This window comes from Cupressus sempervirens, chromosome 2, assembly GCF_028749045.1.
Source record: "Cupressus sempervirens isolate cs-2001-9-10 chromosome 2, ASM2874904v1, whole genome shotgun sequence".
Lineage (NCBI taxonomy): Eukaryota > Viridiplantae > Streptophyta > Pinopsida > Cupressales > Cupressaceae > Cupressus > Cupressus sempervirens.
Genome location: NC_143119.1, coordinates 301,379,748 through 301,451,836, shown reverse-complemented (window position 1 = coordinate 301,451,836; position 72,089 = coordinate 301,379,748). Strand labels below are relative to the sequence as shown.

At 33.4% G+C, this 72,089-nt stretch overlaps 1 protein-coding gene across 1 annotated transcript; it reads left to right on the top strand.

Annotated features, from left to right (window-relative positions):
• Positions 1-45,517: 45,517 nt before the first annotated feature.
• LOC149572274 (protein NODULATION SIGNALING PATHWAY 2-like) lies at positions 45,518-47,314 on the top strand. The gene has a single exon (XM_089815805.1). The coding sequence runs from the start codon at positions 45,518-45,520 to the stop codon at positions 47,078-47,080; it is 1,563 nt and encodes a 520-aa protein (XP_089671931.1). The 3' UTR covers positions 47,081-47,314.
• The last annotated feature ends 24,775 nt before the right edge of the window (positions 47,315-72,089 follow it).

Sequence of the window (72,089 nt, the reverse complement as noted above, 5' to 3'; positions counted from 1 at the left end):
ATTCTAATATGTCCGTAGGGGTCCTAGAACCCCTAGGGACATATGTCGTTATTTAATAGGTCGTGAGGGTCATAGGGCAACCTATGACCCCCTTTGACTCATATTAACCATTCTAATATGTTCTTAGGGGTCCTAAGACCCGTAGGGATATATGTCATCATTTAATAGGTCAAAGGGGGTCATTGATCACCCTATGACCCCCTTTGACCCATATGAACGATTCTAATATGTCCCTAGGGGTCCTAAGACACCTAGGGACATATGTCATCATTTAATGGGTCGTGGGGGGTCATAAGTCAAACTATGACCATCTTTGATCAATATTAACCATTCTCATGTCCTTGTGGGTGCTAGGACCCCTAGAGACATATGTCATCAATTCATGCATCAACGGGGGTCATAGCTCACCCTATGACCCCATTTAACCTATATGAATGATTCTAATATGTCCCTAGGGGTCCTAAGCCCCTAGGGACATATGTCATCATTTAATGGGTAAAAAGAGGTCATAGGTCACACTATGACCTCCTTTGACCTATATTAACTATTCTAATATATCCCTATGGGTCATAGGAGCCCTAAGGGCATATGTCATCATTTAATGGGTCGAAGGGGGTCATAGGTCACCCTATGAAAACCTTTGTCCCATATTAACTATTCTAATATGTTCCTAGAGGTCCTAGGACCCCTAGGGACATATGTCGTCATTTAATGGATCGAAGGGGGTCATAGGTCACCCTATTACCCCCTTTCAAAATTATATACCATTCTAATATGTCCTAAGGGTCCTAGGACCGCTAGGAACATATTTCATCATTTAATGGGTCGTGGAGGGTCATAGGTCAACCTATGACCCCCTTTCACACATATTAAATATTCTAATATTTTTCTAAGGGTCCTTGGACACTTAGGGACATATGTCATCATTTAATGGGTCAAAAGTGGTCATAGGTCAACCTGTGACCCCCTTTGACTCATATTAACCATTCTAATGTGTCCCTAGGGACATATGTCATCATTTCATCGGTCAAAGGTGGTCATAGGTCACCCTATGACCCCCTTTGACCCATATGAATAATTCTAATATGTCCCTAGCGGTCCTAACACCACTAGGGACATATGTTGTCATTTAATTGGTCAAAGGGGCTCATAGGTCACCCTATGACCCCCTTTAACCCATAAAAACCATTTCAAGATGTGGACATATGTCATCATTTAATGGGTCAAAAGAGGTCATAGGTCACCCTATGACACCCTTTGACACATATTAACCATTCTAATATGTCCCTAGGGGTCCTAGGACCCTTAGAGACATATGTCGTTATTTAATTTATCGATGGAGGTCATAGGTCACCCTATTACCCGCTTTGACCCATATATACCATTCTAATATGTTCATATGGGTCTTAGGGACATATGTCATCATTTAATAGGTGAAAAGGTGTCATAGGTCAACCTATGACCCCCTTTGACACATATTAACTATTCTAATATGTCCCTAGGGGTCCTAGGACCCCTAGAGACTTATGTCATCATTTAATTGGTCAAAGGGGTTCATAGGTCAACCTATGACCCCCTTTGACCTGTATTAACCATTCTAATATGTTCCTCGGGGTCTTAGGACCCCTAGGGATATATGTCATCATTCAATAGGTCGTGGGGACCTATGACCCCCTGTGACCCATATTAACCATTCTAATATATCTCTAGGGATCATAGAACCCCTAGGGACATATGTCATTATTTCATGGGTCAAAGGGGACCATAGGTCACCCTATGACCTCTTTTGACCCATATTAACCATTCTAATATGTCTGTAGGGGTCCTAAGACCCCTAGGCACATGTGTCGTCATTTAATGGGTTGAAGTGGGTCATAGGTCACCCTATGACACCCTTTGACACATATTAACCATTCTAATATGTCCCTAGAAGTCCTAAGACCCCTAGGGACATATGTCATCATTTAATGGGTGACCTGTGACCCCCTTTAACCAATCTTAACTTTTCTAATATGTCCTTAGGGGTGCTAGGACCTATAGGGACATATGTCATCAATTCATGAGTCAAAGGGGTTCATAGGTCACCATATGACCCCCTTTGACCCATATGAACGATTCTCAGGATTCGTAGGGACATATGTCATCATTTGATGGATCAAAAGGCGTCATAGATCACCCTATGACACCCTTTGACCCATATTAACCATTCTAATATGTCCCTAGTTGTCCTTGGACCCCTTGGGACATATATCATCATTTAATGGGTCAAATGAGGTCATAGGTCACCCTATGACCCACTTTCACCCCATATTAACTATTCTAATGTGCCGCAAGGGGTCTTAGGACCCCTAGGGACATATGTGATCATTTAAGGGATGGAAAGGTATCATAAATCACCCTTTGACCCATATTAACTATTCTAATATGTCCCTAGGGGTCCTAGGACCCCTAGAGTCATTTGTCGTCAGCCAATGGGTTGAAGGGGGTCATAGGTCAACCTATGACTGCCTTTAACCCATATTAACCATTCTAATATGTTTGTAGGTGTCCTTGGACCCCTAGGGACATATCTCGTCATTTAATAGGTCATGCAAGGTCATAGGTCAACCTATGACCCCCTTTGACCTGTAATCACCTAAAAATGGTCATCTAGACTATTAGCCCCATTCTCAAAATTTTGGCTAAATTAATTTAATCATTTACCTAGACCAAATTGCTAATAATCAATTTATTTGATTATAACCTATAGTTTGACTATGCTATCCTAAGTTCATTATTTGATTAAAAGAACATGTCCCTTTTTAATTAAATAAAACACCCCATTCTTCTAACCCACTTAATGTGCACACATAAAGTCTTTTTTCTATTTTACCATTAAAAGAAAAGGCTTTGTGACTTTTGTCTTATATGACAAGTTAACTTATATTCTATTGGTTGATTTGTGTGTGCACATGGATCACTCCTCTTTTCAAATTCTATTGTTGATCATCCACCATCTTCATCTTGATCTCTACCATCCGTGCAACTTTAAAAGGGAGAGAGCTTTCCCCCTCAAAAGATCCATCCTCATTTTGAATATTGCTACGTTGTAGGTTTTCTAACAGGTTTCTTTGGAGCTTTGTGGAGAACTTCTATTTCTTGTCTACATTCTCTCATCTATGACATTATGACATTCTAGCTTAGCTTAGCTTTCATTTTTACATGTAGCTTAATCTCACATAGCTTAATAATGGTATTGTAACACTCTCATACATGTTTTAGCATAGCTCCACTTTGCATCTCATTCTAGCTTAATTTTCATTTACTCCTTGGGACATTTGCATTCTTCCATCTTGTCTTTGGAACCTCCCATTGCATGGTTTACTAGCAAGAAGAGTATCTCTAAGGCTCATTTGAGAGCCCTTGAACTTGAAATACACTCTCTTGCACTCCGTGAATAGGGAGCACTAAGCCAGAATTTGAACATTTCGAACTCATGGAATCGTTTGAATAGAAGGGTTTAAAGTGGGACACTTTCGAGTGTACATTTTTAGTACCCACCGTGGGGTTTGAATCAAGTTTCTAGCTCTATTTTCTTTTATTTTTCATCTCTAATTTTTTACAGCAGCATATTGGATCTAATCAAGTGCTTTTGTAGAATTATCACTTGGGTTTTAAGGCCAACCCATAAGTAGATTGGTTTGAAGGCCAAAAATCTAGTTGGTTTCAAGATTTGATCATATCTTTTAAACTGCTTAGAGTTTAGTTTTGAATTTTCTTTTACAAGTTGGATATGTGTCCAACATGTCTTAGTCTGATTTTTAGAGTTTTTGGACGCGATTTGCGTGAGTTATAATTTTTTTTTTTTTCATAAAAAAGTCATTTCTGATCGCAAATCAACGAATTTTTTTGGAAAAACTTACATTTTCAGAAATTTTTTTGAATTCTAAGAGGAGTACTCTCTTTGTGTTTCAACTTTTGAGATCGTATTAGGGATCAAAAATTTGATTTGATAAATTTGGCCTATTTTGACAAAATCAATCTCAAGGGAGCAAATGAAGAGATTTTTTTGAATTTCTTGCATTTTTGGAAAGCTCTCTAATTTTTAGTAGGAGTTTCTTCTTTTCATTTCTATTTTTTGGATCCAAAATAATAGCAAAAAAGTCTAATCTTGTTGACTGGATCAAAAGCAAAGAGTAAAAATGAGAGCATTTGTGATTAGTTTGCCCTTTCTTTGCATACACTTGATTGGAAGATAACTTGGATATTTGAGGCAACTAACCACTTTTTATTTTTATTTTTTATGTTATTTCACACTAAATTGTGGTGCTAACAAGTTGTGATTGCAGATGTCTATCTTTGTGAAAAAAATTGAAACATTGCATAAAAAGAACGCATGTCAAAGCTTCAAATGCACAAGGGCTACTAACGATTGTTTGTAGGGCTGCCCAATGCATAAAAACTCAATTTTTTTTGTTCTTTTCTTTTACATGTGCAGCATATACTAGTTGTTTATTTTTAGGCACATTAAAACTTACAATTGGGATCTTTTGGTGATAGGAGAGTATGCTCTTCACCCTTGTGGTGAATCAAAAATCTTGACTTACCATTTGGTTTCAAGAGTAAGAGGCAACTGAATCTTCTTGGCGTGTTTGGGAAAAAATTATTGGAATAGGAGAGCATGCTCTTCACCCTTGTGATGAATTAGAAATCTTGACTTCCAAAAGTTGATCCACTCTTTGTATAGTTTAGAATCCTTTAGAGGGCCTACTCTCAGACAACCTGAGAGGAACAACCCAAGTGGGAACAAGCAAATTATTTGGCTCTTCCAACCCACTATAAACTCAAGGCTATTGAGGACACAAAACCTTGGTAGACATAGTGTTTATCCTTGCCTAGTGTGATCGCTTATGATATTTCGAACATAGGGAGATCACTAGGTAAGAATGCTTAAGGTACTCTTGTGATCAAAAGATCGGTTACTCATCACAAAGTGAGGTGTCCCATAATTGGAAGCAAGAGGAACACTATGAACGGAAGCCCGATCTAAAAACCTTAAGTTAGTAACTACCTTTTTTAGCCGCTCAACTTCTTGGTGCAACGATCGATCCTAGTGGATTACCCAGATCACCCCAAGATTTTACACTCACCATATGTGTTCCCTTAGCTATGCCTATGGCACTTCCATGACAAAGCCAATATCTCTTGTGAGCAACCACTTAGTGTGAGGTGAAGGAGCATCAAGCGTGGGCTAACTTGTTGAGTAATGAACCATGTCCTTTAGGTAGATATTGCTTGATGTATTCTCAAATGTGGTATACTAGTGAAAATCTTTTGAACATACACATGACAATAATTCTAGGGAATTCTTTTAAGACCTCACATATGCTTGTATCATACAAGGTTGCTTTGTCCCTTGCTTGATTGTTTGAAGAATACTCCATGTGTCACTATCTTTCTTGGAAAGAAATTATTTTTGAACATCAAACTTGCTATGCTATCAACTATTGTCAAACTTTGTCAACCAAGTCAAAGCATCAAGTCTTAACATTTTTCTTGTGTTGCTTGCTAAGGGGAGTCTCATCATTTGACTTTGATTTGCTATGTCTCTAGTTCTTGAACATGCTTAAAGTGACTCTTTGGTCTTAGTGCTCATGGTCTTCCTATCTTCATGGTCTATGTTTACTTGCTAGTTATCCTTTTGCTGAAATGGTTACCTTGATTTCTTGACTACACTCTTGGGTTGGAGAGTTTTTCACTTGTCACCCTACTTGCTCTATCTATTTGGCTATTTGGGCATCTTGCCTAGCTATTGACTTGATTCATTCATGTCGTAAGTTTCTTGGACATATTGTTTGACAAGTCACTTTAATCTCTCTCTACTATTTTGGCAAGTGAACACTCTACCTCCTATAGTTTCAACATCAAGTTATCTTCTAGGCTCTTTTATGCTTGTCTTTGCATCTAAAACTATGGGATCTAAACCTTGTGCTACCAAACTTCAACCAAATCTAGATGATCATGATATCCTCCATGTCACTAAAGAGTTTCAAGATCTATATGCGCAATACAAAGAACTAAAAGAGACAAATGATCTTTCTTACCTTCATCTCTCTAAGCGCATGACAGAAATGAAATCTAAACTTGAGAAAAGGTTAGAGGAGAAGATTGCATAATTACATGAATCTTCCTTAAGGTCTTTACATGTATTTGAGTCACCTTCTTTGAGGTCATCTTCTTCTTCTAGGTCTACATGCTCTACTTCAAGACATCAAATGTCTTCATCTTTTAGATCTAAAGACCTCTTTAGAGAACAAGAAAGTGATACCTCCTTTGGGCCTATGCTAAAATTTCATGATGGACCTATCTTTAACCAAGATAATGATGAATACATGGATACATACCATTCACTTGAGAAACAACAAAAGGACTCTAGATATACTTCTAATAGAACTTTTGCTCCCTTGGAAGATTCTTATGATGACACTTTGCAAACACTTCTTAGCACCAAGCTCATCAAGTCACCTAAGTCTAGCTCATATGGAAACCCATTCTTGGATATCTATTGTGTTTATCATCGACATAATGAGCATAGTACTTCAAATTGCATTGAGCTAAAACATAAAATCCAAGATCTTATTGATACCTCTAATGATTCATGTGATGAGGATACTTTTCTTGAGCAAGATTACATTAATGAACCTATGTCTAGTAGCAGCTCTATTACATCTTCCACTTCTTCCAACACTCGTGCATCTCCCAACATGCCTCCATCAAATAAAGAACCTAATGCTTTCCACATTGACTATGTGTATCCTTAAGGGCTATCTCTAAAAGAAACTCAAGCTAACCTTCACTTGGCTGCAAACCTTTTCCATGCTACTAATCCTAAACATCCTCAACCTTCATGCACTACTATGCCTAATCCAAGCACTACTCCATTCACTCTTCATTCTCCCTTGTCCTTAGAAGTAGCTCCATGTCAAGAGGACTCTCAAAAAGAAAAAGCTATAAATGTCAAGAAAGATCAAGATCAAGCACCCTTTCATCTCTTTCAAGATTTTTCCCCTCCATATCCTATATCTTTTCCACCTCCTAAGTATGATGAAGATACCACTTCCATTATCTCCCTTGAGGTTACTGAAAATTATTAGAAAAGTTCTCTTCATATGCTATCCAAAGCTACTTGTAAAGATCAAAGTGTCTCCTCATGTTCTACTTCTCCATATCCACTTCAAAATTTTGCTCAAGCTTCAAGTGCTCCTATTAAAAATGTTGTTCCTATCAAAGCTACTCATGAGTCTATTGATGGCTTTGACTATGTTGCTCAATCTAAAGATGTTGATATCCCTTTTCACTATCCATTTGCATCTCCTAAGTCTATCCTTGGTCCTTATCCATCAAAGCTAAAGCCTTCAAACCTTCCATATATATTGGGACCTTATTTTGCTTCATCTTTGACACTTTCCACTCCTAGCTCTCCCATCATACCTCAAGATCAACAAAAACACTCATCCTTGATGACTTTTCACCCATCTATCCATCTAAACTAGTCATATCAGCCTTATTCATCCACAAATCCCAATTCATTTGGAAATGAGAATAAATATAAGAATCCATTGAAAAATGAAGATCATTATGTCCCATCTAATCGACATGTGAATGCTAAGAAGGAAAATGCACAAAAGAGACTACAAAGGTCCACTATTAAGAGAGCTAAATCAAAGAAAATGTGGGTTCCTAAACCCATTATTGAAAAAATTTGTTTTGAAGTATCCAAAGAAAAATCTAAAGCTATATGGATTCCCAAGTCTCTTTTAAAAGACTTGAATATTGAAAATACTTCAAAGTTGACATTCAAGCTTCCAAAGGCTTCCATTCCATCTTCTTCCAAAAATCTTTCTAAAAATATTCCAAATCTCTTCTACCACCTCATACATCTAAACCTCAAGCTACTTAATCTATGATTCCTCCATCATTCCAATACCCTTCAAGGTGTGTGTCAACGTTGATCTTGTCCAATATCTCAACTACCCTCATGAAATCCTCTAAAGCTTACACTGACTTTCTATACATGAACTATTATCCTCCATATACTCTTCCTACTACCATTTCTCTTTCATCACCCTATCAACATCTTTGAGCATACCTTTCTATGGTCTTGGCTTATCATGACTTATGTTTTCTATAGGAGCACTATCTACATTCAAACAGCTTGAGCTCTTTCTGAAAATTCAAAAAAAAAAAAAAAATTTGAAAAAATGAAAAAAATGAATTTATCCTATGGTGAAAACTACTTCTTGTGGCACCTTAGATAAGTACCATGATGAAAACCTGGAAAACAGGCATCATGCATAATTCTTCCATCATCCATATATCCCCTCTTCTCTCTTTGATCTTAACAATGTTGAGCTATCTTTGCATATTGGCTATCTTATCCACCAGATTTTCTATTGTGCTCTCCCATTCACTCATAGCCTCTATCTTGAGCTTTATTCTTATTGCTCTATCCCATTCCTATACTATCTAGTTCACCCCTTGGTCTTGATCATAATAAATGAAACATGGTTCTCATAGGTCTCTTGACATGGCTACTCTTTTGGACTACACACTTCATGTTATCTCACTTGTTGGCTTCACCACTTATCCTACGCGCTATCTTGTTCATTTCTTCCATTGATTATCCAAAACCTACTTTATATGGCTATCTTTCCCTAGCTTGGGTACTCTTGAAGAGTGCATCCTTGAGGATCACTTTCACTTGCTTCATACTCCTTTCTTATCCATCTTTATCTATCCACCAACTTTCTGCTCCATCATGTCCTACACCTTGCTAGACATTGGGAGAAAATGATGTGATCTTGCTTGAGAACTAGTAATCTCTAAAAACCTTCTAAAAAATCCAAAAAATCATATATGATCTTGAAAAAAATCCTAAAATTCAGTAAATGTCCTAAAAAAAAGATCTTCTTAGTGAAAACCTAGCAATAGGCACTTTGATGTATCACCAAAAAAATCAAAAATACAAAAATACAAAAAATTGAAAAAAGTCCTGAAAAAATCTGTCAAGTGGTGAAAATCTGGAAACAGGTGCTACTTGAGACCCTTGCACCTATGTCTATCAGTCTCAATCATCCACTTCGCTACACATTTGTTGGCTTGGAATTATTTCTTGTCCTCATCTCGAGGGCATAGCTACTTAGCCTATTGAGGTATTCTTGTGCATTATGGTTTCTTTCACAACTCACAAAATGGTGTTTCTCAACACTTCCCCCACCTTGACATCAAGTGTTTTTCAACACTTTTCAGATACTTTAGCTATGGTCTCTGATGTCGATATATTTCTCACTATCAGAATCAAGTCTTGAAGAAATGGCCAAGTGACTTACACACACGCACTTTAAACACTTAAACGACTGAGTTATGCTAACTTTATCTACTTTTGTGTGTTGTCTATGATGATTTATTTTCCATGTGTTCCCTCCCTAATAGTCTTTCGAGGATGTCATTGACTAGAAGACTAGGGGCATGGGACATATTTTCTTGATTTCTGCTTGTGGGTATACTTTGTTTGTATATAGTGTTGTAAGCATTTATGCTTGTCCTATTCAACATTTTGACTTACAAATGTATCATCCTTGACTATTTCGCAAGACCGCACTTGAGGTTTATCCTAGCGCTTATGCCTTGATACAGGTGTAATCTTGCTAAATTAAACTTAGGGAATCTAATTGTGTAGTTATCTTGACTTACATGTCTCTGATGCTTAGATTGGATTTCCACATACCTATCTGATATCGATCATATTCATATTCTCATAGTTATACTAGTGATGGTTGTATGATCTCATGATGTCCCTAATAAATGCTCAATGATGAAATTAAGAGTCTAAATGTTATGTGCTTCTTGCTGGTAAACCACTTTGCATATTAGCTTGCATTTTAGGTTCATTTTCTAGCTTAATCTTATATTCTTGCATATGGGGAGAGCTCTCTCTTCATCTTTTCATAGACATATTGGCTAACTCCTTTCATATATTTCTTTACTTTCTTCGTGTTCATGTCCTTTACCTTCTTAATCTTTCACTTCATCTCTTTTCTATCTTATCATCACATTATATAAATTTTTGACCTCTTAAATAATTTCAACGTCCTAGATTCATTTTCAAGATCGAAATCCAAATTCGAGTTCATCTTGATGGTCAAAATTGTCTTTTAAAATTCTACTTTCTTCTGAGCAGTTAGCTAACCTATTGAGGTCTAATCTCTGAATCATCACTGGGGCATCTTCATTTCTTCATGTCTTTATCATTTCCATACTTCATATCTACTTAAATTCACTATTTCATGTCTAAAATCACCTTTCTACTCATTTCGACCTAATTTTTATGCTATATCCTTCAAGGTCAACTCTAGTCAAACTGGGGCATCTTATCATTTTTTTTTCTAGTCATTCTTGGGTTCTGATCATCTATTTGTCATCTTGGACATTGCTATATTCTAATTTTCTCATGTCTAGCCAGTTTTTGCAACCCCTTACCTCATTTCAATTTCGATCCCGAGGGGGCAGAAACACTCTATCACTGATTGCTACAACTATCTATTTCTTAGGAGTATTTGTTTGATCTTCTCACTTGTTCTCGATCTATCTACTTTGCTAAGTGTTAGCATTCTTCTTGAATTCTGAGATCATCTTTTCCTAGTGTTCAGTACTACCACTATCAGGCTGTACATTTAGGACTTGCTATCTTTTTCTACATTTCGTTCTTCAAAATCAGATATCTATATCTATCATCACCTACTTGGCTTTCTATTTTTTTTGACGTAATGTGTTCCCAAATTGATCACGCATTAGTCAAAGAGGGGCAAATGTAATCACCTAAAAATGGTCATCTAGACTATTAGCCCCCTTCTCAGCATTTTGGCTAAATTAATTTAATCATTTACCTAGACCAAATTGCTAATAACCAATTTATTTGATTATAACCTATAGTTTGACTATGCTATCCTAAGTTCATTATTTGATTAAAAGAACATGTCCCCTTTTAATTAAATAAAAGACCCCATTCTTCTAACCCACTTAAAGTGCACACATAAAGTCCTTTTTCTATTTTACAATTAAAAGAAAAGGCTTTGTGACTTTTGTCTTATATGACAAGACAACTTATATTCTATTGGTTGATTTGTGTGTGCACATGGATCACTCCTCTTTTCAAATTCCACCGTTGATCATCCACCATCTTCATCTTGATCTCTACCGTCCATGCGACTTTAAAAGGGAGAGAGCTTTCCCCCTCAAAAGATCCATCCTCATTTTGAATATTGTTATGCTGCAGGTTTTCTAACAAGTTTCTTTGGAGCTTTGTGGAGAACTTCTATTTCTTGTCTACATTCTCTCATCCATGGCATCATGGCATTCTAGCTTAGCTTAGCTTTCATTTTTACATGTAGCTTAATCTCACATAGCTTAATAATGGTATTGTAACACTCTCATACATGTTTTAGCATAGCTCCACTTTGCATCTCATTCTAGCTTGATTTTCATTTGCATTGCATTCTTGAGGAACTCCTTGGGACATTTGCATTCTTGCATCTTGTCTTTGGAACCTCCCATTGCATGGTTTACTAGCAAGAAGAGTATCTTTAAGGCTCATCTAAGAGCCCTTGAACTTGAAATACACTCTCTTGCACTCCGTGGATAGGGAGCTCTAAGCTAAAATTTGAACATTTCAAACTCATGGAATTGTTTGAATAGAAGGGTTTAGAGTGGGACACTTTCGAGTGTACATGATCCATATTAACCATTCTAATATGTTAATGGGTCGTGGGGGTTCATAGGTCCAGCTACAACAACCTTTCACACATATTAACCATTCTAATACATCCCTAGGGGTCCTAGGACCCCTAGAGACATATCTCATCATTTAATGGGTCGTGGGGCGTCATAGGTCAAACTATGAGCCCCTTTCACACATATTAACCATTCTAATATGTCCTTAGGGATCCTAAGAACTCTTGCAACATATGTCATCATTTAATGGGTTGAAGGGGACCTATGACCCCTTTTGACCCATATATATCATTCTAATATGTCTCTAGGGGTCCTTGGACCACTAGGGACATATGTCATCATTTAACGGGTCAAAGGGGGTCATAGGTCAACTTATGAAGCTCTTTGACACATATTAACCATTCTAATATGTCCCTAGGGGTCCTAGCACCCCTAGGGACATATGTCATCATTTAATGAGTCAAAGGGCGTCATAGATCACCCTATGACCCTCTTTGACCCATATTAACCATTCTAATATGTCCCTAGGTTTCTTGGGACCCCTAGGGACATATGTGATCATTTAATGGGTCAAAGGGGGTCATAGGTCACCCTATTGCCCCCTTTGACCCATATATACCATACTAATATGTCCCTAGGGGTCCTATGAATCCTAGGGACATATCTTATCATTAAATGGGTTGTGGAGAATCATATGTCAACCTATGACCCCCTTTCATACATATTAACCATTCTAATATGTCTCTAAGGGTCCTAGGACCCCTAGGGACACATATCATCATTTAATGGGTTGTGGGGGGTCATAGGTCAACCTGTGAGCCCCTTTCACACATATTAACCATTCTAATATTATTCGAAGGGTCCTAGGACTCCTAGGGACATATGTCATCATTTAATGGGTCAAAGGTGGTCATAGGTGAACCTATGACCCCTTTTGACCTATATTCACCACTTTAATACATCCCTAAGGGTCCTAGGACCCATAGGGACATAGGTCATTATTTAATGGGTCGTGCGAGGTCATAGGTAAACCTATGACCCCCTTTGACCCATATTAACCATTCTAATATGTCCCTAGGGACATATGTAGTCATTTCATGGGTCAAAGGTGGTCATAGGTCACCCTATTACCCCCTTTGACCCATATATACCATTCTAATATGTCCCTAGGGGTCTTAGGACCCCTAAGGACATATGTCATCATTTAATGGGTGAAAGGGGGTCATAGGTCAACCTCTAACCCTCTTTGACACATTTTAACCATTATAATATGTCCCTAGGGGTCCTAGGACCCCAAGAGACATATGTCATCATTTAATGGGCAAAGGGATCTATGGCCTTCTTTTATCCATATTAAATATACTAATATGTCCCTAGGGGTCCTAGGACCCCTAGGGACATATGTCATCATTTAATGGGTCAAAGGGGGTCATAGGTCACCCTATGACCCCCTTACCCATATATACGATTCTAATATGTCCTTAGGGGTCCTAAGACCCCTAATGACATATCTCATCATTTAATAGGTCGTGGGGGGTCATAGGCCAACATATGACCCCTTTTCACACATATTAACCATTCTAATATGTCTCTGGGGCTCCTAGAACCCCTAGGGACATAAGTCATCATTTAATAGGTCAAAGGGGGTCATAGGTCACCCTATGACACCCTTTGACCCATTTATACCATCCTAATATATCCTCTTGGGGTCCTAGCACCCCCAAGAACATATCTCATCATTTAATGGGTCGTGGGGGGTCATAGGTCAACCTATGACCCTCTTTCAAACATATTAACCATTCTAATATGTCCCTAGGGGTCCTTGAACCCCTAGGGACTGATGTTGTCATTTACTGGGTGAAAGGGGTTCATAGGTCAACCTATGACCCCCTTTGACCTATATTAACCATTCTAATATGTCCATTGGGGTCTTAAGACCCCTAGGGACATATGTCGTCCTTTAATGGGTCGTGGGGGGTCATAGGTCAACCTATTACCCCCTATGACCCATATTAACCATTCCAATATATCTTTGGAGATCCTGCAACCATTAGGGACATATGTCATTATTTCATGGGTTAAAGGGGGTCATAGGTCACCCTATGACCCTGTTTGACCCATATGAACAATTCTAATATGTCCCTAGTGGTCCTAGGAACCCTAGGGACATATGTCATCATTTAATAGGTGAAAGTGGGTCATAGGTCACCCTATGACCCCATTTGACCCATATTAACCATTCTAATATGTCCCTAAGGGTCCTAGGACCACTAGAAAAATGTATCGTCATTTAATGGGTCGAAGGGTGTAATAGGTCACCCGTGTAACCATTCTAATATGTCCCTAGAAGTGCTAGGACCCCTAGGGACATATGTCATCATTTAATGGGTCAAAGGGTGTCATAGGTCACCCTATGACCCCTTTTAACCCATCTTAACTATTCTAATATGTCCCTAGGGGTCCTAGGACCCCTACGGATATATGTCATCATTTCGTGAGTCAAAGGGTTTCATAGGTCACCCTATGACCCCCTTTGACCCATATGAACAATTCTCAGGACCCCTAGGAACATTTGTCATCATTGGATGGGTCAAAGGGGGTCATAGGTCACCCTATGAGCCCCTTTGACCCATATTAACCATTCTAATATGTCCCTAGTTGTCGTAGAACCTGTTGGGACATATATCATCATTTAATTTGTCAAATGCGGTCATAGGTCACCCTACGACCCACTTTGACCCATATTAATTATTCTAATATGTCCCTAAGGGTCTTAGGATCCCTAGGGACATATGTGATCATTTAACAGGTGGAAGGGTGTCATAAGTCACCATATGACACCTTTTGACCCATATTAACCATTCTAATATGTTCTTAGGGGTCCTAGGACTCATAGAGTCATATGTCATCATTCAATGGGTTGAAGGTGGTCATAGGTCACCCTATGACAATTTTTGACCCATATAAACCATTCTAATATGTCTCTAGGGGTCCTAGGACCTCTAGGGACATATGTCGTCATTTAATGGGTTGAAGGGGGTCATAAGTCACCCTATGACCCCTTTTGACCCATATATACCATTCTAATATGTCCTTAGCGATCCTAGGAACCCTATGGACATATGTCATCATTTAATGAGTTGAAGGAGGTCATATGTCACTGCATGACCCCTTTAACTCATATATACCACTCTAATATGTCCGTAGGTGTCCTAGGACCCCTAGGGACATATGACATCATTTAATGGGTTGTGGGGGGTCATAGGTCAAACTATGACCCACTTTGACACATATTAACAATTCTAATATGTCCCTAGGGGTCCTAGGACCACTAAGGACATATATCATCATTTAATGGGTCAAAGGGGTCATAGGTCACCCTATGACCCTCTTTGACCCATATTAACCATTCTAATATGTCCCTAGGAGTCCTAGGACCCCTAGCGAGATATGGCATCATTTAATGGGTCAAAAGGGGTTATAGGTCACCTTATGACCCTCTTTGACCCATATATATCATTCTAATATGTCCCTAGGGGTCCTAGGAACCCTAGGGACATATCTCATCATTTAATGGGTCATGGGGGTTCATAAGTCAACCTATGACCCCCTTTCACACATATTAACCATTTTAATATGTCCCTAGGTGTCCTAGGACCCCTAGGGACATATGTCATCATTTAATGGGTCAAAAGAGCCCTTTGACCCATATTAACCATTCTAATATGTCCATGGATCAAAGGGGGCCATAGGTCACCCTATGACCCCCTATGACCCATATTAACCATTCTAATATGTCCCTAGGGGTCCTAGGACCCCTAGGGACATATGTCATCATTTAATGGGTCAAAGGACCCTATGACCCCCTTTAACCTATATGAACGATTCTAATATGTCCTTAGGAGTCTTGGGACCCCTAAGGGCATATGTCGTGATTTAATTGGTCAAAGGGGGTCATAGGTCACCCTATGACCTCCTTCAACCCATATGAATGATTCTAATATGTCTGTAAGGGTCTTAGGATCCCTAGGGACACATCTCATTATTTAATATGTCAAATAGGGTCATAGGTCAAACTATGACCCCCTTTGACAAACATTAACCATTCTAATATGTCTCTAGGGGTCCTAGGACCCCTAGGGACATATGTTGTCATTTAATAGGTCAAAGAGTTTCATAGGTCACCCTATGACCCCCTTTGACCTATATGAACACTTCTAACATATGTCATCATTTAATAGGTCAAAGGGACCTATGACCCTCTTTGACCCATATGAATGATTTTAATATGTCCCTAGTGTTCCTAGGACCCCTAAGGACATATGTCATCATTTAATGGGTCGAAGGGGGTCATAGGTCACCCTATGACCCCCTTTGACCAATATGAATGATTCTAATATGTCCCTAGGGGTCCTAGGACCCCTAGGGACATATGCCATCATTTAATTGGTGAAAAGGAGTCATAGTTCACCCTATGACCCCCTTTGACCCATATTAACCATTGTAATATGTCGCTAGGGGTCCTAGGACCCCTAGGGATATATATCGTCATTTAATGCATCAAAGGGGTTCAATGGTTGACCTATGACCCCCTTTGACTCATATATATTAATAATATACAAATATATTAACAACATATATATATATATATATATATATATATATATATATATATTACGTTATTATATTTAATAAAAATATTACGTTATTATATATATTAGTAACATATATATATCTAGATATATATGTATTACATTTTTATATTTAATGAAAATATTACATTATTATATATATTAATAACATAGATATTAATATAATAATATATAATACATATTATATTTAATGAAAATATTACGTTATTATATTTATTAAAAATAATAATAATATAAATTATATTTATAGATTGTAATAAGATTAACATAATATATTATTATATATTAATAGATTATATCTTATATCTTTACATTATGTTAATATATATATATAATATTAAAATACGTCTTTACATAGTAATATAAGTGAAATAATTTATAATTCATAAGCTATAACTTATAAACACAATTTTCCCTCCAAAATGGGTTGGGATTTTAGATTTTCCACCCAAATTCTGCCAAAGCATATCAGATATCCAATTTTATATCGGATATTCGATTTGAGATCGGATATCCGATTTGAAATTTGATATCTGATTAGGCTTGGTATTTACCAAGTCTACCCGGTCAACCCAAAAGATGTGTTTGAAGAGGGTTTTAGTGATACTCAGACTTCGGATAGTCGTTTGACAATATTATTTTGATCGAAATTGAATAAAATGAAAAGGATTTTTTAATATCGCTCTCGAGATTCCATCAATATAATTTCTGTCAAATTTTTAGTTCGATAAGTATTTATTAGTTAATTATCGATGAAGATTATTGTAAAGTGTTAATTGACATACTGATTGAAAAATAGCTATAACTTTCAAATGGTATAACATTTTTTAAATCTAAAAGTTGCATCACATTCTATATTTTGCCTAGTATAAGAAAAATAAATAAATTAAATTTGGTAAATTTTTCTATTAGTTAAGGTGGTCAGACGTGGGACTTTTTTTTTCTAAAATTTTTTTGGTAGAAAATTCATATTTAATTATTTATTTGGAATAAAAATATCAAAAAATATGCATCACATCCGGGCATGAGTCTACTTTTCATATCTATAATTATATTAAAAAAATATTATCATTTGATTTTGATTAAGGTGGTAAGACATACACCTATTTTTTATTTTTGCTCTGAAATTTTTGTAGTACTGCATTAAAATATAAACTTTTGACCAATCAATTTTTTTTTTCTCCTAATAAGGCCTAGTATTTTAGAAACCACATTCAATTTCCTACAGATTATTTTCTTACAACTTTTCGGTATAAAGTCCATAACCACTTCAAAATTATGTGTCAAGTTGACATAAACCAAATTTGCTAATTTTTTACTGCCACTTAAGGCCATAGTTTGGTACACCATGATCGTGCACATACCCTATGCTATATGGTTATGCCAAAATGTGACAAGAAGTTAGAATGTACCTTTAAAATTAGCGATATTATCATGTCTTCTTTTTCTTACAACACCTTCCTTGCATGCAATGCAATCTAAACTTTTTCTGATAACTCCATCATGTGACTAGCTATGGAGAATTTGTTATCATGGATGAGAGTTTTGGCATGTGCAATGTGTTTTTGCAATGCATCCATGTTTGGAAGAATCATGCCTTGTATATCTACAAGTGTGGCCCTTATCCTAGCTTCTTCCCTTAGTAATTTTTCTTGCATATCAGTTGGAAATCTAATCTTTGTGTAATGAGTAGAACTATAGCTAGAGTCAAGTGATAGCTAGTGTACACTTGCCTTTAGATCTTCATATATCTTGTAGAGTTTATTTTTGATTTTTTGCATAAAGATAGATGTATCACATATATTACTAAATAGATAAGTGACATTATTGGTAGAAACCTAATGAGCTTAGAATAGTAGACAAGTCTACTTGATATATTGCAATCTTTTGTGCAACTAGCTCCAATACATCGTTTTCAAATTGCTTCTCTAGTCTTTGCAATAATTTTTCTTGCCCATTCAAATCTTCATTGAATTTTTGAACCACTTCTTCTAATTGAGCTAAAATAGGTTGAGAGGTATCAACCTTGGTGCTGAGTGCATCTACAAGAATGTTCTTTGAATCTTCTAGTGCTTGATTTTCTCTATTTCTCTCCTCTCTAAGCCTTTTTTGCTTAGCTTTCTTTTTTAATAGCTCACCTTCTATATGCATTTGATTAGGATTCAGAGTAGAGATATCCTAGTTTGTGATAACTATATCCTGATCAATATCAGTGTCTTCTCCCTTACCTTTGTCTTTGCTAGAAACCTTAGTACTTGGTTGAGGGTTTCTCTCAACTATCTTTGTACTAATTACTTGCATAGTTGGAATAGTCAAAATAGTCAAAATGGAAGGACTAGCAAAAAATGTAGATATTGCAATTTAATTGAAGAAATACCTTGATGCTAAGTAGCCAAAATTGATGAAGGAGGAAGCATTGGCTACTTGGTAGAGGAATTGTTGATCACTTCAATCAATGAAGTACTTAGTTGAATAGGTGCAGAGATTTGTTGTGTGCTTGGATTTGTATTATTTTCCATAACCAACTTGGTAGAAGCTTTCTCTAAGCTTAATGGCTTTAAATTTATGGTCAAAGAGTGAGGAAATGAGGCCATAACCATTGCTATAGTCTTTTCAAGGTGAATTTCCTCAATTCTCAATGTCAAGGAGATTCTCCTCAATGACTTCCTATTCTTGCTCCTCTTCATCTTTATTATCATCATTAGTTTCTTCATCATCATCATCATTGTCATCTTCTTCCTTGTCATCTTCATCATTTTCTTTATCACTGACATGAACAAGAATATCACTCTTTATATGAAGATTGTAGATATTTTTCCATCTATTAGTGGCATTCTTCACCACATGTTCAATGTCATTGATTAGTATTAAGCAAGTGTTAAATTTCAAAGTGAGTTTTTCTTCATTCTGCTTCAAGGACTTTTTTTATTTCTTTGTCATTAAGACTCAACATGAGCTGCCTCAAAGTCAACTCATATATGTCCTTTTTAGTTTTCTTCGCGTGTTCCCATCTTGGCTTGATTATTTACATTAGTTCTTTGGGAATTATTTGTGTAAGTTGATCAAGTGAATATTTCCATTTTCCTAGCTTAGATATAATCATGTCTTCAACTTGTTTCTTCGCTTCTACATTTCTAGTTTGATATCTCAATGATTTAAAATTTTCCATGCCAGTTCCACAATCAATCTCTTTCAATTTCTATTAAAATTTAGGTGGAGGTCATTTGAAAATCACATCCTCTACTTCTTCACCTAATTTCAATTTCTTTCTAGATGTTCTTCTTGTAAATATTGCAATAGATGACTTGGTAGGTTTTGTTATAATAATAACCATACCTTTTATCTTGATTGGCTCTTCTCCTTATTATTGTGTTTCATTTACCTCATATTTTTCATCATCTTCAATTACATCATCTCCTTTACCTTCTATTAATAGGAGAGTAGAACTAGTTTGTCTTAGATTTTTCTATCCTTTTCTTTCATTTGCTGATAGCCTAGGGAAGCTTTATCTCTAGTATTCTATCTTTGGCTTCATCATATGTACCAAAATATGTGGCTAGGGATATATAGGTTCATTCAGCAATGCCTCAATGATGTCCCTCTTATCATCAATGTTAACCTCATTTCCTAGAGGCTTAACCCATGCCACTCTAGGTTTGACTACTTCTATGTATACCTTGTCATAGTCTACCATAAAACAAGCATCATGCTTGTAATCTTCTACAAGCTTTTTGGGAATTCTAAATCTATTGTTCATCTTATCTTTGAATGAATCAAAATATTTGTCCATGATACTAACATAGTTTTTGCCCATTTCTATTATATTCTCATTGATTTGATATAGTACAAGCATATCTTTTCTCCATATAACTATAGCTTTTGAAGGTAAAAAATTTTGTACAAAGAAAAATAGACAAGTTAAAAGTGAACCAAACTTACACGGGTTATTCTTTGAAGTTATGATTTTCTCCATGTTCTTGTTGAATTGGTTCAACATTAACTTGACAAGGTCAAAGGACATGTTTTTCTTCACCATCTTGAGAGCGAGATCAACTACCTCACATGATACACTATTGAGATGACTGGAGCTATATATTTTATGTGTTATTACATGAATTCTAAACTTTAGCTCCATATCGGCTACAAAACTAATCTTCATACCTCTTCTATCCTATTTGGCAAGAGTTTTCTTTTCCATTTCCACCCAACTTAGGGTTTTGGTAGTCTTTACCTTAGTCAACATTAGGAGCCTTGTGGATCACTAAATCATTTTCTTTGTTATGAGAATAGGCTTCTCCAACCATAACTACATGTTGTGTACACAGCTAAGGATAAACCTTATCCATTTTATTTGAAATTCTTAGAGCATGTGTGGAATGTGGGTTAAACCCTTGGTTTCTAAGAATTGATGCTGAAGTTTTAATGCACCATTCACACAAAACTTCTCCAAAGTTTCATCCATTTCTAGGGTTTTAATGTCTAGAATTGAACAATAAAAATGTGAGCGATTATCAGTACCGAGTAGTAACTTTGATGGAATCTATAACTGATCTCCAATTAGATCAAGTGTTTTCACAATTGGTGAACTTAACTTGAAATTTGTTGCTTTCTACTCAACTCCTCGAACCAACATCTCAGACCCCTTCTTTGCTTTGCTGTTGGAGGATGCCATGCTTGGTAGGTTTAATGAAAGCATGGAAAACTTCAACACCAAATTGTACAGATCACTTGGATCTACAGAAATTGCCCTTCAGGTATAGCTTTTGAAAATTCATGGTGACAAATGAATTTGATTTCACCCTTTTAAACAAATTTTACTTTCCAATCACCATAAATGCTTAGTACATTCTCTTTCTTGATGACAGACTATCTTCCACTTGGTTTGAATTAATTACTTAGTAGAGTCATCCATGACTTGATGTCCATATAATGATTTAGTTACTCTTGACCTTGCTTGGTAGGGTCTTGCAACCATACCTAGCTTGGTAAGGTCTAGAATTTCCTTAGACACTAGGTGATCCCTTTACATCTTGAATGTTGATATAGATCTTTCCTTTTGGCTGACTAGAACTAATGTACCATGTCTTCTTTAAAATCTTAGTTCAATTTATCCTTGTGGGAGATCAAGTAGAAATGTTTGAGTCACCCAATTCTTGAGTGTCATGTACTTCATTGCTCAGATTTGCATTCTTACAAGAGTTTGGAATCCATTGTTGTCTCATCTACTTTCTGATGTTATTAGCATTAGCTTGCCTTTCATCATCAATTATTCTAGTGTTCATACAGTTTTTGGTAAGGTTTCTAATTTCTATACAGATGAAACATCTAGTGGTGTCTCTTGTCCTCATGTGATGTTTTACATAGTTTATTCTAATTTGTCCAAATTCTCCACAATAGTGACATCTACACCATGTGTTGTAGTCTCAACCAAATATAGCTTTTACAATTTGTTCTACTGGGTTCAATATCTTAGTTTTGCATTCACAAGATTTGTGCCCATGCTTCTTGCGTTTGTGACATTTGCCTTCAAATTTTGGTTTCTCTTTGCATTCATCAACTCTACGACCATGCTTATTGCAATTATAACATCTTCCATTGAATTTAGCTTTACCAAATGTTACTCCAATATTTGTTTGATGTATGACCTAGCCTACCATAGTGATTGCAAGTAGGTCTTTGATTATTTTGAGCTCCTTGCTTGGATGATTCACCTTCTTCTCTATATCCAATTCTTGCTTTTCCTTTCTATCTATATTGGATTTTCTCATTTAATGGATTAATGTCTACTTGAGATTTCATCATCGTTTCATTGGTTTTCTTTTTAGTGTTTAGATCATTCTATAATCTTTCATTTTCTAATATTAGATTCATGACTTTTTCATTTGCATTAGTAAGCTTATTAATGAAGTCTACCCGTTGAAGGGATAGATGCTGAATTTCATGGTTCTTTCCTTCTATGTCTTCTTTTATCTTGTTTTTATCTTCAATGACTTCACATGATCTTGCTAACTAAATCTCTTGTTCTCTTTTCAGCTTTCTAACTACTTCTTGAAGTATACTATTATTTTCTAATAGTTCTCTAATTGCTTCATTAGATTCATCTACATTACTTTATGAATGGATATCTTAAATTCTTTCTTCAATGTAGATTTTGTCCTCCATCAGTATTTCAAGACCTCTTCTTCTTTTTAGGGATTGAGAGAGTCTATCCTTGGCTTTCTTAAGTTACCCAATAGCCAATTCCAAATCTATCTTTTCATTATCAATAGCCTTATCAAGTCTGAATACCTCCATTGCCTCTAATCTTTGCTCAATTTGTTAAAATTCTTCTTTGAGAACTACAATGTCTTGATATCAATTGTTGGAAATATAAGATAGGCTATATTACTAAGAGAGGACGGGTGAATCAATAACCAATAAAACTTAATCTTAAATCACCAATTAATCCTTCTTATGTATTCTAATCTAATTCTATACATGAAAAACTAAAAGCATTTAAAACATTCATACACTTTGACACACAATATGGTAACCCAAAAACCTTCCAAATAGAAAGTAAAACTAAGGTGGGGATGATACCCACAAGCTTTAGTACTAGAGTATAAAGTTGGCCTATTAAGGCTTACAATGATCACTTTTTCTTATCTTTCCTATTAGGAGAAATAAGGACTACTAAGTCCACCTTGCAAAAGGATTTACAAACATACAATGAAGTATGCACTTAGTAAAGAGATTTACAAGAGACTGTTAAGTCTACCTTTTGAAAGGATTTAATTGTTCCACTTGTTAGGATGAACCAATGGCTAATTTTTGATCTATAACTTTGATTTGATGGATGAGATTCCTTTGGAGTGAGATGATCACCTTGTTGTGATGGATAAATCTTTGATGCTCCTTATACTACTTGTAGCCTTCTTACTTTGCACTTCTTCTCTTATGATTATCTTTTCATATTCATGTCTTATTTTTGGATGTGATATTATACATTCTATGTATATCAATCCAATTTACAATTCATCAGAGTCTACTACAATACAAGTTTCACCAAAATACAAAGAGTTGGCCCAATTGTAGGTATGCAAGTTATAAAGGCAAACTCGATGAGGTTTTGACACTTGGCAACCATTGTCAATGCTCGACATTATCATGCACTTAGTAGACATAGAATCTCATCTCATACTAATCACTTCTAAGTAATCTAAACTGGGTTTTGAATTGGTGACTTGGTGAACACTACGCTACTTGGTATATAAACTGAATCACTTGGTTGATACTGCATAGCTCAATCAACACTATGTTCAAATTACTAAAGTTGTGAACTTAGTAAACACTAGAAAACTCAATTTTTACACTTATAATCATCAACTTGGTAGATAATGCTTGATGTAAATTGAATATTTTTTCAAGAAATTAGTAGCAACTATAGAACTTGGTAGAGCCTGAATTACTTGGTTAACACTATAAACTACAAAATAAGCTTGGTAGTTGCTAACCATCTGATTTAGTGTGCATGTCACTAATAAACAAACTTGACTGTAATGTCAACACCTTGCTCTTCCTTATTGTGTTGCATTAGTTAATAACCAAGATCCACCTAATCCTTCTTGAAATGGTTTGTGTTTCTCTATGGCACCCACTCCTTAGCCTTACCCCTCTTCCACACCTTTGAAAAATATTAAGAAGAATGGGACACAAAAAATGCAAAAAGAATAAAATGGAAGAAATTATCCTTATTAATTATGGAGATGATAATGATGGGAGTAGAAGGAGATCTAGAGGATTGGCTAAAAGTATGGCAAGAATAAAGAAAATAATTGTAGGAATTGGGAGCTTAATGAGGAGAAATAATTAGAAGTTGGTGATAAAATAGGGAGTAAAGAGTACAAAAGAATGGGGAAGGAGGAAGATGATGTGGGTACTCAAAATGAGGATAATATCTCAACATCAAAGGATATTAAAAAAAAGAAAAAGAAGAACAAGCTCATTCATGACACAACCCATGTGTTTGAAATATTTACAATGAATAAAGTTGATTTTACCTCTAAATCTTGTTGAGGAAAACAAAAAGATGACTCATTGATGATAGCTACTTCCCCTATGTGGGTGGAGAAAAATAAGATAAAATGGTTTCAACTAACTCTATGGTGATGGAAGTGTACACAATGGAGACTGAGAAAGGGAATTGTACTAGGTGACATGAGTTTTTACATCTTCTCGAGAAAATGAAGTGACAAATAGAGGTCCTTAGTGCTTAGTTCAATGCACTAGATCAAAGCTTCATGACTCTATCTAGTTTTTCTTTGAAAGTTACTCATGCTACTACTGCCAATGTCTAGCTACTACAATAGGAAAATCAAGAAGATGGTCTTCATGTAGAGGATTCTGAGAATTTTTTTAGATTTTTGGCTAACAAAAGTGCCAAAATCTTGTTGGCTAAGAAGAGAAAATAAAAGGCCAAACCTTTGTATTTAATTTCTATTTAATTGTAGACCTTCGTTCCTAGAATTATTCAGCTTTTAATTTTCTAATATGGCCTTTGGGCCTTAAAGAATTGTTATAATTTTGGCTTAAACATTTCAATAAAAAATTTAGTAGTTTTAGTAGTATAGCTAATATGTTTTTAACTAGGAATAACACTACGTCATATGGTAGAAATTATGTTTTTATTACTTATAGATGGGATGCTATGTCATCCACCAATAAATTTGTGTTTGTTACTAGTAGACAAGATAACGTGCTTGCTAGAATGTCATTTGATTTTTTTGGGTTGGGTATTCTATTTTTTTCATTGAGAGAAGGGATGTTTTAGATTATGGTAAAAATAGGTTTTGAGGGGACCCAAAACCACTTACAGCAAGCAAAAAGATATATGAATAAATTACCCTAGGTTTTACAAGGACCTAGAACCTAAAGTTAACAAATGCATCAAAATACCAAGTTTTACAAGGACTTGGAACCTAAAAATAAATGATCAAAGTTCAAAACTAGGTTTTACAAGGACCTGAAACCTAATAGTGAAACAAAAGACTGAAATGAAATAGAAACAAGTAAACCAGGACCAACAACCCAACTAGAGACCAAAGCCTACGATTAAACTAAGTCTTTGATAACCTTGGCTAGTTCTTTACTAGCCACCACAATACCTTGAAGGATATCTTCCACCACAGAACCCAGACTAGCAACCACAACTTTCTTCATGCTTTGCCTTGTTCTTTTACTAGGGCCACCCGATAGCTTGACAAAAATAGGGGAAATAATTTCCTCATTACTTCTTTTACCCATACTTGTAGTAGTAGCACACAAACTTGAAGTAACCACCTCTATTCATTGATGTGAATGCATGGTTTGTCCATGGTGGTGTACTAAGGGCCACCCCCTTGTTGTGGTTGCTATTAATATTAAAATTATTTTTAAAATGTATTAAAAAAATCTATTATCATTCACAATAGTGAAGATATATATATATATATATATATATATATATATATATATATATATATATATATATATATATATATATATATATTCACAATATTTTAGATTATATTAAGCTCTTTACATCATCTAAAATGTTTACATTTATAATAACATTAAAATAAGTTTTGATCTAATTAATTAAGTACAATTAAGAATCATGACAATGTCTTTATGTTATATTGGCTATAATGTTATTAAATCTAACTTATGAGATTGTAAATTTATTTTTATATTAAAAGTGTTGCAATTTAACCTCTATAGTATAATTAAGAAACGCAACTATCATAGTTAAATTTCATCATATACAATGTTTGCAAATTATGATGATATTGGTGTAATTACTTTAAAGAATTTAAAGTCTGAAATAATATGAAATCTTTCATTTAAAATATTATAGTCCTCAACAATCTTCTAAATTTTAAATTATTATGAGATTTTGACACCATCTAAAATGTTTGAAGCCATAAATTATTATGATGAAGAATATATCCATTTTACTTTTCCAAAAGATTGTAGTTTAATTAATCTAGCATAATTAAGAAGAAGAAGTCCGAGAAGTCACCACATTAAAATATTTGTAATTCAATTGATCTGTATTACATTAATAAATTGAAACTCTAGAATAATACAAAATATTTTATGAAGAAATATTCATCTGCATTTATTATTCAAACATTAAAAATATATAAATATATGCCTAAAAGAGACAGAGCAACACTATAGAACCCTTTCACTATCCACTCACTCATTAACCATTTCAATTTTGGGGTAGGAGATACTTGCCACATGCACCATTGGTTGTTGAGACCTAGGACTCAACATGTGTGCATTCTAAGATTTGGATGATCCATAGGTTTTTGTTATTCACAAGTATCTCATTTATCCACATTCTTCAAATTAGTTCATACATTTTAATATTTCAAAATGTTCAAATAAAAACATCAACAATATTATTTTTTAATCCTAAATTATTTTGAAATAGTTCTAGTTTCTTTTTAAAAATCTTATGATTCAAATGATCAAACTACCCAAATGAATTGAAACTACTGAATAATATAAAATCTTTTATTAAAAGACATTTATCAATACATACCATACATTAATGGTAAGCTTTTTTGGGGAAGTTGACCTCACTGTAGCACAGGGTCAAGTTGCCTGGTCAATTTTACTCAGTCAAATATAGGGGCCAAACGCTTGTGACTATCTAACGGTTCCCCTATTTGAATATAATATATCTCAATGGTCATACTTCTCTACCTGTCACATGCAATAAATTTTTTTCCACCCATTGACAAAAGCTGTAAATTGACTTATATTGTCCTGTTCGATAATAGACGTTCAAGAGGAAGCAAATTGTAGGCTTCATTCAATTTGGTTAGCATGAGTATTCAGAATTCAAGCCTACATTCACACTCAACAATCACGTAAAGTGAGGCGTGGACAGATTTTTAAGTTGTATTATATGGATTGATAGTAATGATGACCATGTTACGAGCAATTAGAGAAGCAAATGCTCAACTACTGATTGCACATCAAATGTTTCACATCAAAATTGTGTATTGAAAACTTTGAAGTATCGTGTGAATAAGCTCAATTTAGAAAGCATCTTATGATTTGTCTAATTTATTGATTGTGAGTTAAAAGATTATCTACTCCAACAAGGTTAATGTTGGAGCAAAGGCTATTGACATTTTTGGACAAAATTAAGAAACCTTAAATCTAAGTTAGATAAACAGTCTATATCTTTAATTGGTTGTTTACTGGTTGTTTACTCTTCTTCAAGATTTTCAGCAGTGTACAGCTGTGGATTGGGTACATCTACCTGGTCCAGTCCCTCTAAATTGTATATATATTTGGAATAACAGAGGGAGAGACTTTAGTGTAATTCCTCCTTTGCAAAAGTATTGTTGTGAGGAGATAAAGGAATGGTTCAGTGAACTGGTGAGGAATGAAAGACACCAAGTTTTTATAATCTATGAGATTTGGAAGAGCTGTTTCGAAATCAGAATTAGAGCCGTTTAAGAATTAGATTGTATAGTAGTTTTTAATCATATTAGATGAATGGTCGATGGTTATATTAATTAATTGGCATATTTGAAGTTATGAACAAAAACCTGCTGAAAAGAAGCTTTTCAGAAGGCTGGGCTTGAGTTGCGGTAACATTGATAGTATGAGCATGAATAGTCCCTGGTGAATTTCTTTATATATGTATGATGCTGTCTCATTCTCTCCATAAGAACTTTCCCAGCTTTAGATGATAAGAAATCTAGGGATTTTGCATGTGATGTGATAAGAAAGTTCCTTACAGTTGTTCTGTCTGGCCGTCTCTTTCCATTTTGTAGGGGAAAATTCAAGACATTTTTTGATTTAATTGTACAAGATCTGTAATCCTTATCTGTATCATTGGGAAGATGAAGTACTATTTTTTATTATTATTTTATTATATATTGCTATTTGCATATTAAAGCATACATGCTTGATCATTGTAAAGTTAGCTGTCAAATCTTACCGTTATTGTTATAAATTACTGGTCGGTTTTACTTCATGTATGACGATGTAGGATGGACAAATTCAATCACAATGGCTTGGAAATGCGTCAACCATGAATGTGATATTTTATTTAGATAGACTTTTTGAAAATATAGCTAGTCAAACCTCTTTTATTAGTACTTATTTCTAGGGTAAGTACTATTGTGACACTTTTTGGATTACTCATGTGTCACGCCCCATCAAGGGATTCAAAAGAATTAACCTAAAGTTTCACTAAGTTTGCTAAACATTTTTTTTTTTTTTTTTTTAAAGTAAAAAAGTATAACATACACATCAAACACATAGTAGCGGAAGTAATAACATGTAATCATCGACAAACATACATTGCAAGTTACATTTCTTAAAGATCCCAAGACGTTGAGTCACGTTTAAATTTAATTAATTCTAAGTCTAACAACTATCACATACATATGAAAGAATAATCAGAAAATCTCATGTCCATAATATACATTTGTTCCGAATGCCTCTCGGCAAATTAATTCGGAATGCCCAATCATCCACTGTACAAGTCACAGGGTATGAAAGGCTTAAAAGAATATACATATGTAAAGATCAAGATACAACATCCTCAAATCCATGATACAAAGTACAGTAAAATTATATGAAACTATTCACCATACATGATACATCCATACATCCATAATGATAAAACATCTATCATAAAATTGTGATGAACCTCCTTATAGCAATATCGTGAGAATGCTCGAAATAACAAAATACAAAGTGATAGCAGAACTCAGAATGAATCTACTGATCGCAGGCCACTTCGAGGGGGTAACCTCCTTTGAGCAAGCTCAATACAATAAATTCGTCCGTGCCCATCAAGGGCCTCAACCTATTCTTATATACTGAGTACGATCTAGAAAAGTAATACTACCTATGCATGTGGGATAATAAAATATAATCACAGGACAACTTACAAAGCATATGCGTCCAACAACACTACTCTAACAAAATAAACAGAAGGAACACACAGGTTCCTAACAAAAATCCAACCATTCATCATAATAATCCAAGAACATAGTGGAGGTAAATGCCAATCACGAAAACTCCAGCCACGGTGACCACGGAACGGATCTCAAATGGTAAGAGTAAAAGCACTACCACCCGACCGCGTGGAACCTAAATGGTCTACTCCCACCGCGCTGAGGAGATAGTCTCAAGTCCCAAATCAGATAACAATACCCATAATCATAAATACTCTCTAAGTCCAGGAAATCCTATAAGTATGCTAACTCAAGGGTTCCTAAAAAGATTGATATCTAAATCCCAAAGGTACCACAAGACACGTAGGAAACCTAATATGCAAGCGGGAAAGTGTCATCGCAAAAGTCACGTAGAAGTTACACGAGGAATCCCTCAAGAATCCCGGGTCCCTACTGATCCTGCGGCCACTAGTATCCTTTCGTACTGACGAGGCCTACTATGGAATGCAAGGTCGTAACCAAGCATTCTCTCTACCCCATCCTAGTCTGTACTAGCACTCATGGCATGGGAGAGAACATACAATTATCTTGTTAGATTCATTTTCTCTCATTTAGTGTAAATGTTTTCACTTATTAAACAACTTACAATGGGTTACTCCAGGCAGCCTCTTAGGGCCCCGATCCCCATTGCAAGCCACTTCCCGATACTACACATAGATAACCTACCCTAGGCTCATGAAATCACGAATCAAAGAATCATAATAAAATTACCTCGGTCCTATACAAGCAACTGAAAAATATCATAAAAAGATAAGCCACAAAATTACATCAGTTCTTCATGAGCAACAGATAATATCAAATAATAATCATATGATCACGACAGTTCTGTATCAGCAACTGAAGGCATCAATGATAAATCACAAAATCCAATGGTTCTCCAATGAGCAACCAAAAAGTATCCCAATAGTAAATTACAACACTGATCGAAGACTCCAAAATGGTTATCAAATATAACTGATCGAGACTCGAAAATGGTGAAGTCAGGTATCTCAAATATATACACTTTAGCTTCACACCAGGAAACTGGAAACCAATAACAAACAGTAAACACAATCATGTCATAGAGCACTTCATCACATTACCATGGTCGGGTTAAGAAAGATCGAGACCAAATCATCATGACATCACATTCAAAACCCCGAGCCTCTGGTAACAACCTAAACTGGTCAATACTAGAACAACCCCAAAATACAGAGAACACAAAGAAAATGTCAAAGTCTCACAAATTGGATTTGACTTTGAAAGTATATTATAAAGGTTTCAGTTTGCAGATTAATGTATATTTCAACAACTAAGTTTCACAGCTTACCCCAATGAATTAACCCGTTCTCATAATTAATCATAACGCAACTTAAAAGTAATAATAATCATTTCTTCATTTATTAAATAATAATAATATTTGATTATTAAATAATAAATAAATAAATCCAAAACCCATTTAAAAATCGAAGTTCTAAAAGCTAATTTTACCTATATTATTTAAATACTATTTACCAATAGCTTAAATCAATTCCAGTTTTCATATACATTTTTGAATTAATAATTATCTAATAATTATTAATTACGTAATCAATAATCATTAACAATTTCCTCAATTTTAAATTTATATACATATAAATAGTTAATTAACTTAATTAATTAACAACTAAAATTTTGAGTTTAATCCTCCAATTATTTATTATAAAAAAATTATTATAAAAATAATAATAAAATTATTATAATAAAATTATTATAATACAATTTATTAATAACATTATAATTAATATTGAAAATCACATCACATAGCGATTTTTAAATCGTTGTCTCCATGTGAGGTTGTAGCGCACGACTGTTGCCGCAATCGGCCTGCCATAATAATGTTGCAACGCACGACTGCTGCCGCAGTCGGCCTGCGTCAGCAAGTACGACTGCACAGTAGTCGACCTGCCATTTAAAAAGGCACGGGTGGGGGTAATTCCCCCACCAACTATATATTTTTTTAAAAAAGGAATTCTATTTATTTATGTTTTAAAAAAAAATTATAGATAAACAAAATTTATTAAACAATTCTCTTTATTTTTTTATTTTTATTTTTTTAAAAAAATTTCAGATCCCACCCAAATTAAATACAATAATTCCTTAATCTAGAAACGAGGGTTTCAAATTGATTTATTCTTCCAATTCTATTATATAGGTGAAATACAATATAGTATCATAAGGTTCATAAGAGAGCGAAAGAATCAAACAGTGAAATCCAGACAATTTGGATTGATAATCCACAAGCACGAAGAAGACAAGATTATCAAATTGCATAATTCAACCCGTGATCAAACACAAGACCCTACCTCAATCTGATGCTATTATGCAATCTCCAAAAACTGTAAGAGAATTCGCTCCTCTTCAATAACCTTCTTCTGAAAATCTTCTTTAGAATTCGCCTTCTGAAATTTGCTTCCAAAAGTTGTCTCCCAAAATTCCTTGTCCAAAATTGTATCCCAGATCCTTTTTCCAAGAATGAACCCCCAACGTTGTGATAAGAAAATTTTCTCCTCAAACTGGGGCACTTAATTGTGCGTTCACCCGAGAAGACTCTTTGCACAACTGAGTTAACTCCAATTAACCTTCCTTATCTTTTATTTTAATTTGCATTCATCTTTTATGCACATTAAGTTGATTTATTAAATAACTTTATTTAAAATTCTACTTGACTTCTATTCTTAATTTATTTATTACTTTAATCTTATGTGCACTTTTAAGAAATTAAAATAACATTATTAATTTCTATAATTTAATCTTTTAAATTTATTACTCAAATTTAAACTCATGCTTAGATCATGCGATCTAAGAACCTTTAATAAATTTAATGTCTTTCAACTTTTTAGATTTTTTTTTGAAACTTAATTGATAACATATTTAATTAATTTAATTAACAATAATAATTAGCATTTATTTAAAAATGAACTCCAATTATATTATTATTAAATTAAATAAATATTATCCTGTTCTAGATTTATCTTTGAACTTTAATCTCCAAATTTAATTCTTTTATTTAATTAATTTCTCAATTAATTAAATATTAACGATATCATATTAATTCACTATTTAATTAAATCATTAATTAATCTTTTTAATTAGACTTAATTAATAGAAAACACATCAAGGACTCATAAACAACATATGAAAACCCTACATAGAAAAACACATACTAAATCAAAACCAAAAAGGGTTATAATCATGAAATTACATCATTTGATGCATTCGGAGGGTACTTAACTCAGATACTTGTCCTAATTATCAATTAGGACAATTGGCTAAAGGGTTTAGGATTTGGACTTAAGAGTTTATCTCCCCTCTCTTACCATTGAGATAGTGCGATAGGGTACGCTCATCTTGACAATTCAGGGAAGTCGATACCTGGTACCTGCAACCTGCATAAAATTCACGCATGTAAAAACACAATATTCTAAGCTAAACAGACAATGGCAAGAAGTGGTGCATCGTGTAGATCCCGACTAGCAGGTGACTACGACTCCCTTCCTTAACCATATCAGAAACACCATACATAAATAAAACAACACGCACACCATACACATGCAGTATGGGGTAAGTATCCATAAGAAGCACATGGAATAATAAACCATCTAACTAATCATCATCAATATCTGAAACCATTGAATAATCATCATACATGCATGAAATATAGAGTACCAAGTAATCTCATCATATAATAAACCGAGTGTAAAACAACATCTGATAATCTCTAAAATAATAATACTAATCATCAAACATAAATTGGCCTAAAAGAGTTTGGCAAGAAAAACAAAAATGTGAACTAGGGGCAGGCACTACATCATGTTAATGAGCTATAAAATGTACTCACCTCTACCAATTAAAATTCATTGTATTTAATGTTATTTTATAAGTATTGCATTTCTTTCAAACTACATTTCAATTTTTTAACTATGTAGATATTATTTTTTGTGATCTTGATTAGATGAATGATTTGGATTTGTGAATTCACAAGATACAATTTTTATATAAAAATTTAAATAAGTTCCTCCTATCCCTAATTTTTTAGCACATTTCTTGGCCCATATTATAGGGCCTTATTTTGTCTCTAGAAAGTACATTAAAATTCTATTTTTATGCTTCATTGTTCTACACATATATTTTTACAATAGTTTTTATATAAATCATTATTGGAACAATACATTATAATACTATAATTAATAATTTGAACTTGTTGCACAAATATTTTTACAACTGTTTTGAAAATCAATATAGATAACAATTAAAATTAAACATTCTCCAATCAATGGATGGTCATAATTGTCAAATGGTCATAATTGTCAAAAGGTCATAAAGGTCACTAATGAAAAGAGTATGAATACATTTCTTAAGGAAGAAGACCTGGTGAGATTCAATGGTGGGTTTAGCCATGCAAGCTACCTATCTCCTTGGAATGAGGTCTATTTTTCACTAATGAAATATTTGACCCTAGATGGTAGATTTGGTGTATGCTATTACTACCATTTCCCATTGTGGAACCATTTTAGGAAACATGATGAAGTTTCTATTTTTTTACCTTGCAAAAGGATATACAAATATACAATGAAGTATGAACACAGTAAAGAGATTTACAAAAGACTATTAAGTCTACCTTATGAAAGGATTTAACTATTCCAACTATTAGGATGAACCAGTGGCTGATCTCTGATCTACAACTTTGATTTACTAAATGAGATTCCTTTGGAGTGTAATGATCACCTTGCTATGATGGATAAATTTTTGGTGCTCCTTATATTGCATGTAGCCTCCTTACTTCGCACTTTTTCTCTTATGATTATCTTTTCATATTCATGTGTTATTTTTGGATGTGATACAATACATTATATATATATACAAATCCAATTTATAATTTATCAAAGTTGACTACAATATAGGTTTCACCAAAATACACAAAGTTGGCCCTATTGTAGGTACTTGGGTTCTAAAGAAAAACTCGGTGAGGTTCTAACACTCAACAACCATTGTCAATGCTTGACATCATCATGCACTTGGTGGACGTAGAAGCTTGGCTCATACTAATAACGTCCAAGTAGTCTGAACTCAGTTTGCATTAGCGACTCGATGAACACTACGAAACTTGGCATAGAAACTAAATCACTTGGTTGACATTGCATAGCTTGGTCAAAACTATCACTACGAGCTTGGAATAAACTGAATCACTTGATGAATGTTGCATAGCTCAGTCAACACTAGATTTATATTACTAAATCTACGAACTTCGCAAACACTAGAAAACTTAGTTTACACTTATAATCATAAACTTGGTAGATACTACTTGGTGTGAACTAAATATTGTTTCTAGAACTTGGTAGAGCCTAAATTACTTGGTTAACACTATAAACTACAAGATAAGCTTGGTAGCTGCTAACCATCTGATTAAGTGTGTATGTCGGTAATAAACAAATTTGACTATAATATTAACAATCTCCCCTTTTGGAATTAGTGACAAAGACATTTATCAATCAAAATTGAATTCAAAAAGTTCAAAACAATCTTTAGTCTCCATCCTGTTTCATCAACTTGGTAACATGCTCTATTTTTGAGATTTTTCAAAGTTTCTTTTGTAAGAAATGTTTACTTGAGTATCTGTACATGTATATGTATAATATTATGATGCTCCCTCATACATATATAATCAACATACTTTACATATTATATACATCTCAGCTTCTCCCCTTTTTATTGAAATATCACATATTCTCCCCCTTTTTGACATAAATGTCAAAGGTGTGTGCTACACGGTTATGCCAAAATGTGACAAGAAGTCAGAATGTACTTTTAAAATCAATGACATTTTCTTGTCCCAATTTTCTTGCAACACCTTGCTTCCATTCAATGCAATCTAAACTTCTACTGATAACTCCATCATGTTATCAACTATGGAGAAGTTGTTATCATGGATGAGAGTTTTGGCATGTGAAGTGTGTTTTTGTAATGCATCCATGTTTGAAAGAATCATGCCTTGTATATCTACAAATGTGGCCCTTATCCTGGCTTCTTCCCTTAGTAATTTATTTTCCATATTAGTTAGAAATCTAATCTTTGTGTAATGAGTATAATTGTAGCTTGGGTCAAGTGATAGCTAGTGTGCACTTGCCTTTAGATCTTCATATATCTTGGAGAATTTATCTTTGATTTCCTACATAAAGATAGATTTATCACATAGTTTACCAAATAGAGAAGTGACATTATTGGCAAAGGTTTCCAATGAGCTTAAAATAGTAGACAAGTCTACTTGATATATTGCAATCTTTTATACAACTAACTCCAATACATTGTTTTCAAATTTCTTCTCTACTCTTTGCAACATTTATTCTTGCCCATTCAAATCTTTATTGAATTTCTAAACCACTTCTACTAATTGAGCTAAAATAGGTTGAGAGGTATCAACCTTGGTGCTGAGTGCATCTGTAAGAATGGTCTTTGCATCTTTTAGTGCTTGATTTTCTCTATTTCTCTCCTCTCTAAGCCTTTGTTGCTTAGCTTTCTTTTGTAATAGCTCACCTATTATATGCATTTGATTAGGATTTAGAGTAGAGATATCCCAATTTTAGATAACTATATCCTCATTGAGATCAATGTCTTCTTCCTTATATTTGCCTTTGCTAGAAACCTTAGTACTCAGTTAAGGCTTGCTCTCAACTATCTTTGTAATAATTACATACATACTTGGAATAGTAACAGTAGTGGAAATGGAAGGACTAGAAAAAAAATGTAGATATTGCACTAATTAAAAAAATACTTTGTTACTGAGTAGCCAAAATTGATAAAGGATGAAGCATTGACTGCTTGGAAGATGAAGTGTTGATCACTTCATTCAATGAAGTACTTAGTTGAATTGGTGTAGAGGTTGGTTGAGTACTTGGATTTGTAGTATTTTTTACAACTAACTTGGTAGAATCTTTCTCTAAGCTTGATGACCTTAAATCTATGCTTGGGGAGTGAGGAAATGAGGTCATAACCGCTGCTGCAATCTTTTCAAGTTTTGTTTCCTCAATGCTCTGAATCTTAGGGAGATTCTCCTTAGTGGCTTCATGTTCTTGCTCCTCTTCATCTTTCCTATCATCATTAGTTTCTTCTTCATCATCATTGTCCTCTTCTTCCTTGTCACCTTCATCATCCTCTTTATTGTTGACATGAACAGAAAAATCATTCTTTATATGAAAACCATAGATATTCTTCCATGTATTAGTGGCATTCTTCACCACATGTTCAATGTCATTGATTAATATTAAGAAAGTGTTAAAATTCAAAGTGATTTTTTCTTCATTCTTATTCATGGACTTTTTTATTTCTTTTCCATTAAGATTTGACATGAGTTGCCTTTGAGTCTACTTATATATGTCCTTTGTAGTTTTCATGGCATGTTCCCATGTTGGCTTGATTATTTCCATTAGTTCTTTGGGAATTTTTTGTACAAGTTGATCAGGTGAATATTTCTATTTGCCTAGCTTAGATATAATCATGTCTTCAACTTGCTTCTTCTCTTCTACATTTTTGGTTTCATATCTGAATGATTTAAAATTTTCCATGCCAACTCCAAAATCAATCTCTTTCAATTTCTCTTGAAATGTAGGTGGAGGTCATTTGAAAATTACATCCTCTGCTTCTTCACCTAATTTCAATTTCTTTCTAGATGTTCTTCTTTTAAATACTATAGTAGATGACTTGGTAGGTTTGGCTATAATAATAACCTTACCTTTTTTCTTGATTGGCTCTAGTTCTTCTTATTTTGTTTCATCTACATCACCTTTTGCATCATCTTCAATTACATCATCTCCTTTTCCTTCTATTAATATGAGAGTAGAACTAGTTTTACTTAGTTTTGCTATACTTTTCTCTCATTTGCTAATAGCCTAAGGAAGCTTTATCTCTAGTTCAATTCTAGCTTTGGCTTCATGATATGTACAAAAATATGTGGCCTTGGGATCCACAAGTTTATTTAGCGATGCATCAATGATGTCTCTGGTGTCATCAATGTTAACCTCATAGCCTAGAGGCTTAACCCACACCACTCTAGGTTTGACTGCTTGTATGTATACCTTGTCATAGTCTACCATAAAAAAAACATCATCCTTGTAATCTTCTATAAGTTTATTGGGAATTCTGAATCTGTTATTCATCTCATCTTTGAATGAATCAAAATAATTATCCATGATACTAACATAGTTTTTGCCCATCTCTGTTGTATACTCATTGATTTGATATAGTAGAGGCATATCTTTTCTCCATACAAATGTACCTTCTAAAGGGAAAAAATTTTGTACAATGAAGAATAAATAGGTTAATAGTGAATCGAACTTACATAGGTTATTCTTTGAAGCTCTAATGGTCTTCGTGTTCTTATTGAATTGGTTCAACATTAACTTGGCAAGGTCAAAGGACATGTTGTTCTTCACCACCTTGAGAGTGATATCAGCTGCCTCACATTATACATTATTGAGACAACTAAAGCTATATATTTTATGTGCTATTACATGAATTCCAAAATTCACCTCCATGTCAGCTATAGAACTGATCCTCATACCTCTTCCATCCCATTTGGCAAGAGTTTTCTTTACCAATTCTACTCAACTTAAGGTTTTGGTAGTCTTTTCCTTAGTCAACATTGGGAGCCTTGTGATTTAATGAATCATTTTCTTTGTTATGAGAATAGGCTTCTCCAACCATAATTGTCTATTGTGTACATAGCTAAGGATAAACCTTATCCATTTTATCTAAAATTCTAGGAGCATGTGTGGAATGTGTGTTAAACCCTTGGTTTCAAAGTGTTGATGCTTGGGTTTTAATGAACCATTCACACACAACTTTTCCAAAGCTTCATCCATTTTTAGGGTTCCAATGCCTTGAATTGAAAAAAAAAATGTGAGTGAATATCATTAATGAGTAGTAACTTAGGAGAAATCTGCGATTGAGCTCTAGTTAGATCAAGTATTTCTATAATTGGTGGACTCAACTTAAAATTTGTTTCATTCCACTCAACTCCTTGAACCAACATCTCAGACCCTTTCTTGGATTTGTTGCTAGAGGATAATGTGCTTGGTAGGGTTTATGAAAGCATGGAAAACTTCAATAACAAATCACACAAATTGCTTGGATGTACATAAATTACCCTTCACATATAGCTTTTGAAAATTCACAGTGACAAATAAATTTGATTTCACCCTTTTTAACAAATTTTACTTTCCAATCACCATAAATGCTTGGTACATTCACATGCTTGATGACAGACTATCTTCCACTTGGTTTGAATTAATTTCTTAGTAGAGTCATCCATGACTCAGTGTACATAAAATGATTTAGTTACTCCCAACCTTGCTCAATAGGGTCTTGCAACCCAATCTAGCTTAGTAAGGTCTAGAATTTCCTTCGACAACTAGGTGATTTCTTGGCATCTTGAATGCTGATATAGATCTTTCCTTCTAGCTAACTAGAACTGATGTAACATGTCTACTTCAAAATCTTAGTTCAAGTTATCCTTGTTGGAGATCAAGTAGAAATGTTTGAGTCACCCAATTCTTGAGTGTCATGTGCTTCATTGCTTAGACTTACATTCTCAGAAGATTTTGGAATCCATTATTGTGTCATCTACTTTCTGATGTTTTCAGCCTTGGCTTTCTTTTCATCTTCAATTATTCTAGTGTTCATATAGTTCTTGGCAAGGTGTCCAAGTTCTATACAAATGAAACATCTTCTAGTGGTGTCTCTTGTCCTCATGTGATGTTTAGAAAAGTTTATTCCAATCTATCCAAATTGTCCACAATAGTGACATCTACACCATGTGTTGTAGTCCCAACCAAATATAGCTTTTACAATTTATTTTGCTGGATTAAATATCTTAGTTTTTCATTCAAAAGATTTGTGCCCATGCTTCTTGCATATGTGGCATTTGCCTTCAAATTTACGTTTCTCTTTGCATTCATTAGCTCTATGACCATGCTTATTGCAATTGTAGCATCTTCCATTGAATTTAGTTTTACCATGTTACTCCAAAATTTATTTGATGTATGACCTCGCTTACCACAATGATTGCATGTAGGTCTTTGATTATTTTGAGCTCCTTTCTTGGATGATTCACTTTCTTCTATATATCCAATTCTTGCTTTGCCTTTCTTTCTATATTAGATTTTCTCTTTTGATTGATTCATGTCTGCTTGAGATTTCATCATCCTTTCATTGGTTTTCTTTTCAATGTTTAGATCATTCGACAATCTTTCATTCTTTGATCTTAGATGCATGATTTCTTCATTTTCATTAGTAAGTTGATTAGTAAAGTCTTCCTATTGAAGGGATGGATGTTGAATTTCATGGTTCTTTCCTTCTATCTCTTCTTTTGTCTTCTTTTTCTCTTCCATGACTTCACATAATTTTACTGACTAAATTTCTTGTTCTCTTTATAGATTTCTAATTTCTTATTGAAGTATACCATTCTTTTCTAATAGTTCTATTATTGCTTCATTAGATTCATCTAAATTACTTTATGAATAGATATCTTCAATTCTTTCTTCAACATAGAGTTTTTCCTCCATTAGTACTACAAAATCTTTTCTTCTTTTCAAGGATTGAGAGAGTTTCACCTTTTCTTTCTTAAGTTTCCCAATAGCCAATTCCAAATCTAGCTTTTCATTATCAATAGCCTTATCAAGTCTAAATACCTCCATTGCCTCTGATCTTTGCTCAAGCTATTAAATTTCTTCTTTGAGAACTACAATGTCTTGATACCAATTGTTGGAAATATAAGATAGGCTATATTATTGAGAGGGGATGGGTGAATTGGTAATGAATAAAACTTAATCTTAATTCACCAATTAATCCTTCATATGTATTCTAATCTAATTGTATGCATGAAAAACTAAAAGCATTTAAAACATTCATACACTTCGACACACAATATGGTAACCCAGCAACCTTCCAAATAGAAAGTAAATCTGGGGTGGGGATGATATCTACAAGCTTTAGTACTAGAGTATAAAGTTGGCCTATTAAGGCTAATGATGATCACTTCTAATGATCTTCCCTGTTAGGAGCAATAAGGACTACTAGGTCTACTTTGCAAAAGGATTTACAAACATATAGTGAAATATGCACTCAGTAAAGAGATCTACAAAAGATTGTTAAGTCTACATTCTGAAACGGTTTAACTATTATACCTATTAGGATAAACCAATGGCTAATCTTTGATCTACAACTTGTAATTGTTGGATGAAATTCCTTTAGAGTGTAATGATCACCATGTTGTGATGGATAAATCATTGTTGCTCCTTATACTACATGTTGCATTCTCACTTCACACTTCTTCTCTTATGATTATCTTTTCATATTCATGTCTTATTTTTTGATGTGATACAATACATTATATATATACCAATCCAATTTACAATTCATTAGAGTCGGCTATAATACAAGCTTCACCAAAATACATAGAGTCAGCCCAACCGTAGGTACCTAGGTTTTGAAAAAAAACTTGGTGAGGTTTTGACACTCGACAACCAATTTCAATGCTACATCATCATGCACTTAGTAGACTTAGAAGCTTGGCTTGAATACTAATCACTTCCAAGTAGTCTGAATTGGGTTTGCACTAGTGACTCAGTGAACACTATGAAACTTGGCATATAAACTGAATCACTTGGTTGACACTACATCACCTTGTTGACACTGCATAGCTTGGCTAGCACTATCATTATGAGCTCAGTGTAAACTAAATCACTTGGTTGACAATGCATAGCTTAGTGAGCACTAGATTCACATTATTGAAGTTGCAAACTTGGTAAACACTAGAAAACTCAGTTTGTAGACTTATAATCATCAACTGGGTAGATAATGCTCGGTGCAGACTAAATATTGTTTATAGAACTCAGTAGCAACTATAGAACTTGGTAGGGCCTTAATTACTTGGTCAACACTGTAAATTGCAAGTTAAGCTAGGTAGTTGTTAACCATCTGATTAAGTGTGTATGTCACTAATAAACAAACTTGACTATAATGTCAACACCTTGCTCTTCCTTATTATGTTGCATTAGTTAATAACCAAGATCCACCTAATCTTTCTGGAAATGGTTTCTCTACAACACCCACTCCTCAACCTTACCCCTCTTCTACACCTTTGAAAAACATTAAGAAGAATGGAACACAAAAAATGCAAAAAGAATACAATGGAAGAAATTAACCTTATTAATTATAGAGATGATAATGATGGAGTTAGAAGGAGATCTAGGAGATTGGCAAAAAGTAGGGCAAGAATAATGAAAAAAATTGTAGAGATTGGGAGCTTATGAGTAGACATAATCAGAAGCCAGTGAGAAAATAGGGAGTAAAGAGTACAGAAGAATGGGGAAGGAGGAATATGATGTGGTACTCAGAATAAGGATAATATCTCAACATCAAAGAATATTAAAACAAATAATTAAAAGAAGAACAAACTAATTCAAGACACAACCGATGTGTCTCAAAGATTTCTAATGAATACAATTGATTTTAGCTCTAAATCTATCTCTTGTTGAGGGAAACAAAAACATAACTCATTGATTATAGCTACTTCCCTTATGTGGGTGGAGAAAAAATAAGATAAAATGGTTTCAACTAACTCAATGGTGACAGAAGTGTACACAATAGAGACTATGAAAGAGAATTGTGCTAGGTACCATCAGTTGTCACATCTTGTTAAGAACATGAAGTGATAGATGGAGGTCCTTAGTGCTTAGGTCAATGCATTAGATCAAAGTTTCACAAATCTGTCTAGTTTTTCTTTGAAAGATACTAATGCTATTCCCACCACTATCTAGGTACTACAACATGAAAATGAAGAGGATGGTCTTCATGTAGAGGACTCTAGGAAACGTTTTGGGTCCCTGGCTAACAAAAGGGTCATAATCTTGCTAGCTAGGAAGGGAAAACAAAAGGCCAAAGTTAAGGTCTTTGTATTTATTTTCTATTTACTTGTAGACCTCTATTTCTAGAATTATCTAGCTTTCACTTTTCTAATATGGTCTTTGGGTCTTAATGACTTGTTATAATTTTGGCTTAAACATTTCAGTCAAAAATTTAGTAGTTTTAGTAGTATAGCTAATATGTTTTTAACTAGGAATAACACTAGGTCATATGGTAGAAATTATGTTTTAATTAGTTATAGATGGGATCCTATGTCATCCACTAGTAAATTTGTGTTTGTTACTGGTAGACAAGATAACATGTTTGCTAGAATGTGGTTTGATTTTTTTGGGTTGGGTATTCTATTTTTTTTTATTGAGAGAAGGGAAGTTTTAGATTAAGGTAAAATTAGGTTTTGAGGGGACCCAAAACCCCTTACAGCAAATAGAAAGATATACGAATAAATTATCCAGGTTTTACAAGGACTTGGAACCTAAAGTTTACAAACACATCAAAATACCAAGTTTTACAATGACTTGGTACCTACAAATAAATGATCAAACTTTAAAACTAGGTTTTACAAGGACCTAGAACCTGACAGTGAAACAAAAGATGGAAATGAAATAGAAATAGGCAAACTAGGACCAACAACCTAACCAGAGACCAGAGCCTACAATTAAAATAACTCTTTGATAACCTTGGCTAGTTCCTTACCAACCACCATGCTACCTTGAAGGATATCTTCCACCACAAAACTCTAAGTAGCAACCACAACTTTCTTCATGCTTTGCCTTGTTCTTTTACTAGGGCCACTTGATAGCTTGACAAGAATAGGGGAAATAATTTCCTTGTTACTTCTTTTACCCATACTTGCACCAATAGCACACAAACTCAAAGTAACCATGTCTATCAATTGATGTGAATGCATGATTTGTCCATGGTGATCTACTAAGGGCTGCCCCCTTATTGTGGTTGCTATTAATATTAAAATTATTTTAAAAAATTGAAAAAATATCTACAATCATTCACAAAAATGAAGATATATATATATATATATTCACAATATTTTAGATTATATTAAGATCTTTACATCATCTAAAATGTTTACATTTATTTTAATATTAAAATAATTTTTGATCTAATTAATTAAGTACAATTAAGAATCTTGACAATATCTTTATATTATATTGGCTATAATGTTATTAAATCTAAATTCTAATGAGATTGTATATTTATTTTTATATTAAAAGTGTTGTAGTTTAACCTCTAAAGTGTAATTAAGAAACACAACTATCATTGTTAAATTTCATCATATACAATGTTTGCAAATTATTATGATATTGATGTAATTACTTTAAAGAATTTAAAGTCTAAATAATATGAAATCTTTCATTAAAAATATTATAGTCTTCAACAATCTTCTAAATCTTAAATTATTATGAGATTTTGACACCATCTAAAATGTTCAAAGCCATAAATTATTGTGATGAAGAATATATCCATTTTACTTTTCCAAAAGATTGTAGTTTAATTAGTCGAGCATAATTAAGAAGAAGAAGCCCAAGAAGTCACCAACATAAAATATTTGTAATTCAATTGATCTGTATTACATTAATAAATTGAAACTCTAGAATAATACAAAATATTGTATCAAGAAATATTCATCTATATATATATATTATTCAAACATAAAAAAATATTTATAAATAAATGCCTAAAAGAGAGAGAGCTCTATAGAACCCTTTCACTATCCATTCACTCATTAACCATTTCAATTTTGGGATAAAAGATACTTGCCACATGCCCCATTGGTTGTTGAGACCTAGGACTCAACATGTGTGCATTCTAAGATTTGGATGATCCACAAAATTTTGTTATTCACAAACAGTATCTCATTTATCTACAGTCTTCAAACCACTTCATATATTTTAATATTTCAAAAAAGTTAAAGTTTAAATTTTCATATTAAAAAAATGAAAAATCAACAATATTATTTTTGAATCCTAAATGATTTTGAAGTAGCTCTAGCTTCTATTTAAAATTATTATGATTCAAATGATGAAGCTACCCAAATGAATTAAAACTTCTGAATAATATAAAATCTTTTATTAAAAAGCATTTATCAATACATACCATACATTAATGGTAAGCTTTTTTGGGGAAGGTGGCCTCACTGTAGCACCGGGTCAAGTTGCCTGGTCAATTTTACTCCGTCAAATATAGGGGCCAAACGCTTGTGACTATCTGACGGTTGCCTTATTTGAATATAATATAGCTCAATGGTCATACTTCTCTACCTATTATATGCACTAAATTTTCTTCCTCCCATTGACAAAATAACTTGAATGACCTATATTGTCCTGTTCGATAATAGACGTTGAAGAGGAGGTAAATTGTAGGGTTCATTCAATTTGGTTAGCGTGAGTATTCAGAATTCAAGCCTACATTCACACTTAGCAATCACCCTTCTGACTAAACAACAATTAAATAATGTTATGGTTGGTCATGTAAAGTGAGGCGTGGACTTACTGAAATAGATTTCTACATTCTTCTTCAAGATTTTTAGCAGTGTACAGCTGTGGATTGTGTACATCTACCTGGTCCAGTCCCTCTAAATTGTATATATATTTGGAATAACAGAGGGAGAGACTTTAGTGTAAGTTCTCCTTGGCAAAACTATTGTTGTGGGGAGATAAAGGAATGGTTCAATGAACTGGTGAGGAATGAAAGACACCAAGTTTTTATAATCTATGAGATTTAGAAGAGCTGTTTCAAAATCAGAGTTGTTTCAGGATTAGAGCTGTTTAAGAATTAGATTGTATAGAAGGCTAGGCTTGAGTTGTAGTAACATTGATAGTATGAGCATGAATAGTCCCTGGTGAATTTCTTTATATATGTATGATGTTTGCCTCTTACTCTCCATAAGAACTTTCCCAGCTTTAGATGATAAGAAATCTAGGGATTTTGCATGTGATGTGATTAGAAAGTTCCCTTTGTGTATGAGTACTGATGTACTTTCCTGGTCTTCCTTACAGTTGTTCTGTCTGGCTGTCTCTTTCCATTTTGTAGGGGAAAATTCAAGTCATTTTTAGCTTTAATTATAGAAGATCTGTTTTGCATTAATATTTTGGATCACATTCTGTGATTATTAAGAAAAAGATGATGATGACAGATATTGTCATGAAGGAATGGGATGGGAATGGGAAGGGTTTGGGATGTTCGGGCAGTCAAGATGTGAATGATGTGAATTTTAGTGATATGGATTTCATAGATTTGGATTCAGTTCCACCTGAATGGCCTTTATGGAGTGAGCTGATTCTTGAGAATAATGAGGAATTGCTGTATTCATCATCTACATCAGAGTTACTGTCAACTGAGGAGGAACTAATGCAAATGATTCAAAGTGAAGAACCGGTGATGAAGCCCAATTCCCAGAGCCTTAGTTGGAGTGAAATGGCTAACTGTGACTCCAATGTTGAGCACAGTGAAACTGTCAATGGCTCCAACTTTATTGACAGTGATGGGCTCATTCCATGCAGTACTGATTCAACTGAATTCAAGGGACTTCTTCTTGTACATCTTCTATCTGCCTGTGCTGAGGCAATCTCAGATGGATCCCATGATCTTGTTGAGATCATTCTTGCAAGATTGAGAGAATTGGTTTCTCCAACTGGGTCTACAATGGAGAGGGTGGCTTACTATCTCTTTCAATCACTGCAGCAGAACCACCATGGTGGTGGAGAACATGGAATGAGATCATGTAACAGTATGAATGAATCCAGTTATATACAAGCTCTCAGCCTAATGAATCAGTCTTATCCCTATATCAAGATAGCTCATTTCACTGCCACCCAAAGCTTTCTTGAAGCCATCCCTCCCCAGACCAAGAAAGTTCATATCATAGATTTTGACATAATGGAGGGCTCTCAATGGCCCATATTGATGGAGGCCTTGAAATCAGAGAATTACAGAATTGGCCACCTCAAAATCACAGCCATCAAATGGGAACAAGAAGAGGAGGAGGATTATGAGGATGACGACGTTTCAAATCCCTCTTCAAGCAAACACACTGGGAGAAGGTTATCCGAGTATGCAAGCTCATTGGGTATTCCATTTTCTTTCAATGAAACTACTTTGGAGGACTTAACAAGTCTAAATAGTTCAAGGGATGAAGAAAAAGTGATGGTTAATTGCATGTGGGAGCTTCCACATATGTATCAGAGAAGCAAGAAGGATTTAGTTAAATTCATTCATAGTACCCGCCATTTGAATCCAGAAATCCTATGTGTAGGGACTGGACCCAGAGGGATTGTAAATCCAGAGAAGCAGAATTTCATAGATTGCTTCAATCAATGCTTGAACAATCTTTGTGCGATGTTTGATTCCTCTGAAGCAGGGCTTCCAGAGCAATTTGGGCTTGCTAGGGGTGTTATTGAAGGCTTGTTCTTGGGGCCAATGATGTGCAGACCCATCAATTCTTTCTCAGACAATTCTAATGGAGATTTTGATGTTCTTCAAGCCATGGATATTCCTCTTCAGTGTGGCTTTGTTGAGCGTGATATAAGCTACAAAAACTTAATGAGTGCAAAATATCTGGTCACAAGTTCCAACGGTGGAAGATTTTATACAGTAGAACAAGTCGGTGACCATGAGTTGCTTCTCAAATGGAACTCTACATCTTTAGCTTTTGTTTCTGCTTGGACTGCAAGTGCAATGCAGTTATTGTAGGTGATTAGACAGGAAATGGAAATATCCTCTGAGGAAACTGTGAATATTTGACGAAAGCCTCTGTAATCTATATCTGTATTATTTGGAAAATGAAGTACTATTTATTATTATTATTATTATTATTATTATATATTGCTATTTGCATATTAAAGCATACATGCTTGATCATTGTAAAGTTAGCCGTCAAATCTTATCTTTATTGTTATAAATTACTGGTCGGTTTTACTTCATGTATGACGATGTAGGATGGACAAATTCAATCACAATGGCTTGGAAATGCGTCAACCATGAATGTGAGATCCATGGAGATATTTTATTTAGATAGACTTTTTGAAAATATAGCTAGACAACGTCTTTTATTAATTATATATTACAGGTGGGTTTAACAAAATAGATTATCATGAATGACAGCAATAAATTATATAGAAGTCTGAAGTATGCCTTTTTAATGTACTTTCCTCTTCCGGTTTAAAACCTATTCTCAATTAAATTTATTGTTATTTACCTGGAATTTTATTTTATTATTTTAAATTATAAATATAGAAAGTCTTCTTTTATTTGTTTCATTTGAATTTTATCTAAATCTTTTATACTAACTAATTTTAAAATGTCCATTATCATAAATTCAGAATGTAATTAATATAAGAATTGAATTTTTGTATTATAATATGTTGTAACAAGTTTCATATAATGACTTAGTAATTATAATTCTCATTTTATATGTAAATTTGATTTTAATCTTATTATATCTAATATAAGTATTCAATATGTTTAATTCATAATGTAATCAATATAAAAATTGAATTCTTTTATTAGTATATGTTGTAACAAGTTTCACATAATGACTTAGTACTTGCGTGTAATTATAATTTTCATTTTATATGTAAATTTAATTTTAACCTTATTATATCTAATCTAACTATTCAATATGTTTAATTTTTAATTATTGTTATTTTCTATAATTAATGCCGATAGGCATTCTACAATAGCAGAATGGGGGAGTGGATGGTGTGAGCATGTTAATGTTAACTTTTAATCTTCTAGGTTAAATTTGACAACCATCTACATGTCAAAATTTTTAATCTTATTATGAATAAAATATACTTTTTATTTATTGGTAAATATCTACTAGCATTTCTTTAGATAGATTTATTTAAGATATCTATACTAGTTATAATACAAATCATATCTAATTTTATAATTAAAAGTTATAGTGTAAACTATATTAGTGAGTTAATAATAATGGAAAATAAATTTTAATAATCACAATTATCAATATTTTTTAACAATAAACATAAAAATATTATTATTGTAGTTGATACCATTGTAATCATTTGTGCATAAGTAGGATTAATATTTACATGTGAGATTGAGATTTATAATGGGATTTATACTTTTCTAAATAATTAAAAGAATTTTATTTTAACTTGATTAACTCATATATTTTGGGATAAGAACTAATTTCAAGGAATCACTATCTGATTTTTTAGGATGAGCTATATATAAATAAGAATATAAAACACATAAGAAGTATCTAACAATTTTTCACAATTATATATTTGATTAATGAAACATGAAAAAAAAAAAGATCTACCCCATACATTTGAATTTAATGAATTTATATATTTTGAGGTGGTTAATATAATTATCAGTTTACAATTATAGAGTTATATTTATATTAAATTAAAATTTATTTTAATGTCTAACTATCTCTCTATAGCAAACATTATTTTTTAAATATTTAAATATGCATATAATTTTTAAAACAATAGAATGATTAAAAAATTCTAAATTGAAAATTTAAATTTCCATATAAATATTATAATTAATTAAATTTAAATATTAATTAAATTGTGTTAGATATTATCATTATAATAATTTTTATTTACTTTCTATTAAACTTTACTATTCTACTTAATTAAATTATTATAACTTATGACAAATAAAAGCCACTATGTGGCACTTTCTTAGAATGTTAAAGTTGTAAATATGATGCAGAAGCATCTTGCATGGGAAATTTTTTTTTTTAAAACTAAAAAACTATAAAATAAAAAAATTTGTGGAGGAGAGAGAAAGTGACGAAAATTAGAGGAGAAATAATAAAAAAATGAAAAAGGGGAAAAAGGAGAAAAGAAAGGAAAAGGAGATTTCTATTTTCGAGGTGCATAGGTGGCATAATAGAAAAATAAAAAATAAATGGTTGTCATTCCATTTATCAAGGTGTGTGGGTAGAATTCTAGAAAGTTATGAATATTGTAGAAAGTTGTGGATATTATAGAAGGTTATGGAAGTTGTAGAAGGTTGTGGATATTGTGTAGGAGGAATTCTAGAAGGTTGTGGATAAGTCTTGCATGGGGTGGTAAGTGTCTATTTAAGCGAGGCATATGAGCATTTCTAATCAAGCTCGAGAAGGAGAAGCTCAAGAAGTAGAAGCTATGGAAGGTGAAGCTTGGAAGGCTTCAAGGGTGATCTCTTCTTGGTAGAATCTTGGAGAGAAGGAGGAAGTGAGGAGTGAGTTTTCCTGAGTCTGTGGACAGAGCGCCAAATGTGAGGTAGTTTACAACATGATTGTGATGGAGTTGTGAGTGTGTAGACAGAGCGTCGAATGTCAGGTAGTTTACACTTGGATCTTGGATAAAGTTTGAGAAGAGCTAATGACTGCAGTTTAGAAACAAGAAGGTTGCTTGGTGGCTTGCGAGCACAAGTTGAGATCTCGGAGGTTTCTACCAAAGTGTGGATCTCAACTAGCTTGGGCTTGGATTGGATCTTGAGAGATCTTGCAGAAATGTTATTGTAGTTGCTATTGAATTTTGAATAAAATTGTTTGAAACATTTTGTCATCTCTTGTCTTCATATTGTGGCATTCTTATTTGTGAGTTGGTAAGGGTGGTGTGGCCCTTCATCAGTGGTATCAGAGCGTACCTTCATCAAGTGTTATTGGAGCATATCTTCATCAAGTGGTATCAAAGCAGGAGTTCTTGAGTATACAAGCAGATCATCAAAGTGTGAGGCAGTTTGTACCAAGACCTTGGTTGGGTGAAGTTTATCAGAGCAGGATTTCTTGAGTGTACAAGAAAATCACCAAAGTGTGAGGCAGTTTGTACCAGGACCTTGGTTGGGAAAAGTTCATTAGAGCTTGTGGATTGCAGATCAGTTGTCCTAGACTTGTGATGTGGTTCTTGATTGTTCGTGCAAGGTGGCAGGTTGCGATCTGACTTGCAAACAATTTGAGGTTGTCACAAGGAGCGTGGGAAGGATTTGTTGCAGAGGGTTTATGAAGATCTTGGGAGATGGCTCCAAGAGGATTGGACCCTAAGATGATTGGAAAACTCCATGATATAGTGGAGATGAATTTTTCTAAGATGTTTTCTCGGTTGGATGATAGATTGGCTGACCAGGTTAAGGAGGTTCATGAGAGAAGATGGCATCACAAGTTTGAGGTGGAAGAAGTTGGTTTTGTTGATCAGTTTGTGGAGTCTGATACAAAATCTGCAGAGCAGCTGGAGGATGTTGCTGAAGATATTCCTAACCTTGCTGACGTTGGGACAGAGGTTGGTTTTCATAATCAATTGGTTGAGTCTAACATGGAGACTATAGAGCACTTGGTCGTGGATGATCCGGTTGTTGGAGGTGAGTTATGTATTACAAAGCATCTTTTTGTGAGCAATGAGGTTGCCGGTGTTGAGAGTTTGGCATGTGTTGATGGAGATGTACATGTGGTTGCTGATGTGGACTTTGTTGTTGCTGATGTAGAGTTTGTTGCTATGGGTGTGAATTCACTAGTTGCTGATGTGGATGAGAGTTTTCTGTTGAAGCATTATGTTCAGTTTGTTCTTGAGAGTGAGCATGCTGATTGGATGGTTGAGATTTTAGTGTTTGATAGAGTGATGCAGATGTGGAAGATTTGCATGGTGATTTTGTTGTCCCCATTGAGGTGGAAACCTTTGGTGAAAATGAAGATGGTTGTAGATCTTTCTTTTTGGCGTCAAAGTGTGGGAGACACTTTACTATCTACCGAGGGAGTCTGATGCAGGAGCATCTTGCATGGGAAAATTTAAAATTTTAAAAAAATATATATATTTTTAAAAAAAATAATTGTGGAGGAGACAGAAAGTGATGAAAATTAGAGGAGAAATTTAATAAAAAAATAAAAAAAGGGGAAAAAGGAGAAAAGAAAGGAAAAGGGGATTTCTATCTTTGAGGTGCATAGGTGGCATAATAGAAAACCAAAAAATAAATGGTTGTCATTCCATTTATCAAGGTGTGTGGGTAGAATTCTAGAAAGTTATGAATATTGTAGAAAGTTGTGGATATTGTAGAAGGTTATGGAAGTTGTAGAAGGCTGTGGATATTGTGTAGGAGGAATTCTAGAAGGTTGTGGATAAGTCATGCATGGGGTGGTAAGTGCCCATTTAAGCAAGGCATATCAACATTTCTAATCAAGCTCGAGAAGGAGAAGCTCGAGAAGTAGAAGCTATGGAAGGTGAAGCTTGGAAGGCTTCAAGGGTGATCTCTTCTTGGTAGAAGCTTGGAGAGAAGGAGGAAGTGAGGAGTCAGTTTTCCTAAATCTATGGAAGAGCGCCGAATGTGAGGTATTTTACAACACGATTGTGATTGAGTTGTGAGTGTGTAGACATAGCGCCGAATGTGAGGCAGTTTACACTTGGATCTTGGATAGAGTTTGAGAAGAGCTAGTGACTGTGGTTTAGAAACAAGAAGGTTTGTTGGTGGCTTGCGAGCACAAGTTGAGATCTCGAAGGTTTCTAACAGAGTGTGGATCTGGAATAGCTTGGGCTTGGATTAGATCTTGAGAGATCTTGCAGAAATGTTATTGTAATTGCTATTGAATTTTCAATAAAATTGTTTGAAATATTTTGTCATCTCTTGTCTTCATATTGTGGCATTCTTTGTTGTGAGTTGGTAAGGGTGGTGTGGCCCTTCATCAGTGGTATCAGAGCGTACCTTCATCAAGTGGTATCAGAGCATACCTCCATCAAGATATAATATATATTTAAATAGAAAAATAAACTTTAAGCTCATAAATACAAAAATAATATTTTATATATCCCAAAATGTCATATGGAAATCTAATCTAGGGTTTTGGGGTCCCAAAAAGGGAGGATACTAATAGATTAATTCCTTGTTTAGTGATTCTATGAAGGATTAAGGGGAATCAAGGAGGATTGGTTAGGTCATATCTTAGTTTCTATAAAGAGAAAGAAGAGAAAGGATGTGATGTCTATGCTAAATGGCACTTTCTTATAATGTGTAAAGTTGTAAATATAATATTTATTTAAATATAAAAATAAACTTTAAGCTCATAAATATAAAAATGATAATTTATGTATCCCAAAATGTCATGGAAATCTAATCTAGGGTTTTGGGGTCCCAAAAAGGGAGGATACTAACAAATTAAGTCTAGGTTTAGTGATTTTGTGAAGGATAAAGGGGATTCAAGGAGGATTGATTAGGTCCAATCTTAGTTTCTCTAAAGAGAAAAAAGAGAAAGAATGTGATGTGTGTGGTAAAGGTGAAAACATGAAATGCAAATGCACTAAAGAGGAGTTAAAAAGGTCTTAAATATAATTGCATTGAATTTAAGATGATACAATAACTTTGGAAGATAATGGGAGAACTAAGACTTTAATCCCTTCCACACAAGGATTATTAAATGGTTGACTCAAAGTGCCAACTAGTAGTAGAGACACCAAGGACTCTAGCTTAGCCTGAGAGGATCCCAAAGATGACTCACTACTAATCATGAATAGAAGAGGGGGATGAAAAACCTACTTATCTCCTCCCTACTATTGGGTACCATCACAAGAGTTCATAGCCTTTTTTACTTTGCAAATGACTTCTCTAACTTGATAAGTTCAAATAAAGGAATAGAGGAAGGGGAGCTCAAGCAGGGCTTAGAGTCCTATAAAGGAGAATCCTTCTTGTTCTTCTTTGAAATTTTTTTAGCCTAGTGACCTATTTTGTTACAAATGAAATAGGAAAAAGGGAGATTTTTTGAATCCACTTTCTACTTAAAACCACCTTTCTTTGAGTTCATTGCAATCATTGAAGGGAGATTATATGTTGGCATAAACCCTAGTGGAGAGGATTCTATATTTAGTACTCATTCTAGGGTCAATGGAGAGGAGTTCTTCAAAATATCTCACTACTCCTTTCAAGAATTCAAAGTTTAAAACTCTAGGGGATGAGCTAGGAATCTAAACCACACCTGAATTAAGAAAAATAAGGATTCATCATGATTCTATTGTGTCAAACATTTATCAAAGGAAAGATCCAACTTTCCAAACATTGATAAGCCACTACACAAAACAAAACCACAATCCAATTTATCAAAAAATTCAAAGGATAAGAAACCCTTTAGAAGGGTTGAAATCTCGACATGGCCTTTAAGATGTCATTTCCTTTTCAAAAATCTACAAATAACTTCAATATTTGATCTATAACCTATAAATTTATCTATTAGTGTAAACGCCATTGAGACAATCGAATGATCTAGGATAGGGTCTCTAACAATGACACATCCTAAAACATTGTGTTCACCTTACCTCTACAGCTTCATAGATCTTGATCATTTCCCAACTCCCGAATGATTAATCCTATTGATATTCCACCGTAATTAGATCTAGGACAGGGTCTAGGAGACTTAGCTTTGGGATCCCCAAAAATGCCAAACAAATTCTTAGGAACTTTAGCCACCCCAATCAGGATATTGGGTACCTCAACATGTCCACTGATGACAATCAAATAACTTGAAACCACATTCTCTAATAAAGAGATCCCAAGGTCTGGATCACTCTGTAGAACTATCTCCAATAATAAGAGAAAATAGGGGCACACTCTAGTCGAATTGAGACAATTGGACCCCCTCTTGTGTCCCCCAAACCATAAATAAATTACTTTGTCAACTTGGCAGATGGTAGGGGATCTAGCAAAAAGCACTTGGCTATAATTCTTGCCTAGAAGGGGATGATTCAAATTCAAGATATTTCTCTCTCATGAGATCGACACCATTATCAAACTACAAATTAGTTAGGAGGTGTTATGCTATGAGCTCATTGAGACTAGAGAAACCAAAACATTAATTATACATGCTAGCAAGATGTGTTATTCTAGGTGATGCTTGAAGAGAGAAAGAATAGTTGATATAGTCTACCTAGTTGTGCTCTACTAGTTATACTCATCCAAAGAGAGTTAAATAGTCTCACAAGTTGAGTTATTCTTGTTGAAACTCATCTTTGAAATGGTGTCAATGAAAAGGTTAAAAGGTCTAGAAAATTGTGCTATGTTATTCAAATCATCTAAAAATTATTATATTCACAAAAATGAACAAATTAGTTGCAAGGAGGGTCAAATAAGCTATTAAGTCTTTTTATACTAGACATCTCATCTTAAGACTCAATGTTGAGGATGAATGACACAGTGCAAGGTAGGAGAATACCTAAAGGAGATGTCCTAACTCCTATCAAATAACCACATGATGGAATATATATGATAACGTTCACAGAGATTTAGATCCACACAATGCCAATTCTCATAATAATATTTTTATCCAACATGCTTGACTATAAGGCCATTTGAGTTATAGCCTAATACATCAACAATTATAATAAAAGTTCAAAAAGATCTTGCAAGATCAAAACCACTAGCTAGTCTAGATCCATGACTTAGTAGAACTCCAAGAATAATCTAAACTTGTGCTCACAAGCCACCAAGAAACCTTCTTGTTTTCCCAAGCCACACTTAGCTACTAGCTCTGCCCAAACTTCACTCCTCTTAGCTACTTATCTTCTCCATGCTAAATGACAATGACTCTAGACTTCACAAGACCCTCTACTTATACTAAAACAAGCCACAAGTTGGCCTAGAATTATAGACATTAAATAAATAATCACATTCAAAACACCCTCAAGGCACAAATCAGCTTGGCTACAAACATTAAATACATAACATAAATTAAATACTTAGGACAACCCCCAAGTTTACAATGTATACCTAACTCATAAGAGCACATAAGAATAGGCACACTTAGAAATAGGTCCATGTGCCAAATGATTATCCAAATCCAAGAGCATACACACCAACTCCATCAGATCAAAATTCACAAATACAATCTCCAAATCTCTAGCAGTAAATAGGAACATGTTACTAGAAACCACTAAAATGGCTCTAATTCCAAGATGATGACTCCAAACATCATGTGTACTTAAGGAAAGGTTACCCAGTATGCCTCAAATAGATCCCCAACTGCATGAATCATAACTCCACAAACTCGAGCATGAAGCTCCTCCATATAGGATTGTTGACTTCCCTAGGATACTTCTACATAAATGAAAAATAAAAGCCTTGTATGTGTGAAAATTGACTAATTGGCTCTAAGGAGGTCAAATATTCTATCAATTATTTTTATGTTATTCAAATAATTCTAGAAGTATTTTAAATAAGGATAATAAAAAAATATGCATTATTTGTAATCAAATCTTGTCATATAAGAAATGAGGAGGTTGCATATACCACCATCCCCCAAGAAAAATAGGAAGGATAAATACTTTCAACACAATGGAGATATCCTTTAGTTACAAAATGATTCATGCAATCAAGGCCAAAGAGGGCATAACTCCTCTACGAAAATGGTGATACGATTGTAAAACATATCTCACAAAAAGTATAAAGGGACCCTTTTGACAAATAATAAATGAAAGGATAAAGAGATATTTTCTAAAAAACCAATTATCTCCCTAGGAAGATATTCAACAAAGATAATAGTGTTGACCAAAATATTTGGAGAACAAGAATTTGCATTATTTGCATTGCTTGATAAAGGGATTATTGGTGAAATATGACACAGTCTCATTCCTAAGTGAGACATTGTTTATATAAAAAACATACACTTTCAAGAAAGGAGGAGATTTTTATTATGAGTGTAAAACTCTTGGAAAAGATAGATTCCTTGAACAACTCTATGAAATAAAATACATCACACTATAAATGATACAACTCAAAAAGGTGAAAGAGGATCCTTAGGAAGGATAGAAAATTGTAATGCTACCCTTCCCCCCTCCCCCAAGAATAGAGAAAAGGATAAGTATAATTCTACACATAAAATAAAATTGTATTTGTAATCATACCACCATAGAACATAGAGGGCCACCAACAAGGTAAGATATCAATGTTACATAGTGTAGAGCAATATAAAAGGTAAAGAAAGACTTAAAAAAGTACATTTATACTAAGAAAAAAGTATTCTCAAACACATTATTAATAATTCAATGGGGAAAGGTCTTGTACCTATAGAAAAATTCCTTAAGGGGATTAAAAAGGAATTCATGGGTGGATTTAATCAATGACCATGAACATGAAACAATAAGAATGAATCAATGACAAAAAAAAATTAAAAAAATAAACTTGTACACATAGGAAACTAGATGAATGAGAGATTAGCCTCCATGTATTCCTAATAATATTCTTAATATTTTTCAAGAAAGATACCTTCTTGAGAAGACATAGTACCAAAGGTGAGGTAGAATGGTTCTCTATCACAATCTAAGAAGAAACCCATAAATTCTCCTATATTTTCCTTCCTTTTTCTTTTCTATATTCCAATTCATCTCAAAGGATGCTAAAGAAAGCAGTTTTCTTATCCATCATCTATTTTCTTATGATGGTGATATCTTCCATATTTTTTCTCACCTAGTTTTTGTTAGATTGGCATTGGTTAAATAGGATAGAATTGCCTATTTGTCCTCTTCAAATGGAATCAATGTCTTTAATTCACAAAGTTAATCTTGAAATATGTTTGAATTATCTAATTTTTTGGTGATATAATCAACAACTCCCCAGTCCAATAATCCACAATAGTCTAAGGTTAATTCCATTCTTTAGCTTTTACATCCTACATAGTTTCTAACTACCTAGTCTTTTTCTTAGTCCATGAAGATGAGATATAATCTATTTGATAATAACATTCCTTAAAGAGGATGGATGGTTTATTCAATTTATCCATAGTACATGGGTAAATAGAAATCTCCTCTAAACAAAGGTGGATTTTTCATAGTAGGGAGAAAAAACTTTCTATTGGAAGTCATGCACAACTTTAGGCCTCCTTTGGTTGTAGGAATTGGGTAGGAATACAAAAATTTAAATACCCACATTTGCCGATAGACATTTGTTTGCAAAATAAAAAGTTAGAATTAGAATTCATCTATTCCAATTTGACCCCAAAATGAGCATAGGGGTATTCCTAGAAAAGGTTGAAATAAGAATAGCTTATTCTTATTCCACTTTTAATAAACCCAATTTGATGGGTTGTTCGATCACTCAATTGCATTTTGCCAATGCATTTTTGGACTATTTCCTTCATTCATCAACTATTTCCTTTATTCATCATAATATATAAACTAGGTCAACATTATTTGAAGTTTACTAAGTGATTCTTTTCTTAAATGACAAAAAGGATAAATATCAAATTTGATATCTTTTATAAACTTTCATAAAATTATCTTTACAAATAAATCTTGTGTTTAATCTTATGATTAAAACTATGTTGAAATATTATATTAATGACCTTGACTTATTTCTATTTTTTTCGTTTAATATATTTAAAAATAAAATCATTTTAGTTTTGATGATATACTCAAATTTATACATATAGAGTGCAACGTTGCAACATCATAAGGGATGAGGCCAAGATCATGCCATGGGTACTTTTGATGGCATGGATCTCCCTTAGTCCTTGACTCTAAGGCAAAGAGGTTTTAGGCATGAGCAGGCCCGTATTGGGTTCCTAAAAAGTCTATGTGGTGGCCTTCATTGGTTGGTAGTCCACAAGCTTCATGCCTCACTAGGCTATTTCCCAAGTCTGAAACCTCCATCAAAAAAATTATACTTATATTTAACATTTAATTTTTTCTGAAAATGCTATCAAATATTTATAATTTAAAATATAAACTTTTCATTTTATTTTTAAATAAACATAAATACTTAAAAATTTCACTTAGAATTTAAGTAGTTATAAATAATGTTGAATATGATTTAATTTAGAATTAAAATTAGAATTGATAATATAATATGTCCTATGTCCTTTGAATTTCAAAAAAAAATCAAAGATTGTGATATACCATTCACAATTCAATAAAAAAATATATACTACTAGAAATAATTTGATTTTTAAAAATTAGGAAAAAATCATATTTTTATAAACAAAAAATCTTCTTTACTTAAAATATTACCAAGTTAAATAATAGTAATTAAATGAAAAAGATTAAAATAGAAGAATGCGACATGAATGAAAATATGGGATGTTCATACCATAATTTGGAAGCAAATAATTATATGCAAAATTTACAAGCTAACTTCATGAAAAGTGAATGTGAAAGAAAAATATTTACAATGAAGATGAAGCCCTAAATACGAACACGACCAAAAATTAAAAATCAGGGCTGAAATTAGATGTTAGTTCAACCTAGAAAAGAAAACAGTATTCAAATTTCGTATTTCAAACTTTTAATAATATTTTGTTTATTGCATGGATAGTCACATGGAATTGGAATTTGTTTTCCAGTGCTAAGGTTTTAAGCGAATGATAGGAATGCTACTTTTGGGGTTAATCACAATATAGAAAATATCTATTTCTATTTTTTTTAAATAAAAAATAGAATATGTGAATGTCTATATTTAAAATTTACAATTCCTAGCCAGTAAAACTAAACAAGCAGAGTTTTGGGAAAAGGAAGGTACAAATAGGGGACGCAGGGTTTTGAGACCCACCATATATTTAAGGACTATTTTATTAGATTCCACTCTCAATCTATTGGCAAAGTGGAGGAAGAATCCTCAAAGATAAAGGAGTATTTTATTAGAGTCCACTCTAAATCCATTGGCAAAGAGGATGAAGAATCCTAAAAGATAGTCATGGTTCTTCAGTATTATTCTCTTCGCATAAATCTTACATCTTGCACTTTCTTTTAAGGATTAATGCTAGTTGAGTTAAGAGGAGTAATGATAATATAAGGGGAAGTCATTTAATTGTGCTAGTAGTTGGTAAGTTTGACAATGATAGGGAAATGATTAAGACCTAACTCCATGGTCCCAATGCAAGCTATGTATATGCAAAGGATGAAACTATGAGGTAGATGCCCCCCTATAGGGTTTGGATTTCACAATAGACTAAGACATGTAAGATAGAATCCAAAAAGGGAAACCAGGTTTGATACTATGTTGGAAATGATTAAACCTACCTATAAGAGGGGTCTCTTCATGGCTAAAGCTATTTTGAAGGAAAGGGGTTTTCTTCTCTTGGTCTATAGGATTTCTTAAAGTTCTACTTATAATTTCAATTTGAGTTTCTAGGAAGGGAAGTCCCTTCTACTAGTGATGTAGTAAAATTTATAATATTATTTCTCTATACAATTATATAGCTATTTTTGGATTTTGCAAAATCTACTTGCTCTAACCTAGTAATAGATACAATTGATTCAACTATAAGCACAAAAGTGATTCTACCAATTGCTATTTTTCATTGGTCCCACAAGTTAGTTAACTTCTTTAATAAAGCTCAATCATAACCCTCCATTCCCTCAATGTTGTTTTCCATATCACCCTCGAAGAAATATCCACAAATTGGTGTTTTTCTTAAACTCTTTACAATTACAATCTCTCTCTTCATAAGGTTGCTCCCCCTAGATTTCATGGAAGAATTCATATAGAAAAAATATTTAAGATAAAATTTATTTTTTTGGTAGATCTATACCCCTCAGAGAATGTGTGCTAAGATTTGACATTGTGTAATATGACTATTAGACATTTTATTGTTCACATTTTATCCATCATGTCCCATCCAATCTTTGAAACTACTATCAACACCATGGTGATGTTAAGGGTGTCCCCCTTTACAAAAAACCTATGTTAATATTAGTGTACAAAATGTTGGAAATCTTTTAGAATAACTAAAGTGAGGGGGTGAATTAGTTATTCAAGGTCCATATGTACAAAGTAAAACCTTTTTCACAATTCAGTGAACCCATAAAGCATTCATACCCATGCATGCATTCATTGTATATCTACTAAGACTTATATGTTACTATCAAATCAACTTGCAAAAATGTAAATCATGAAACACAACATATTCATCAACACATTTAATACAATGATTTAATGTGGAAACCCAATTTGAGAAAAACCACTAGTAACACACTACTCCTTTTCACTCTTTTGAAGTGATGCCTTATGAAAGGAAAACCTTGGTAAAGGTTACAATACACACTGGTAAATGTGACATGATAAAGGGATTCCAATCACCTTGTTAAAAGTGAGCCTTGTTAGAGGAATTTAGGCCATTCACTTGGAATGCCACCCTATTAAAGGATTTTCCAATGACTGTTTTGTCAACCTTAATCCAAAGGATTTACCCTAGACTAATACAATTGTTAGAGAGTAATGGTATAACTTTGATCTGATACAACTTACAACTTCACTTGTAGATTATAGATCTATGTTCATTCATTAATTCTACTTGGGTTTCATACTTTGCAGCTTTAATAGCTTGTTCATCCTTCATGCATTCATCTCCTTAAACCTCCATGCTTTATATGCCATTATAGACACTTCTCTCGGGTCACTTGATGAAGAAAAACACTTAATTCCTTCTCCTCCTCATGTTCTTGCTTATGACACCAACCTCTCTAACTCTTTTTCTTCATGACCAAAAATTCCTATATAAAGGAAATTACAAGATTTTCCTGCTCATTATCCATCATCTAAATTATGGTTTTGGATGGATTAGGTAGGATACAATGTATCTACCACATATCCTGTCTATTCCAGAAACTTCTCCTAGAATCCATTTGAATTTGCCTAATAATAGTTTACATCAAATTCTATATCACTAGCTCATCAATCTTATCTTCCTCTTGGTTTACAAATTCCAAGAAAAAAAACTTGTTAGCTTTTATTTTGCCAATCTTCGATCTTTATCATAATGTAGTAGCTCAACATTATCAATCTTTTGATGCTCGACACATACTACATTACTCAGCATCAACTAGATTTTACTAGTGCTCGACATCAACTCAAATTCACTCAACATCTACTATCTTGCTCGACATCCACTAGAATTTTCTTTTACTTGGCTCCAACTAACTTTCTACTTGGCTTACACTAACTTTTCTTGGCACCTACTGTCTACTTGGCCAAGCTTGGTAAACTTTATTTAACTTGTTCTTCTATACTTTCTAATTGTAGCCAGCCATTTTGTAACCTTATGTAGATAATCAAAACATCATGTTATCACTATCTTAACTAATCCTGTATACTTCATTGCATAATCATAACTCAACCTTTCCTCTAGGTGCTTTTGTTACATCTTGTCAATCAAATCATCCTCATCAATCAACTAAGTGATAGTACTTGAATCATATAAGCATTTATCTTACCAACAAATAGTAGGTTTGACATCAGTAACAAAACAATGATTGAAACACACAATCTTCTTCAACAATCTCCTTCTTAACGATCTCTTTTCAATCAGGTATCAACAATCTCCCTCTTTGACATTGATCGAAAACCAAATTGATCAACCAAACCAATCAAATGATGAACATCTTGTTCAACCAAACTAACAAGGTTAAAACAGTAAGACAATATCAAAAAGAAAAAATTTTATTTCTTCTATTCCACTTTCAACAACTTCAATCTTTTGGTTAGGCTACAAAGTCTCTTCCTTAAAACTCCCTCTGAGTTCTTTCTTGTATCTCCATCTTACTAGGTAGATTAGGATTTCTTCCTCTTTCTTTCTAGCTCTCTAATTTTCTCCTTTGTTCTGACTTGATTCTTGATATTTTTCTCCCTCTCTAATCAATAGATTAGTTTAGGACTTTCTTTCACTTTTCTCTTGATCTTCTAATGATGTACTTTCTCCACTATTCCTCTTGCACTTGATTAGTTTAATGTAATTTCTCCCTCTTTGACAAAAATGCCAAAGACATATACCAAACAGTTGGCATCTTTTGATATATGCAGATATGATCTTTTGTAGTTTCCTCATTTTCTCACCCTATCACCTTACTTGTGACTTATTTGAAGTTTTAGTTCTATGATTACTTTAGGCAGTTCCTAAAGTAAGATCCACTGCATCAATTTATATTATATGAACATCAACTTGTTTGATGCAGGGCACTCCCTCTATTTCTTACATAGCCTTTGATAGGAGTATCATCCCTAGTTTACCTCTTAGATACTCATGAGCATCCTTAGGTAATGGTTTTGTGAAAATATTAGCAATTTACTCCTTTGAGTTAACATATTTCATCTTCACCTCTTTGTCTTGAACTAACTCTCTGGCATAGGGATACTTGATTATAATATGCTTTGTCTTTGTATGCATCACTAGATTCTTTGAGATATTGATAGCACTTGTATTATCACAATAAAGTGTCACTAGTTCTTTGATTTCTTTCTTCATTCCTTTGAGTAGCTATTTGATCCATACAATGTTTGTGCAATTTATAGCAGCAACAACATATTCTTCTTTAGCAATAGATTGGGAAGTACAACTTTGTTTCTTGCTTTTCCATGTAACTTGTCTCTTGCCTAAGAAAATGCTCCTCCACTAGTGCTCTTTCTGTCATCAATTTTTCTAGCCTAGTCAACATTAGTGTAGGCTTTTAGTTTAAACTTTTCATTCTTCTTGTAATATAAACCAAACTCTTTTGTTCCTTTCAAGTATCTCATTACTCTTTTCATAGTCATCAAGTGATTCTCTCTTGGATTAGTAGAGAATCTTGCAACTATCCCCATAGCTAATGCAATATTACATTTTCTATGTACTACATATTGCAATTTTCCAGTCATGTATCTGTATAATGTTTGATTTACCTTAGCTAAATCATCATTCTTTGACAACTTGTGTCCTCTTACCATAGGTGTACTTACAAGTTTGGAATCCTCTAGTCCAAATGTCTTCAATATCTCTTTGACATATTTTGACTAAGTGATGTATATTCCATACTTCATTTGATATACTTGTAATCCCACAAAGAATTTGATCTCCCCAAACATAGACATTTCAAATTCTTGCTTCATCTGATTTGCAAAGTCTTTACACAAAGCATCTTGTTCTCCAAATATGATATCATCAACAAATATTTTAGATAATAGTATACCTTTCTCCTTTTCTATCTTCACATATAGATTGTTGTTATCATCGGTTCTTTCAAATGCATTCTTCATAAGATAAGTATGAAGTCTCTCATACCATGCTCTTAGTGCTTGCTTCAATCCATATAGAGATTTATGAAGTATACATACCATGTTCTTATTATTTTCATCAACAAATCCTTCTATCTATTCTATGTAGACTTTCTCCTCTAGTATGCCCTTTAGAAATGCAAATTTAACATCCATCTAATAAACTTTGAAACCTTTGTATGCAACATAAGCAAGTAGAATTGTCACTCCTTCCATTTTTGCAATAGGGAAAATTATCTCACCATAGTCAATTCCTTCTTCTTGTGCATATCCTTTGCAAACTATTCTTGCTTTGTTTCTTATCACTTCACCATTCTCATCCAGCTTGAATTTGAATTCCCACTTGGTGCCAATCACATACTTGTCTTCTAGTCTAGGAACTAGACTCCATATTTTGTTCTTTTCTATCTGTTGAATTTCTTCTTCCATGGCCTTGTACTAGTCATCATCTTCTAATGCATCTTTCACTATTTTGGGCTACTTCGTGCTTAAAAATATATGACTCACTTCTCAATCTATTTCTTGTCATTGGCCTTGCATCTTTGTTTCCAATGATTTGATCAACAAGATGATGTCTTTTGACATGTTTAGACAATCTTAGCTCAACTCTTGCTTTCACATTTTTTCTTTCAACTTTAGAGTCATTATGTGCATCTCTGTCAGGTATCTTAACATCTCTTTCATGTATACCAATCTCAAAATCAGAATGTGCATTTTCTTCATTCTGCAACTTAGCATCAGAATGCAGTGTGATTCCTAAATGTAACTTGGCATTCACAGGTTGTGACTCGATAGTTACTGAGACTTGCTATTGGTTTACAACTTGATTGGTAGCATCTTCTTTAGTAGGCATTCCTTCATAGAAGTATACAAATGATTTGTATTCTTCTAGGTCTTTTATAGGTTCAACCTCATGTACTTTTGTAAATTCATCAAAATTCATATTTGCACTTTCCACAATTTTGTTAGTGTTAGTATTTAAACACTTATAGGCTTTGCTTCTTGTGGAGTATCCAAGAAATATACCTTCTTCACTTTTTGCATCAAACTTCCCATTCCTAACATCTTTAAGAATATAACACTTACTTCCAAATACCTTAAAGTAGTTCACATTAGGTGGATATCCATACCATAAATCAAAAGGTGTTGAATGAGTACCTTTCTTGACTTGCACACAATTCAAGGTATATACAACAGTACTTACATCTTCTCTCTAGTGTTTTAGAGAAACATTCTTCTCCATCATAAGTATTCTGGCATAGTCCATTATGGACCTATTTCTTCTTTTAGCAATTTCATTTTGTGGAGGGGTCCTAGGTGTAGATGTCTATCTTTTTATTCCTCTATCATTACATAACATCTCAAACTCATTTGAAGTGAATTCTCCTCCTTTGTCTAATTTCAATCATTTTAGACTCTTACCTGTTTCTTTTTCAACTCTTGCCAAGTACCACTTAAAATTTTGAAAAACATCAGATTTTTATTTTAAAAGCATGACTATTATCATCCTAGAGTAATCATCAAGAAATAGCATTATGTACTTATCTCCTCTCTAGCTTTCCACTTCAATTAGTCCACACAAGTTAGTATGAATAATCTCTAGTATTTCTTTAGAGGTATAAGCTTTACTCTTAAAGCTTGACTTTGACAATTTGCCTAGTTGAAATTGTTTGTACACTATATTATCAAGTTTCTTCAACTTAGGTAAACCTCTAACTCTTTTCATGTTACTAATACTAACCAAATTATCAAAATTTACATGACATAATCTCTTGTGCCAAAACCATACATCATTAGATTTTGCAATAAGACAAGTAACATCCTCTATATCTAGATAGAACAGATTACTTCTAGTTTGATCACCTTTTCCAGTTAGCTTCCCATTCGTGTTGTATATCTTGGCAATTTTGTTTTCAAATTCAACCTTGCATCCTAGATTATTTAATTGTGACAAACTTAACAAGTTATAATTTAATCCTTCAACATAGTAAGCATTATCATACGAAATCTTGTCTATGAGTTTGATAAACCCTTTTCCTTTTATTAAGCATGGTGCATTATTACCAAATCTTACACTATTTCTATCATAAGAAGTTAAGGTAATGAACTTACTTTTGTCTCTAGTAATGTGATGTGAGCATCCACTATCAATGATCCATTTATTATTCTTGTTCACACAAGTCACAAGTGTAGTTGCCTCATCCTCATCAGATTCATCCTTCATTGCAACATATACCACTTCATCATCATCTTCATCAGAGTCATGTTTATCAGCAATGTAGAATGACTTCTTGCCTTTGTCTTTGTGATCTTTGCCATCATCTTCTCTTCTACTTTTGTGCTGATTTTCGTCTTTGTAGTTCTTCTTTTGTGTACATCTCGCAACAATATGACCAACTTCATTGTAATTGAAACAAATGATGGGTAACTTGCCTTTGAACTTGCCTTTACCTCTATGAAATATTCTTGCTAGTAGTGTTTCCAATTGTTCAATGTCTTCCTCATCTATGTTACTATCATTGGATGCATATGCTATCTTTCTTTTCTTCTTCTTCTTCTTCTTCTTCTTCTTCTTCTGCTTTACCTCCTCAGAATCCTTCAATAACAATTTTTCTTTGAAAGCTGATTCAAGACTGTCTATTTTGTAATTGTCAAAATTAGATAGCTCAAAAGTAGTGAGTCTACCTACTAGACCTTCAAGGGTTAGATTATTTTCTGGTATACATCTCAACTCTTGGATTACAGAAACTCTAATAGCATAAATATGTAGTAATGTCCTCAAGACTTTACTTAGCACAATATCATCATCTATTTGACCAATAACACCTTTTATTACACTAATAACTTCTTTTATCCTTGCAACATATTGAGCAATATTCTCACCTTCTTTCATTCTCATGTCATCAAACTTACATTTGAGGCTATCAGACTTGGCTCTTTGAACATTTTTGTCTCCTCCATAGATGGTGGTTAGGGCATCCCACATCTTCTTTGTAGTGTCATATTCTTTGATATCATCATATTCAACATAGCTTAGGGCAGAGACAATATCCAACATCTCATGATTGTGTTCTTTCTTTTTCTTCATATCTTCAATAGTTAGGGCTCCTGTTGGATCAATATGTTCCACTGTAATAGAAGATTGCGCATGATCTCCAAGTCCTCCAAGCTGTAACTTCATCAAACTTTTTCATGTAAGAAAGTTATCTCTATTGGGCTTGGGTACTTCTCTTTTAGACATCATGATCTTTGTGCTTCTAGTACCTTAAAACTAGTCCTCTTAAGTAGATGACTCTGATACCAATTGTTGGAAATCTTTTAGAATAATTGAGAGGGGGGTGAATTAGTTATTCAAGGTCTAGATGTACAAAATAAAACTTTTTTCACAATTCAATGAACCCATAAAACATTCATGCCCATGCATGCATTCATTGTATATCTACTAAGACTTATATGTTACTATCAAATCAACTTGCAAAAATGTAAATCATTGAACACAACACATTCTTCAGCACATTTGACACAATGATTTAATCGGGAAACCCAATTTGGAAAAAACCACCAGTAATATGCTACTTCTTTTCACTCTTTTAAAGTGATGTCCTATGAAAGGTCAACCCTATTAAAGGTTACAATACACACTATTAAATATGACTCAGTTTACGAATTTCAATCACCCTGTTGAAAGTGAGCCTTGTTAGAGGACTTTGGGCCATTCAGTTGGAATGCCACCCTATTAAAGGATTTTCTAATGATTGTTAAGTCAACCATAATCCAAAGGATTTACCCTAGACTAATACAATTGTTAGAGAGTAATAGTAGAGCTTTGATATGATACAACTTACAATTTCACTTATAGATTACAAATCTATATTCATTTCTCAATTCTGCTTGGCTTTCTTACTTTGTAGCTCTGATAGCTTGTTCACCCTTCAAGCATTCATCTCCTTAAGCCTTCATGCTTGGTATGCCATTGTAGACACTTCTCTTGGGTCACTTGATGAAGCAGAACCCTTCATTCCTTCTTCTCAAGTTCTCGCTTATGACATGAACCTCTCTAACTCTTTTTCTTCATGACCAAACATTTCTATATAAATGAAATTACAAGATTTTCCCACTCATTATCCATCGTCTAAACTAGGGTTTTGGATGGATTAGGTAGGATACAATGTATCTACTTCATATCTTGTCTATTCTAGAAACATCTCCTAGAATCTATTTGACTTCACCTAAAAACTATTTACATCAAATTCTATGTCACCAACTGATCAATCTTATCTTCATTCTAGTGCACAAGTTCTAAGAAAACAAACTTTTCAACCTTTATTTTGCAAATCTTTGATCTTTGTCATAATGTAGTAGCTTGGCATTATCAATCTTCTGATGGTCGGCACATACTGTGTTACTTAACACCAACTTTGAAATAACTCAGCATCAACTGAAATTCACTCGGCATCTACTATCTTGCTCGACATCCACTATGATTTGTTTTTAATCGAATCTAACTAACTTTTTGCTCGGCTTGCGCTAACTTTTCTTGGCATCTACTATCTACTCAATCAAGCTTTGTATACAAACTTTATTTAAATTTTTCTTCTAAACTTTCTAAATGTAGCTAGCTATTTTGTAACATTAAGTAGATCATCAATATATCATGTCATCATTGTCTTAACTGATCCTTTGTGCTTCATTACATAATCACAACTCAACCTTTCATCTAGGTGCTTTTGTTACATCTTGTTGATCAAAACCTCCTCATCAATCAACTAAGGGATAGTACTTGAAACATATTAGCAATTGTCTTACTAGCAAATAGTAGGTTTGACATCAGTGACAAAACAATGATTGAAACACACAGTCTTCTTCAACAATCTCCTTCTTAACAATCTCTTTTCAAATGATCTTTTCAATCAGATATCAACACAAAAAACTCCATAATATGATGAGTAGTCATGACTTTTTCCATATGGACAACTTGGGACCCAAATAAACTACATAGGCCAATAGAATTTTTTTTGTTTCTATCTTTGACGAGACAATCCCCTCTTGCTTGACCCAACTTTCTAATAGAAGAGCTATTATTTTATTTTTAGTAATATACAATTATAATGAGGAAAAGAGATCTATCATGCAATTTTTGTGAAAAGTGTTAAATACAATGCAATTAATAAGAGAATGAGAATGAGGTTGGGGTCTCATTGAAGGGGATTTCCTAAAAAATAGGATGGGTAGCTACTAAGAGTTTTTATGAAATATTTAAAGGTCAATGGTCCCATTTTAAAAAAAAATTGTTGCAACAATAAAATTTTAGCTCTTTCATTTAAAGAAGTTAGTAGTCGCAAATAATTTCAATTAATGAGATCATTATTTTATTACTATCATAATTAATTTTTAAAAATAATTAATAGATTCTTGACATGTTGCACAAAAACTCCTATGTTGGTGGGGCTAAGTCCATCCCCACCCCATTTTTACCTTCTTCAATTAAGAGGGAAAAAAATTGGAATCTCCTATTTTGTTAGAAAAGATTCTAGTTAAACCCTTATCCCCCCTCCAAAAAGTTATCGTGGAGCTACTCACCCCAAAAAAATAAAGTCCAAGCCCCTCCTATGGGACCCTACCTAAATGTGATGAAAATGATAATAACACCCATTATGCTTTGATTTTTTATATAAAGTAGCCAAAAAGATTTTTTTTTTCATAATTAAGTCTCCAAAAGTTTCTCTTAAAGCTAATTTCAAATAGTCCTCATAAGGTGAAATGTTTATTTCTTGTAGTAAAACTGTGTGTAACAAAAGTAGAGGAAGCTCATCTATTATTTTGTTTTGATCTTGAGGACATTGAGTAGAAGGAGACTCAATTATATTATTTTCTTCTTCTTTGTCTAGATAAGAAAGAAATGAAGGCAACTTGAAGAAGATAACAAACATTGCATCATTGTGTTGTGAATCCTAATCCTTTTGTAGTACATTGTGATGAAGAAATATTTATTTCTAGTATTTGAAAATATTCATCTATATTTGTCATTGATTTGAAATAGAAAATGTATTTGAAAATATTTTAGAAGAATAAAAGTATATTTGTCATTGATTTGAAATGGAAAATGTATTTGAAAATATTTTAGAAGAATAAAAGTAATTTGAACATTAAAATCTTACTTCATACTAAATGATTTTTCCTTGTGAGCAAATTTTTTTATGAAACTAGATTGGATATTTTTGAAAATTTGAATTTGAGAGTTAATTTGATTACATGATCTTTAATATTTTCAGATTCTCAATATAACTGTATGATAGTTTCTATGACATTTGAAATCGCTCCCGATTGCCTTGAACTTCATAATTTGATTCTACATTGTGTACTATTAATTGTTAATCAATTCAACGCTTTTTGCCAGCGACGTCTTCCTTCCTTGCAGCACACGAATTCATACGGATTCTTTCAACTTGATTCATTATTATATTGATTCTACATTGTGTACTAGTATTTGTTAATCCATTCAACGCTTTTTGCCTGTGACGTGCAACACACGAATTCATTCAACTTGATTCTATTTTCATTATTATATTGAAGAATAAACAGCTGCCATATCTCCTATCAATTTGGACTAATATTAAACGATTAAAGATTCGCACCAGAACAATATCACTTTATAGCCGATCTTCCCCACAAAGATAAATAATACCTCAATAGTTCACATGAAAAAATATCTTTGCATTATTGAAGTTATGTTTCTTTTTCCCAAATTATAGGCCTATCCAGGAAAAACCAAAATTAGGATTACGTAATCCACTCGTCACGCTAAAACGACCTCAGTTTTTTTAGTCTGCTAGATTTGCTGGCATTTTTTAGGGTATTCCAATTAAAGACCAAAGATATCAGAAGAAATCCCATAAATTTTAATGTGACAGAGAAGGGAATATTTCCTTGACAATTTCTGTTCTGCCAACCCGCGTTTAACATGCTGAGGAAAATTAATATGAAGACAAGCTCCAATGATATCAGCTATAGTCGTTTACAATTTTAAATAAACCATTCGAATAGAATTGTCAAAATGGGATTCAAAAGTCAAACTAAACCCTAAAAGCAGTCCCTGTTTTTGCAAACCCATGAATCATTTTCAGAATGGTTTTGCTTGTTTACATGAAAGGCTTACAAGTGGAAGACAAATGTTGGTTAATAGAAGACGTGACAATCAGAACACACGTGAACATTTTTTTATTTAGAACGTTCTGGTTTGGTAGATTAGCTGGCCTTTCAATGCCTACCTCCGGCATAAATGGGAGTTCATTAAACACGGAAGAAAGAGCACTGACCTATAAATATGAAGAAATTTATTAGGGTTAGTCAAATGGTGCATAATCGTGCAGAGAAAAAGATTTTATGAATATGTCTGGGCTTATTTCTATTTATATCATGCAATTGATTGATACCAAGTATGTGAGAAAGTTGGTGGTAGAATTCAATATGTAATTATACTTTTATTACCCAACTTAGCACTAACTATTTGTATCAACCTTTCTATGAATATGACAATTTTTACCTGTGGGTGGGTAAAGGATCTTTTGCGTGTCTTAATTATTTAATAATAATGATAGTATTTGTTGAATTATATTTTATAGAGAAGTCATATGGTTAATGACTTTAAAATTGTTAATGAGGATTAAAAAATATTTAGGAAATAAAAGATTTAAATGGAGACAAACTATTTGATGTTATTGCGTTCTTTAAAACCTGTTTTTATATAATCAGAACTACTTGATGTTACATAAGTCATTCATAGAGTATTATATTGTAGACAATTATTATAATTTAATATCACTCGATAATGTTACATCATATTTGATGAAGCATACCTAAATGTTTAATTATCAACAAATACATTGTTCTTCAAATTTGTAATAATTAGAAAGAAAATGAAATTTCTTTGCATTATTTTTCCAAGCAATAAGTTAGGCTCTTACGTATACCAGACCTCCTTTCCAAGTATTAACTTGACCACTCATTGTTTTCTAAATTTTGCATCATGGCGAGATCTTTCTTTCTTCCTTTCTTGTATGTGTAGGTGTTAACTAGCTATATACATATTATATATTTATAAAATATATATAGAGAAAGCCGAGAGATATCAAGGATTTCATTTTTTAATATGAGTATTTCTTTGTGTAAATTAAAGCCTCGATATATCTCATCTTTCTCTATATATATTATATGAATATATAACATGTATATAGCTAGTAGCATCTAGAGGGGATATTAAAAGAATAGTTAGGGTTAACATTGGTTGAGTGTTAAGAATATGATGTTTAGTTCATTTATTATTATGATTGGGATTCATTATCATTGATAGGTTTATTAGGTTTAAGGTTATGATTTAATTTGGGTCAACATTTAATCAGTAATAAGGTGCACATTTTTCTAGAGTTATTATGTATTGAATTAATGAAAGGTTTAACATTTTGGTGTTTTAAAGGTTATTTTGTGGTTAGAGTTTAGTTTGGTTTATTTTTGCCTCTATCTTTCAATTTACTATCTCTCTCTTTAATATGTGTGTGTGTGTGTATTTATACATATGTATAAATATATATGTGTATGTATATATTTGTGTGTGAGTATATATATATATATATATATATATATATATATATATATATATATATATATATATATATATATATATATATATATATATATATATATATATATATATATATATATATATATATATATATATATATATATATAAAATTGA

What these genes read in the sequence shown, in the direction of transcription:
- LOC149572274 (XM_089815805.1), top strand. Translation starts at nt 45,518, where the DNA reads ATGACAGATATTGTCATGAAGGAATGGGATGGGAATGGGAAGGGTTTG.